This window comes from Nyctibius grandis, chromosome 1 (genome assembly GCF_013368605.1).
Source record: "Nyctibius grandis isolate bNycGra1 chromosome 1, bNycGra1.pri, whole genome shotgun sequence".
In the NCBI taxonomy this organism is placed as follows: domain Eukaryota; kingdom Metazoa; phylum Chordata; class Aves; order Nyctibiiformes; family Nyctibiidae; genus Nyctibius; species Nyctibius grandis.
The window spans coordinates 22,075,918-22,148,006 of NC_090658.1; the positions used below are offsets into that span (position 1 = coordinate 22,075,918).

The following is a 72,089-nucleotide window of genomic DNA, read 5'->3' on the forward strand; positions in this document are numbered from 1 at the left end:
ATGCCATGTAAAACCCACAAATCTTCAGAAAGCAAAATAGCTACAAATGCCAGAAGGGACATTAGCATCTCTCAGTCTCTTCCAAATGTAAACAGCTACAAATCAAAAGCTGATCTTACAAAGTGCCCTTATCAGTGTTTAAAAACAATCAGGATCTTATAACACAAGGTTATCTGCTTTTGGTTGATTTTGGTTCTTGTATTAACAACAAATGCACTGAGCAGGACCAAGAAAAGTGAGCTGGACTAGCCCAGAGTACAGCAGACCTGGTTTCTGATCCCAAATCTGCCTCCTGGCTTTGTGCACAACAGAGGCTCAACAATGAGCACCGTGGAGCACTGATTACTGTGTCTCTGGTTCTTTATTCATCTGGTCAAGTTAGACTGTTTTATAGGGCAGGTCATCTTTTCAGTATGTAAAGTTGAAGTAAAGCTAATGCAAAGTGACAAGACTTTGCTATACAGGTGATACATTAGCAAAGGCCAGTTCTTCACACTTCTTGCCTTCCACATTTGTGCTTCAGCTGAAGGAAACAAAGTCCGTAGTAAGTGTAAATTACCTTAGCTTTTCATAAGGCTGTATAATTTGAGTGCTGTTTTCCAAAACATCCTATATGACAACTCCATGGTTATAATTTTTAAAATGCAAAATGATGTACATTAAGTGACTGAAAATATATAATTCAAAGTTTGTTTAATATACACACATACATCCACAAACACTCTTGGAGAAGGTGACTGATACTTTTCAATGCATATTAAGAAACAATACAATTGTTCTCTGCTTTGCAATGGAAATGTCATCTTTTTAATGATGTTTTACTTTTGAAAAACAGGAGCTAAAAGCTGTTAAGCTCTTCTGATTGTAACTGGATTTCTCACTTTCAGACTCCAGACTATTCCTGATTTTATTTTCTGAAGGAAAACTAAACCACTAAAAGTAAATAGCTGGAAATCTATTTCTCTCAGTGGGTCATATAGATATATACCTGTTTCTTAAATCCTCAATTCTGGTACTTTTTTTTTTTTCTTCCATATTGATGGTATCTCTGGTAGAATGAATTCAGATTCATAGAAAAAATTAGGTTGGAAGGGACATCAGGAAGTCACCTGCTCCAGCCTCCTCAGAGCAGTGCCAGGTTCAAAGTGAGATCAGGTCCAGATGAGGTTTGAAAGCCTCCAAGGTGGGACTCTTCATGGTGCTTAGCCACTCTCATGATAAAGAACACATTCCTCGCATCCAAACACAATTTCCCTCGTTACAACTTGTGATCATCACCTCTTGTCCCTTTGCCATGGTGTCCTTCAGAGCGTCTGATCCCATGTCCTCAAAAAGCTCCCTTTGGACAGTGGAAGACAGCAACTGGATCCCCTCAACCACCCATAGCCTTCTCCAGACTAAGCAAACCACATTCGCTCAGCAACTCCTAGCACCTCTCATGCTCTAGCTTCCTAACCATCGTGGTGGTTCTCCTCTGGACTTGCTCCAGTTTATCACTATCTTTACTGGAGACCTAACACTACACAGTTTTTCAGATACAGCTACTAGAATTCACCTACAAAGTAAAACGGGCATAGCTCAACTCCTCAGTGAAAGCTAAAGAACTAACTTTTCCTGCATCAGATTATGGAGCTCACATATGCTTCCATCCAGTAAAGAGCTACAGCTACTGTTAACCTCTGGCAAATTACAGGTACAATCTTCAGCCACAGGGTGAGGGTGTTTATCTCCTGTCAGGATCTAAAATCCTGTTAAAGGGTCTGTGTTTCGGAGACGCTTTATGCTGAAATCCACTTACTTTGCAGTAGAGAAAGGAGGAAAATAAGGAAAAGTAGAGTTGTCCAGTTTCTCAGTGTCATTACTGTAATTCCCCCATAAGAGACCAAGTTTTCCAGTTGACTGGGAAAGAACAATTGGTGTTTTCACTACAACAGACTGCAAGCTTTGCTCCTACATCCAGGAAAAGGCAAGTGCAGAAATAGTATGGACATAGATAAAGCCTTCAGCAAGAATGCTAATCCAACCTAAGCTAATTCACTATTCGGAAATGATTCTTAGTCACCCAGAGGACATAGACATTGCTTCTGTCTATGATCTTAAGGCTAATTTTCAGTCACCTGTCTCCCATATCTTGCATTAGAATCATTCCCATTACAGTCCAAAGAAATTTACCTGCTACCCATGGAGAACTCCAGAAACACCAAGCACATCCACATGCCAAAGTCCCAGCCGCCTCAAGAGCCTGGGGAGGTGTCACGTGGCTGAAGGCAAAACAGCCTGGACAAGGCAGCTAAATACAAACCAGCTAGGAATATATCATAGCCCTCAGTTGTTCATGCCAGGAACCACCACAGATCCATTGGGATGCAATAACAACAATAATAATAAACAACAAATTTCATCTTCAAAGAGGGACCCAGAATAGAAAAGCAAGAGTACGTTATTTGCTTACGCCCTGGTTCCATAATTTGTAAGAGGAATACCATGGGGGCCAAATGAGTGGTGTTGCAACTCTTGCCCTAAGGACTGAAGTAGCTAAACAGATCATTTGCACTGAAATAATTTAGAAAATGGCTATAAATAACCCACATGTTGATCTTTGGCTTCCTGCAGCCTGCGCCAGTATGAGAAATGACTCCAAGAATAATTGCAGAAAAAAGCCCTGTCCACTTGCTGACTTCCTTCTGCCTTTTGCTTTCACAGCCACTTTCAGATAAAAATGCTCCTGTTGGAATACCCTAGCATACTGAAAAACAAAAAGTTACATTGCTGTTTTATTTCTCTTGCCTTGGGAAAGGAAAACAATCTTGATATTCTCTTCTTAGAGTGCCTTTGCATCCGTTTTATCAGTGGGTTTGGATGGAGTCTGTAAGGACATTTCTATTCTGCAGAACATTGTAGGGACCCTTATAATTTCACATGTTTTGTGAGTCCCATAACACTTGTTTCAGTCCCATTTGCTGTAAATTTCTTCCATAAATCTCCACTGTAACTTTCCTCAAGCCAGCATTACAATGCCTAGCACTCTCTACCCCAGTAAACAACACTTTGTTTGAGTATCTCCGTTGGTAAATCTACTGATTGAATGAACTGAACTGCTCAGTCAACAGGAAAAAGTCCAATGGCAACATAGGAAGTCAGGAAACACTGGACAGATCCAGCAGAAATTACTAGGGGGAAAATCAAACGCCTGTACGGAAAGTGTTGTAATTTAGTTTTATTCCAGGTCTAAAAGTGGAAAAACTTAAAGCTTCATACTACTTCACAGCAGCACTGTTCAGGGTCTGCCAATGTTTCCATTATGAACTGCAATTTTCAGGGGTTTATAACTTAGCCAAAAAATTTGCTTTACGATGAAACCAGAAATAAAAGCTCTTCACCTAAAAATTAACTCTCCATCATCTTTGCTAAGTCGTGGGCAACGGGAGAGGTGCCTGAGGACTGGAGGAAAGCGAATGTCACTCCAGTCTTCAAAAAGGGCAAGAAGGAGGACCCGGGTAACTATAGACCGGTCAGCCTCACCTCCATCCCTGGAAAGGTGATGGAACAACTTGTTCTTGGTGCTGTCTCTAGGCACATCAAGGATAGGGGGATCATTAGGGGCACTCAGCATGGCTTCACCAAAGGGAAGTCATGCTCAACCAACTTGATAGCCTTTTATGAGGATGTTACCCAGTGGATAGATGATGGTAAAGCTGTGGATGTGGTCTATCTCGATTTCAGTAAAGCATTTGACACGGTCTCCCACAGCATCCTCGCAGCTAAACTGAGGAAGTGTGGTCTGGATGATCGGGTAGTGAGGTGGATTGTGAACTGGCTGAAGGAAAGAAGCCAGAGAGTGGTGGTCAATGGGACAGAGTCCAGTTGGAGGCCTGTGTCTAGCGGAGTCCCTCAAGGGTCGGTACTGGGACCAGTACTATTCAATATATTCATTAATGACTTGGATGAGGGATTAGAGTGCACTGTCAGCAAGTTCGCTGATGACACAAAACTGGGAGGAGTGGCTGACACACCGGAAGGCTGCGCAGCCATTCAGAGAGACCTGGACAGGCTGGAGAGTTGGGCGGGGAGAAATTTAATGAAATATAACAAGGGCAAGTGTAGAGTCCTGCATCTGGGCAAGAACAACCCCATGTACCAGTACAAGTTGGGGGCAGACCTGTTGGAGACCAGCGTAGGGGAAAGGGACCTGGGGGTCCTAGTGGACAACAGGATGACCATGAGCCAGCAGTGTGCCCTTGTGGCCAAGAAGGCCAATGGCATCCTGGGGTGTATTAGAAGGGGTGTGGTCAGCAGGTCGAGAGAGGTTCTCCTCCCCCTCTACTCTGCCCTGGTGAGGCTGCATCTGGAATATTGTGTCCAGTTCTGGGCCCCTCAGTTCAAGAAGGACAGGGAACTGCTAGAGAGAGTCCAGCGCAGAGCCACGAAGATGATTAAGGGAGTGGAACATCTCCGTTATGAGGAGAGGCTGAGGGAGCTGGGTCTCTTTAGCTTGGAGAAGAGGAGACTGAGGGGTGACCTCATTAATGTTTATAAATATGTAAAGGGCAAGTGTCATGAGGATGGAGCCAGGCTCTTCTCAGTGACATCCATTGACAGGACAAGGGGCAATGGGTGCAAGCTGGAACACAGGAGGTTCCACATAAATATGAGGAAAAACTTCTTTACGGTGAGGGTGACCGAACACTGGAACAGGCTGCTCAGAGAGGTTGTGGAGTCTCCTTCTCTGGAGACATTCAAAACCCGCCTGGACGCGTTCCTGTGTGATATGGTCTAGGCAATCCTGCCCCGGCAGGGGGATTGGACTAGATGATCTTTTGAGGTCCCTTCCAATCCCTAACATTCTGTGATTCTGTGATTCATCCCGCCCCCTTTTTTTTGAAGGAGAAAGTTAAATTGAGTTTGCTTATTTTTAAGCCAGGTCAGATTAAAGAGAGAGAATTTTTGGTCAGTTTTTGTACTATTACAAAACAGATTAAGGATCTAGGGTTATAGTAGATGATAAACAAAACACATCTCAATATCATTATGCTGCAAGAGGGCAAAGGTCTTTTTGGTTCGCATTAAAAATGTGAGCATCTTTCCTAAGAGACAGGCAGTAGTTATTCTGTGCAATTTTGCAATGGCAAGGTCTCATCCAGAGCACTCTACCCAATTTGAGCATAACGTCTTAAAACGTGAGCAAACCACAGAAGAACACGAAAAATTATACAGACCTACAATACACGAAATGTAAGGAAAGACTGAAGAACTTAGATTTCATCTAGGAACAGAATACCAAGGGATAAGTGGCAACACTTTCCCAACATGGAAAAAAAAATGTTAAGGAGGATGGTGATCAGATGCTTTCCAAGTTCACTTCATAAATAGTGAAGAAAAAAAGTTGTTTATCTGGAAGAATGAAGTTTCAAGTTATATGCCTGTAAATTCACATGGCAGTGAAGTCATGCAGTGGAATCACTCTCACCTTGACCTGGTCTTATTACTTAGCAAATATTTCTCTTGAGGTTGGATAATCATTTCAAAGTTGGTGGTGAAACATAGCACTCAAATACAGTTTACGCAAATATAGCTCTCAGATATATACCCTGAAGCTGTATGACGAGCTTAAAAAACCCCACGTTATCGTTTTTACTAAAGATAATTTGGAGGGTTTTTTCCCTTTGCTTTGTATTTCTAGAGTTTTTAAAGCTTATTTTTTATTTCCCTGCAATTCAGGCTAAAAACTTCATATGCTAATAAGCAAAAATTCTCACATAATCATGACTCTACATGAGCTACAGCTTTATGAAATACATCACAAAATCATGAAATTTGCAACAAAACAATAGGAGTTTTTAGTTCTGCATTTATTCCATTATGCAGGTTGTTTACTTTCCACATTTTATTTGCGACAGAGAAACTAGACTGAGCAGTTTCTTTTTTACAGTGTGACTTTTGTTTCACTTTGCTAAACTAACATAATTTTGAGTGTCTTAACTAGTGACCTTCTAACCTTTACCTAAAGACTTATTCCCTATATAGAATCATAGAATCATTCTGGTTGGAAAGAACCTTTAAGATCATCAAGTTCAACCGTTAACCTAGCACTGCCAAGTCCACCACTAAACCGTGTCCCTAAGCACCACATCTATATGTCTTTTAAAGACTTCCAGGGATGGCGACTCAGCCACTTCTGAAGTGAATATAACCAGAGCACCAGAGTTATCTACACCAGTTTGAACAGAATTTGGGAATCAATTTTTTCAGTCTTTTGGAAAAGAATTACACGTTTCTTCTGAGATTATTAGCAAGAAATATTTGCTGGCTTCTAGTCCTTTCTGTGGTAGCTTATCACAAAGGCTGGGAGTTTATGGTAATTTCAATACAGTGTAAAAACACTGATTTATAATTTAAAAGATTATGAAGCTCTGAAAAGCTTCTATGTTTTACACTTGGCTAAGGGATCAGCTGACATTTCATTTTAATTTATGCACATCACATAAATTTTAAATATTGCCGATTCTTTTCTGAAGAGAAGCTTATCTTCAAGTGGTGGCTGGGGAACCGATCATAACCTTCTGCCGCTCTCAAAGGCTTCTGACATTTTCTACTCCCCCTTTGGCCCCTGTAAGTATTCCATCTTCTCTGAACTGAGGTTATGGTTCTAGGGTCTTTTCTCTGAAGTTTATTCACCATCTCTGCTGTCCTCCCTCACCCTCTCCAACCATGTCTCATCGGATTGCACCACGCTTGTACCTCTGATATCTGCTTTCCAAGTACTGACTCTCAACCTCAAACACTATCCTGGCTCACCATATTATACGTGGCTTTTGACCTAAAAAAAAAATAAATAAAAAAAATAATTAAAAAAAACCCAAACCAAAACAGTAGTGCACGTCATTTTTCTTCCAAGAAGGTCAGATCCTCCAGGACCATATTTCTCATCCATGCATACTGCTATGACAGCACCTCAACTCAGTACACCCCAGGTTGCAACACCAGCTCCAAACACACTCAAGACCTAGATGTTTTGTCCCTGCATCTGGCTTGTGCAAGTAAAGCCCAGCTCACTGCTGACTGAACGGGCAAGACCATAACCTACTCCCAGCCAACGAAGCTAACACCATGTTGACAGGCTCACGTTACTTTGATGCTGACCGGACATGTGATACCCTCATCATCCATACGCCAAACGACCCTGCAGGCAGAAGAAACTTCTTGAGCATTTGGCTCCTGCCCCTTCTACACTTCTACTGTGAGATGAACCCACTGGCTCTTACCAAGTGGACATGGAGAGGAGCTGGGCTCCGACCTGAAAACACCGTGGGAAGGGACAAGGTATCTCTTCCCAGGTAAGACCAAACAGAGCTCAGGGCGAGCAGCCCAAAATCATTTCAGGGCAAGTTGACAAATCAGCTTAAGTTATCTGTAGTGGTACAGATGACATTGAAAGTTTGGTTTTGCCTTGAAACAGTTCAGGAGTCGATTGCCACTAGAGGTAGCCTGAGACACAAGACACAAGCACCACAGACTCGGTGCGCTCACCTAGTAAAAAAAGTACACAAAGTCTGTGTGTCAGCAAACATGATGACTGAGCCTGGATTAACACAGTGAAGTACAGAAGGGCACAGATGATCCCCTCGTCCTTGGTCTTGCTCTGGATGGTGCCCCACAAAGCACACTGCTACCATACACACACTGCTCCACGCTGCACCATAGGAGGATAACACACGAGAGTCAATCCCCACAGACTGCTTCCCCTCCTCATTATCCTCCCCCGCTGAGATTTTAATAAAAGAGACAGTAGATCATATTAGCTGCACAGAACTCTTGATTTTTCAGTCTGGCACTCGAGGTTCCCTAGACCATACCTCACCTTCAGCTAAGAAATTTTCAAGAAAAATAACAAAATGAAGCAATACTATTATAAGCAGTCCTTGGGTGGGTTACAAGTCAAGCTGCTGATGACTGCGTAAGTTTAATCACCTTCAGAGCCCTGTAACCTCCCTGAAATAGCCCAAAATGTTATGAAATGGAATTTGTATGCAGAAAGCAAGGAAAACAGACCTTTTAATTTACCAGACTTACAACTATGATTACGACAATAATGGTGGGTCAGAGTGCTCTCATTACACCAGCAGGTCTATAATTAGCCCCTAACTTTGTTTTGGAGGGAGTAAAAACGTCTTTCAGCTTGCCACTGGTTGTGGTATTAATTGCAACACAAGTGCCTCCAGCTGTCAGCATCATGCCATCATTTCACCTACATTTTCTCGGGGCTTAAAAAAAAAATATATATATATGAAATTGCACTGCTGAATTGCCCCTTCAACATCCTCAGACATCCTTATCTACTTGATGTACTACCCAGGAGAAGCAGCTCCTCAGCTGGCACTGGGTCAAACCCCCAGTAACTCCACTCAAGTCAGGTCCTCGGCTGATGTATATTGGCACGGTTTGACTGGTCTCAAAGGAGCTACACCAATTTACAGAAGAAACTGGCACAGACAACTCCGCTCTACTCTGTATAGCATTAACAGGTCCTCCTAATTATTTATTGAAAGAATGTTTTATTTTCCTGCTGCTCTCTAAAGCCAAGTCTCTCTAAGGTGGTCTCAATCCAGTGCCTGGAGCTGGATGTTAAGCTATTTTTGAATGCCTGCAAGTTTTGTGTGCCACTGTCAGGTAACCTTACGAGGTTTGGCCAGCCAGACAGAAACTAAACACGTTCAAAGCTCTGAGTATGATGCCGGGCACAAATCTGGGAACACACTTTGCACCATTTAATTGTCTCAGTAAGCCAAAACACACTTTCTACTGCAAGAGACATCAGCACATGCAGATGTTATACATGTAAATCATTATAACACAACTCATTTGTGGTTATAGCACTGGAGGGAATTTGACAAAGTAAAATGAGGCCCATCCTTCTTAGCACCCCTTCAACATTTGATTAAGTACAAAGGGAAGGTTTTAAAGAAATTGCAGTGAGTTGAATTTAAATGACTTGAGGTAATTACAGTACAGTAAATTTTAAAGCTTACCTTAACGCACTGACTGCTATGGAAGAACACTGTATTAAACTTTCTGACACTTGTGTATCTGTTTCTCTACAAGAAGGGAATTACACTGATCTCAAATACTACTACACACAGCAGCCAATGTAAGTAGGCACAGATGCGTTTTGTAGATAAGGATCTATCGTTATTACTTCTGCTGCAAGTGTAACGTAACCTATTGTAGTTAGCCCATTAAAGTTCTGTTGTTAAAAATGTGATGGCTGAAGTAGCTTTCCCAATACTGTTTCCTGTCAAAGAAAACACAGACTGGGACAACTAAGAAAATAAAAAAAAAAGCAGTGTTTTCTCAAAAATTACTTTTTCAGAAATATATATTTCTATAGTAATAATTTTAATATTGTAAAAAGTCAAGGACAAAAATATTTACCTGTATTTCCCTGTCTTCCATTTATCTCCCCTTTTCCCCTTTTATCAATTTCCCCAGGTAGAAAGGAAAGAAGTAGAAGAGAAATGGACACAAAAATCCTCAAAGGAACAAAGAACCTTTACGGCTATTGAAGATAAAACTGTTTTCCATGGTGAAAGGAAGGGGGGGGGTGGGTGGTGAGAGAAGAAAAGCTTTAGTCAAGCAAAATTTTTTTCAAAAATAACTAACAAGAATTGCTGCACTGTATTCCCCCCCCCCCCCCACCCCCCCCAATACTATTTGTTGCATTTCAAAACCTGACACAATAAGGGCAGCCAGCCTGCAAGTCTGGAAGGGAATTCAGCACATGTTATTGGTGGATGATTTCAACATAGCCACAAGGGGAATGAATTTAAAGATCCATATGTTTGGTTGGCACCATATCAAGTTCCATTAAGTAACACTATATTCAGCTACACAACAAATTTACTTACCATACATTTCATATGAGAACTAATTTGTTTGATAGGAATATTGCTGATGTTTATATTGGTTTACTGTAATGAAAACAGTATTTTCCAAACTATGAACAAATGCATACCAGTAGTTTTACAGTGGCTTAACCAAAGTACTGGTAGTGCTTCAAGTAGGGAATTTATACAATACGTATGTTTCTCAGCGCTGCTCACGCCAAACGTAGTAAGGGGGTTCCACTACGAAGATGTAACTTGCTTGTAACACTGTGAGACCAGACCTAAGTCTGCACACGGGCCATGGGGAAAGCTGCTGAGGCCAGCAAAACTACAGGCAATTCCAGGCTTGAGAGCTTGCTGTGTCCAAAAATGCCTTCAGGAAAACTAAACATGTATGTCCAGTTCTGGTAGAGTGGAGCACGATGTGAGGCTCTCCTTTCTTATGACACTCTATATAGAAATTATGAAGGCAATCACTTACCTGCTGTTTTAGCTGAACATCAAACCCCTAAATTTTAGATGTGAAACCAAGGGCCTTTCTATAAAACACAAAATTCACATACCATTGCCTATCTGGTCAACAAAGCTGCCAAGTATTTTCACATACAGACAAACACTGGCGACTCAGTTGTGCTATAAAAACAATAGAACATCTTGAGGATTTCACTTAGTAATTCCATGCAGTCTGGCATTAATCAATTGGACATCTTCAGAAAAAAATATATTTCCTTAGTGGGGAAAACCCCAGTTCTTCCAAGAAAGTCACCTTCAGTGTTTCACATGTTTATACTTTTGCTTAGAGAAGCATCATTTTAAAAAAACAATTGAGAAGGAGCCAAGGATGATTTAATTATGCACTTACTGAAACCTCTGCAAATTGTCTTGTCAGCTTTCAATATACAAAACCTGCCTTGGCACTTGTAATCTTAATATCTATTCTTTTTTTTTTAACCAGGACTTCTGGTTATGAGTCATGCTAAATTATAAATACAAAAGGAAGCATGGGCCACATTGTTTCCAAAAAATATGTCAACATATTATTAAAAATACTGGCAGCACCATCCTTCATTTTTGATCCAGTTCATTACTGAGGAAATTATTTTAAATCAGCACATGGCACTCCACATCTCCTTTGTACATGCTGCAGGTGTCCATAGTACAAAAATCTCTTCCTGTAAAGAAAAATCTGCATGGTTCTAAGTGTAAATCTGATGTGATGTGTCATGGGATCAAACATTTCTCCGCTGGCTGATTGCCCAACAGGAGAGGGAACCTACTTCTAAACAAGCTTCCTCTTCCTTCCCAAACTAGTGGGGAAGGAAAGGTGACAATCAGACAGGCACTTGTAAGTCCTGACTGGAAAATACTCTGACGCAGACCAAAGAAAGGGTTCATCCCATTTCCAAACCCTGAGCTCCTCATTGGGCATTTATTTAGCAGATTTATACTGTAACCTCTTCAGTGGAAACACTGAAAAACATTTGTTTCTCTGAAAGGTGCAGGATCAAGGCTTAAGTCAAGATGGGTCTACTGATAAACCTGATGTAAATTATTGCATATTTGGAAAAATCCTATTGATGCTAATGCAATAGTTCTTGCCCGGAAGGTCATCAGTCAGCCATTGCTATTTATGCAGTGCAAAGAGAATGAAGGGAAGCTCCATTTTCTTTTAAGTATAAATGGAGTTTGCTGCCAGAATGATGTATCACGTTAACCTCTAAATTATTCTTACACTTCATAAAAAAGTAAACCCAAAAGAGAGACCTTCCTCAGATATAAGCATACCTTAACTGGACTAGAGATTAACAATTAAAAATCACAGCCATGGAAGGGAAGGATGGTTGAGCATTCAACCATCCTTATTAATCTGGAAGTATTAAATCACTGCCTTTGCATTTTTGGCATATTACTGTGACTAAGGTTCATAATTATTTTGGCTGGCCCCCACAAGACCTTGGCTACATTAAGAACTTCTCCCCAAACCCTCCAAACTCAAACATAACAAACTCCATCTTTGAAGCCAGACTTTCTACACAGATCCATCAGTGGGAACCACAGGCTCTAAGGCAGCAGAGGTTGTTCACATGCTTGAATATCAGCATTTTGCTGAAACACACTCCAGAAAGGATTTTTTACACTAAGATCAACTATGACAGCAGGTAAGACTTGCAGTCTCATTTCGCTCTGCATATTTTAAAGGCCAAGAAGCAGCAGAAGTCATATTTTTATAAATTCTCTACTGTATACATGACAGTAACATCTCTTGATGGCTTTTTTAATTCAAACCACAATCTGATGTGCTTGATGTCTACCAGTATACATTCTAACAAACACCTTTAATTACACCAAGAGAGCACAAGCAACCAATTAATTCTTCTATGGTTTTATTCTGAGCTTCGGAGTATTAGATTATTACTCCTTCATGCTGCACTTAATTTAAAACAATAAGCACTTTCAAGAACCCTGAGCAACATATCCTCCAACCACAAAATACTGTCCCTGTGAAGTAGTGGAAAAGTTGTAAGTATACTCCCTGATCTATTTTGACTGTCTTCACTATGTTTTAAGGCCCAGGTTACAAAGTCTCATTAGCATTGTTCTCACGAATCTAACTTCCTAGTCACTAGCAATTAATGGTCCAAGAATAATTTTTAACATTCATTACACAACTGGTTTTGAGAACTTAGTAAGGAGCAATCAACTTTTGCTTGCATTTTCAAAAAAGGCTATAGATTCACAATATGAACCCACAACAGATTTCAGGTGCCTTCTCACCAAAGCAGTGTCCACAGCCCTCACATGCTTAACAAAAGAGTGGAATTCTGTACTTCAAATCAAACTCACAAAACCTATCTTGAAGATGGCAGGTTAGCTAAGGTAGACAGGCTCACCACTGTGCCCTGGGGAATAAAGGTCCTTACTAGATCCAAGCCACGGGCTCTTCTAAAATTATTTTTTTTTAATCTAACTGGTAAACAGTGCTCACCCAACACACAGGGAACAAACTTATTTCCCGCCTCTGCCTGAGAGGGTGCAGGCTGGTATCCCACACTTGCAGGAAATTACTCAAACCAGTATCAGTAGACTGATGCAGGATGCTCTGTCTTCTCTACTTCAACTGCAACAGTTAAACACTCCTTAAGAGGGAGATGGAGAACAAGCATAACTCTTTTGCAGGTACTCACCTAAGCAAAGGAAAATCTGGAATACCTTCTCTGTTCTAGTGCATGATGATACCGTCTATACTAAAAAGATACTAGATAAATTGACTATATAGGTAACATTTTAAGGCCTGGCATACAGGTGAACACACTCAGATCAGCAGAAGAATTAAATCCAGGTGTCTCACATCTTTAGCTAACGCTAGCCACTGAAGCACAGATTGGGAGTGGGGAAACCACTGCCTTTTCCTTCTGGCTCTCATTTGTAAAGACAAATATTCTCACTCACAGCTCTGCACAGGAAAAGCACTTGCCTCCCACACGCTGGGCGAGTGCTACTGATCAGTCAGTAACTAAGACGTGAACAGGATGCTGTTAAGTCCCATTGCAGTGTACAGAGAAACATTTGAGCAGACAATCTGGTATTGAAAATAGAACTGCCAGCTGCTGTTTCTTCTGAGTAGCAATATCAGGTTCCCACAATGCAAGGAGGTTTGGAAAACAAACAAACAGAAGTAGGAAACTACATGAATTGGTAATTGTGTTATTTCCTTTCTCTAGAGCACCTTTAACCAGCTGCATCACAAATGAAGGTTGACTGAAGTTGGAAAACTCACAGAATAGATTTTTCTTCTAAGATCTTCCGAACAACCTTCTCAGGTGTCCTATAATGTGTGTCAACTGGAAAGTAAACTCCTATTGCTTTCCTCCATCTACGTCTTAACAAATTTCATTCTAACATCGTCTACTAGGTTCCCATTTCTGTGTTTTGCCATCTGGATCTCATCTTTATAAATACAAGTTACATTCACCCGCTTGGCTCACTTCATCTGTAGAGACTTGTTAAATGGCTTTAAAGATGATTTACTAAAAAAGCTAGAGTTAAAGATTTACCATGAGAAGAGATTAATTTAAGAACTTCTTACTTTAATGTCAAAATTACGTTACCAATGACTTCTGGCTTCCCACATTGATCAGCTGATTTCTGCCTTACTCACATTTGTTCTCTGGCTCTGTATGTCTGTACTAGCACACTAATTGCTCAAAAGGCACCCAACTTCATAGCAATGATCTAGTCACAAATTTCAAACATCTGAAATACAAGTGTGTAATGTCAGAAAATCAGAAAGAAAAAAAGAGTCCAAACACTTGTGCTTTGTTTCTGAAGCAGTATGGAACACACTAAGTCCAAGAGAGTTTAACTTTAACTTAAACTAGTTTTCTTTTGCTTACTGAATTGTTTTTCACCAAAACAGTACCAAGCTCCAACAAAGTACCATCAATCTGAATGGACGTACTCACTCAGTTATTTCAGTTATATTTTTAAATGGTATTAAAAGTTACTACTTAAATGCTAAACTGTTTCTAAGTTTGGAAAAAAAAAAGCAAAAAAAAAAGACCTTGAAAGAGTGACAGCAGGAACATAAACCGCACGCCAACTAATTGCTCCTGCCTCCTCTGGATCAGCACAGCACAGAGCTGCCTTCTTTCATGTTCTCATATCTTTGGTAGCTCAAGTGATACAGATCCATGCTTGGCACTGAAATTTTGCAATTTATTGCTCAAAATGATGTCCAGGATTGTATCTTTAAACATGTTTTTCTCCTTTAATCTGTAAGAGAGAAACAGGAGAAAGCCATGCACAAGAAAAAAAAAGAGACAGAGTCCTGAGTTTGCTCCTCCTAAGAGTACATGGCATCTATCTCCTTAACATCTTCACATGATATGTAAACACCCTTAAAGACATCAGGAGATAAAGATTAGGGATGAACTAAACCAGTTGCATTCTTTTCCATTCTCTTAATCTAAATCTAGATACAACTGATAAGACATACCAGTTCAGGGCCCTGTATGCCCTGGCACCTGCTACTGGAACTCTGTCCCAACAACACGCAACCAGTTAGTCAACAGGGAACTCTTTTCGATCCTTAAACGTTCTGTGAAGTACTTCAGACTCCATCCAGCAATCAACAGGTAGATCCTGGACCTGTAGTGCCATAAGCATTGTTGAGATGCCCTTTTGGCAAAGGAACGTCATGCCCTGAGCTCCAGTATCAATTTGAAAATGAATTTTTGTAAGTATAGTAAAAAGGGGTCAGGTCAAAAAAGCCCAGTCAGTCAAAAACCTATCTGGATTACTTCTGAAACATGCTGTTAGGCAGCTGGGCTAATTTTGACTATTAAAGTTTTAATTTGACTAGAGATCTAACAGCAGGCCCACTGTCTTCAAGGACTAATATTTCCTCTGGCTGCTTCTCAATACCGACCAGCAGTCCAGCTTTTTCTGGGCTAAACTTCAATCTATTTGTCCAACCTGAGCTAGGCACCATCTGGGACACAGAGCCACAGCATCCTCAGCAAATGGGTTAGGCAAGTCACACTATCCTAACCTGCAGACTGAAGGAAAACACTATTGAGTAGTTCTCTAACATCCCAAAAGTGACCTCAAAACTCTGAAATTTGGGAGCCCTTTACAGCATATACCTAATAGATTTCCAATCTTATGTCACAGTGCATCTCCTGAATAGTTGGCATTTCACTCACAAGATGAGGAAGATGAAAGAAAACAGATGCAAACTTGGGATTTCAGTGCTTTCTAAGAATGTCATGAAATGCAGACCTTTCTAATTGCTTCTCAGCCTATATCAAGGGAACAAAACCAAACTCTGTATCCACTGTATTTGCAATTTTTGAGACTGCAAAAACAATTGAAAGAACTGGGTTTGGCTTAGTAATAATTTCTATTCCCTCCATGATCTTATTTCAACTGTTTTACACTGTTCTCTGACCTTGTTAATAGCCACCTTGCCAGAAGCCTGCCACTTTCCCATCTGAATGCACTTGTCAGCAAAACGAATTACCATCTTGCCTTAGTGGTTCAAATGGCCTCCTGATAGGAACTGCAGGAAGAGCAGAAAATGGTGCAAAACTCAAAATGATGTATTATCACTAAAATGCTACAACTTCACTTGTCAAGGATTGTAATCAGAGTTGGGCCACGGCAATGTTAGCTCAGCTGCCTCTGAGCACACCTGTTTCAATTTAATTTGTAGTAATTAGAAAGCCCAGGGCACCAGGAAAAAATGCTTTTCAGTTACTGCTTCAAATAGCTGAGTTTTCATGTGCCATTTAAAATCCTGTTTTTCAGAACAGACTGCTGACTTGCTAATGCTAGCAAAATGAATTAAAGCAAAATATTTTTAGCAGCAGGAAGTTGTTACTTGCTACTGCCAATTACATGCCTTGTACTTGAACAGTGACATTTTTTCCCCTTTGCTTATTCTTCAAGATAGGTAAAAGCTGGCTTAGGTCTCAGTGCATGAGGATTTGAACAAAGCTCTTAGTCCCCCGGATCTGGCTGACACTTCTGGAGTCATAGCCAATGCTGGCAGCAATCTGCTGTGACAGAGCAAATAACAGTGTCCTAGATCCACTCTTCAGAAAGGGGGAAGGAGAAGATTAAGCAAGAGACTTGGATCTATTGACTTTGGCAAAAAGTTGAATACCTTGTCATGCTAATAAAATTACTGAAATTGGGGAGGAGAAAATGGGGTGGGGGAGGAATAAAAAAAAAGCATTAAAATTACATAAGAATAGATATTTATACTCTGAGTTAATTTATCAAACTGACACAGAGATGAATCATCCACCACTAAAATAATGGGATACAAGTTTTCTTTATATAACAATCATTATTTACAACTCTTAAATATTCACCAAGGAGTCAAGTATCCTCATCTTTTAATTTAAAATGTGATCTTGCAGGCCAAAATTAAACTGTTGGCAAAAATAAATTTCTACAGAACAGTGCCCAAAGAATTTCTTCAAAAACAGGATAGAGCTTAACAATCATGATGGCACTTTTTTTTTTTAAACCTACACTATAAGCCACACAGGGCTCAAGCAACTCACATAAAGCTAGATCTCTGAGTAACAAAACAATGAGAATGGGTAACAACAAGCGCCTGTGGTATAGCTAGACACAGCTACTTATGCCTTTTAAAAATATAACACAAACGTCAATTATTTTTTTGAGGTGACATACAACTCTGCTTTGATGAAAGGTTCATTCCTACATGCTGAGAATCCAACTGAAGCCAATGCAGTTCCTCTCAGTGAACTAACTTGAATATATGCATGCATTTCTACATGTAAAAGTCCATTATTTTAATAATTGGCCTTTTTCTGCTGTAATGCCATTAGAAAGACAACCATACCACTGTATATTTTTCCATCTTAGAACACACCAAAAAAAAAAAAAAAAAGGTATCTGGGAAATTCAGAGCAATGCTTCCTGAATAGTTTTGATTATTTGGGAATGGTTTTAATATTATCAGTCATGATATTCCATAGACTGATGTGGATGTGTATTTAAAAACTGAACAAGAAACCAGAAAAAGAAACCCATATGATAAAATGAGTGTTAATAGTCAACACCATTATTTCACCAATTAAGTTTATGGAATATAACAGTGTCTACCTGAAGCTGTGCTTGTATAACGTACATGGGACACCCATATACATGCCACACATGATCTTAAAACCACAAAAATCAGAAAGTATATGAAAGCTGTATCTTCTTTTATTTGTTTGTCTCTGCTGATTCAACAGGCAATTTCTTTACAATCCAGGTTTTTAGTTTTTCTATTTCAGTTCTGCTCAACTCATGATGAAGGTTTGGAAAAGTATGAAGTGATGCTGATACTCCCAATGATATTAACATCTTGTTGGTCTCTTCACCCCATGAGTAGAGAACTAGTTCATCAGCAGTTCCATGACACTGAAATAATTCTGGAAGAGCACTTTCGTTTATTTTCAAAGCCTAGATGGAGAAGAAACACTGTCAGACACATCACTAAAATTTTTAAAAGAATAGTTACAATTATGTGGTGACAATTTACATAGCATTTCATTTATTAACCTGCCTTTTAGTGGCCATATTGTACTATGTCTACAAAAGCAAACAATGAAATACCATTGGAAATACCTGCACTCAAACTCCAGTGCGCTAACTCTTGACAATTGATAGGGTTTACTTCAAGGTCTATATCCCTCTCCAAGTAAGAGGGATAGAAAAAATTCATGACAACAGATGGAGCCCATGAGTATTATAATTCACCACAAATTTTCAAAGAATAGTTACACTTATATGGACTCTCTAACAACTAAGGACAACTTGCAAACCGTTTCATTTGTTAATCTGTCTTCTACACTGACTTTGAATAAAGTAACTGTACTGTCTGTGCAAAAAAGCAACAAGCATCATGTAAGGACAGCTTTAAAGCCTCACTTCCCTAATACTCTGCTTATCTATTTGCAAGAAACGTCATAAGTTTAGAATATTAATCAATTGCCTCAGATGAATAAACATGCTATACTCAATTTTAATTATCACATTTTTCTTTTAGCTAAGCAGTTTTTCTGTAAAGTCTACCACACACTTACCTGGTAAACAGCAGAGTCTTTATTGAGAAAACTAGACAAAGCAAAGACTCCTGCCAGATCTTGATGAAACCTATATGCTAAATGCATTGCCATTCCGCCTCCCATCGAAAAGCCTCCTAGGATGCAACAAAAGAAACAAAGATTGAATTTTGCTGCATGTCTTTGTAACCCAGCATCCAATTTATTTTTATCTTCAGATTTATTTTGCACACAATGCAACAAAAAAAAAAAATCTTGAGTAACATAAAGGTTACAGTGATCTTAAATCAAAGCATGATTCAATTAAGAAGCTGGATAGCTAAAGTATTGCTGAAGAGTAGCTGGACACTGTGGCCATATATTCTCTGACATTAACAAAGCAAAACTCTGTGAACAGACAATTCTCACTGCTTTTTTATTCAACTTATTTTCTGCTAGGCTAGTAGCATTCACACGTGAAAGATCTGTATCACTACTGTACATAATCAATGAACATTAACCACATTAGACTAGTATACAGAAGGTTTTTTTGTTGTTACACCTTAGGATATACAATAAATAGGGAAAAATTACAATGTACCCCACCTGAGCTCTAACAGGCTCTCTGAATTAATGGCGTCTGTGTTCTACACCTCTTCAGCTGCACTTATTCCTTATGCGAAATAATTCCTCGGATGATTTTTACACGACAAATGCTTATTTGTTAGGAAAGAAATCCAGACTACCCCATCACTTCACAAGGACACAGTACATAGGCTATTATACTGATGGTATTCAGATAATGACTAGGGTAAAGAATGACTGTCTGCTGAAATGTCTTGCACAGAGATGGCAACCAGCAGAAAGGTTGTAACTGCAGCTCTACTTAAGAGTGGCATTAGCATCCAAGGTACTGGTGATACTGTGAGTTTGTGGCAGGTAGTTAACTGGTGTTAGTTAGTTGCAAAATTCTGAGCCCAGACCTTTTCACACAAGAGACATGAAATTAGGGATTGAAGAAGAAACGCAAAAATAGTGGACAAAATACCAAACCATTTCAGCTTATCTTTTTGAAGTGATTAAAATGAGACTCCAACACGGGAACAGCTCTTTTGCGAGGGCTACATGAGCCCTCCGGGTTGACTTCTGTGCTACACAGAAGTTTGACATGGATGCTAAACAAAACCCAACCAGGAAGCAGTGCCCCTGCAGCACCGAAAACAAGCCCAATAACACCCTGCAGCTTTGGTACTTCACTGAATTCTGGGACCACACAGGAAATCCCTGGTCCACACAAGCTCAGAGGCAGAAAATGCTGCACTTCATAAATACTAGTTTGGTCACAGTGAGGCTGTTCCTAATGGGGAATCCTCTTCCAGCATGTTTATCTGCAAGTCCCAGCAGGTCTGAGGCCCTTCTAGCTCATACTCCATCCCATGTTGGGATCTTCCATGATTGGAAGATTTGGTTGGATTTGTGTAGGAAATTTTCCTGAAAACACTAGACTAATCTAGACATGAAGTTTTTCTTTCTCTCTCCCACACAACATTATTTTTTGATTTCTGATGTATTTCTGATCAGAATTTCTACTGAATTCTTCTTTCTACTTACTGTCACCTTGTAGTCTTCAGAGATGATTATGGCCAAAAGTGGTAACTGCAGGTTCCCGACTTACACAACTTGGATCCAGGAGAGAAAGAGCAAGACCACACAATGTGGAAGACTGGCGTCTTGCTTTCCTTTTTCAAATACAGCCCTTAATCAAACTAGGAGAGCAGTATCCTCAAACTAGAAGATATACCTGGGATCCCATAGCTATGCACCCAGATGGCTGATAATACCCTCATATTTTTCTTTGGTAAAAAAAGCCAGGACCTGCTATTTACCCTATGAATCAATCTTTAACCAGTTCAAAGTTAAATGTAGTGTCTAAGTGCCCAGTGGCAATTCAGAAACAAAGGTAGTTGAGGAAAAGTAGGAATGCATGTGGGTAAACAAGTTCAGAGCACACCTTAAAAACTCACACTGCCCACATCACCTGAAATTTTGAATAAACTTGTGTTCACAAAAATAAAAGTATTGAAAATACTACTGCACTTTCATCTGCATCACTATTTCCTACCAGACATGTTCTCTTGTCACACATAAAAGAATTCTACAATGAAAAAAAAAATATTGAACAAGTGTCGCATTAACCACAAAAATTCAACACCATTGACCCCACATTCACAGAGAAAAATACAGCCTTATGAGAAAGTATATAAAATACAACTGCTATGTAAAGCTATTATGTAAACAACAACATATTGTGCTGAAGTTTCCTTTATTCTGTTCTGTGGAACCTGATCATTTACTTCTTTTTTTCCTTTTGGTCATTCTGAATGATGCTGTAATCCCCAAACCCAAAAAGTAGCACTTATACTCGAAGAGACCATTTTGCATTTGCTTGCAAATAAATACAGATCTACTTTATCCACATATAAAATGAAGTCCATTTTAAGTATTTTAGAATACAGAAAAAAAAAAAAGCTGCATTGAAAACTCATTACTAGTTTGTAAATGATTTAATCTAAAATTTTGTACCCAGTTAGTCACAATCTGGCAACACTATCTGCAATTACTCACCAGCAGTCTTTGACAATGCAGTCACCTTCTGTTTAGAAGAATATTAGGTAATGGTTCTTTCATGTGGCTCATACTACTATGAGAAAATTTAATACAAAGGACTAGTTCTTCGAATTTTGTTTTCCAGGGGAAAACATGAAGTTTATCACTTGGTATCACAACAATCTCGGAGTAAATGCTGTATAGTAAATGCTTCAGAAACAACAATTTCCATAAGCATCTGTAGTTGGAGACAATTTTTTTCTATTACAAGAAGTATTTCAGTAGAAGTGTAAATTTGACATAACACATAAAAGACATGCTCAGTCAAGAACTTTTATAAGAATTCAAAATTTGGATTAAGGAAAAATAAGAGGTAGGTACAGATATTACACAAAACAAACATATGAAGTGAGAGTCAGAATGTACGCAAAACACAAAAGTACAAGTATGCTTATGTACACCAATGATCTCAGCATAAAGAATACATAAACCTCACAGCATAGCTAAGCAGATTGTGTCATGAGTGCTAATCAAGATAAAAAATGACACGGCAACATTTCAAACTTAGATGGGCAGAACATAGCAAGCCCTTTGCTTGAGACCAGTCTGCTTTCAAGAAGTGCAAAGGTTGTGCATAGAAGTTCAGAATTTGCCAACAGGTTTTACATTAAAAGTACGTTCATTTTCCATTTTTCCCCTTATACCTATTTTTAAAGAGATTTGTGATTAATGCTTCAAAACAGTTAAAAAGTGTTGGCTCTACAATGCTCAGGATACCAGTTCAGGAAAGCATCTAGCTATTTGCATTAACTTACCTGCCTTACAAAGGAGATTTATGCACAGGCTAAAAGGTAAGCACGTACAAAACAGACTCAATTAAGCAAAGCACTTTTCTTTCAGTTGCAAAGAAACTTCACTCAAGTACGCATTTATGATCTCAAATCTGCTCCTGTGTAGTGCTGGTTTCTAGGCAAGACCCCTTGCAGTGAGAAGAAAGCTGCCTGTAACTTGCTTTGTTAGTTGGGAAAGATCTGCTGAAATCACAGGATCGTCACACTTCCAAATTAAAGAATTTGAATCGGAAAAAAACTCCCACGTAATACTTCACTAAAAACAAAACATTCTTTGCTGGAATATCATCTGTAACTATATTAAGGTAACCCCAGCCATATGGTGATGTAACACAGTGAATAGACTGAATTTCTCATACGTAATTTAGTCCTGCTGGAATAAAACAGAAACCCTCATCACAGCTGTCATTTTTCAGAGATAAAACCTTCTTTCCAGAGCTTGTAAATGGCCTTAGGAGCCTTTTAAACATGAAAGTGTTTGTATAAAACCTTGAGCTCACTTCCACTAAAGATCTTGATTTACATTAATTTGCTCCTCATTTGTATCTGTCTGAAATGATAATCTGATCCATGATGACACTTCAACATTATATCGAGCTCAGGAAACCAAATATTTACCTACTGTCAAACTTCAGCTTTATTAATTTCTTTGTATTTGGTCTAACAATGTTTGGGTTTGTATCTAAGAAAATAACTAACTTTATTATCTAGCACAAAGGTTTCTTTATTCACTCTCTCTCTCTTGTGTCCTGTATACAAGAGAGAAAGCTAAAAACTCTGCCTTCTCCCCCATGCTCCACTTTAGTGCCTGCAATGACCTATTCCTGAGTTCAGAAAGCTCTTTAGGTTTCCATTCTTCTTTATAGAAAAAACACCTCTCTAACAAATACAGGTTCGACATTGCTGATTGCTTTCTGAGTTATACAGATCTGACTGTAAAATGCCTTCGTCAACTTGATATAGACAACTATTATGGACAAACCAGATCACTTTTCCAGTCTTTCCAGTATAATTTTAAAAAGTGATCAAAGCTGTTTTCCACACTAGAAATCACAGCCATAGGAAACAAATTTTAGTTATTAATCACATTTAGTGCATGAATTCTGCCATCTGCATTGAGTACAGATCTGCTCCTTGCAGAGACAGACCTTGACCTCTTCTCACATGAGTTTGAGTGGCAGAGGTAGAAACTACTTCATTACAGCACAGAACCAAAAGAGGAAGAGGAGAAGCTAAGCCCAGACTTTGATGAGATAAGGATCTGGATTTCAGTGCAGAGGTGTGTTTTGCGGTGTTCATTTTAAGCAGTGTTTCTTCACTAGTTTCTCTCTAGTAGTTGTTCTTCATCCTTTGTGTATTTTTTCAGATTTGTCATTACAGCTTTGGTAACAAGGTGGCAAGAGATGAATGCTACAGTGTGCGGTGCCTGTGCTAGCATAGTGCAAGGAGAGACAAACACTCTTCTGCTGTATAAGGCTACACCAGCACAGTTAGAAATTGTCTTTGCCCGTTCTGTTATCATCTCAACACATTGTGTGCTCTTGCCTCATTTTCTTTCCATTCTCCCAGCACTTTTCATTCTCAGTTTCTCCTTTCTTTAGATATTTCAGCTTAGAGTTACTTTAATCTGTCTGTTATCAGGAATTTTTCCCTAAAGCTACATTTCAGTTTACTTTCCACTCTCCTTACAGACTTTCTGTGATTTACCTTCTATTAACGGTAACAGCGAAACTTTGTTCTACACATCATCTGCAAAGAAGCTGACTTTCTCTTTTGACTTTCCTTTTTCGTACGTGAATGGAAGTATTATATACATTTAACAGTGCTCATATATGAATATCAGCAGAGGGACAAATGCCAGTGGAACAGCAAATTCCCTTCTTCACAGAACTCCCTGAACACTGCTCCTGTGTAAGCGCTCAAACATGTACTTTGTCTCAAGCAAATTTCCTCACAGCAGCAATTTTTTCCTTTTAATCTATTCATGAAACTTCACTAACCAGTAACCTTACACACCAGCAGAACTGCAGTGAATGTTTTCCACCCTTGATAGCCTTTTTATTCTGTTTGTTACTCAGTAACTGAGACTCTTTACATGAACACCAAAGGCAACTTCCCTTGACTGGCTCAGCCACCTCCTCTTGTTAGGAACATGAATCAATTTGCTATACAACTTTCTCGCCAGCCAAAACACATTTTGAAATGCATATTTCAGTGGTTCAAGTTTTACTGCTTTCTTGTAAAAACAAATACACAATAGTTCCTAATGTATCAACTCATGGTAAAACCAGAACCAGTTATGGTTTTATTTTCAGCTGATACAGGTAGTAGAGGGGAACCCAACATGTGTACCTAAGGAATCACAATTTTTAGCACTATAAGGAAAATAAAATCCATGAAAAGTCTCAAATCAATTTTTACTAAGATGTTACTCTATCAAATCTATGGCTTGCTTTATTTACCTAGTGTGTTTTCTTGGTTGTTTCTGAGGATGACAGCACAGCCCTGCTTCAACGCTTACCTGTCATTTTTACAGTCAGCATAACCGCACAACGTGGAAAAAAGGAACAGAATAAACTATTCCTCATGCTCATGGTATTGATGATTTTAAACTGAATCGCAGAAAAGAAACTAGAAAATAGGCTCTCTAAAGCAAAGAATAGTGAAGCATAGGAACAGGTTGCCTTGGAAAGCCGTGAACCTTTCATTAAAGGAGATCTTTTAGAACAAATCAGAACAGCAATGGTAAGGATCTGCCTAAATAGAGCTCAACGTGCACTGACACATGAAGACGGTTTAGCGAACATTAAGCCTCACTCTCCTATGATCTGTAGGCACGACTGTGAAGAAAGTATACGTTAACGTACACCCTGTGGCATGTCTACACATAACTCTCAAGGATTCTAAAAGCCCATCCATCCATTTAATTTTGCACTGAATTTAGGCATTTATTAAAGATGAGTAAGCATATATTTTCAACAGAGTTTCTACTAAGGCTGAAAAGATCAGAATTCGATTCACTTTATAATTCTTTTCTTCCGAAAGCTGTTATCTGATGATAATATGTGATGACATTATCATGATTGAATTAGTTTTGGTTTTACTGCTGTGAGCCTTATTTACTCCTAATCTTCACTACCTTTTGCTAAACCTGTCATTCACCATGCAGATTGAAACTGAGAACATGCCCCATTCCAAAGACCCTCATTTCTAGATACATTAATACAGACACTGTCAAGAGCTGGGAAACAAAGTGACAAGTGGTAGATCCTACTCTCTGGTTAAAATGATAAGCATTTGTACCTCCTACTGAATGATTTATGAAGGAAACAGAAACATTCATTTGCTAATGTCTCTGCTTGTGCATCAGGAACTAAAAAGAGCAGTAGAGATCCAAAAGAAAAATAAATTGGTCAGTTCACGTGCAAACAAACAAGAGCAAACATTTTCCCCAAAGTACAGATGCAATGCAAATTTACACTGATGCACTGAAAATTAATGAGATGTTTGCTGGTATTATGGGGGAGGTGGACTAACAGTACTGCTTTGAGCCCAGCATCTCATAGGCATAATTTAGATAAACCACAAACCCACATAATGGGTGGTACAGAAAGAGAAATCTCATTTGAATTGCAGTGACAAATGACAATGTAAAACCATGAATTTGCTCTGTGAGAGCAACACAGTAAGTGCCTCTAAATGAAAGGCAACATTTTCCTAATAAAGACAGAAGATACAAGATATGATAAGTGACAGCAAAAGGCTTAGAAGACAGAGACATAAAATACCAAGATTGCAGGTGAAGCCAACATTTTAAAGATTTATTGTTCATTTTTTTGTCTTCCTATATTTACAGAATCCTCTTTCTCTGGCATGCCAAAGCCAAGATATTTCCTCCCCATCCCATTCTCACACATGCTGAGAGAGATGGAAATGCTAATATTTACAAGCAGCACAGAGCTTTCATGTTACTTCCACCATGGTTCAGTAGCTATGTAAGAAGTCTAGCAATAAACAAAAAGTGGTTGTGTGTCTTGTGTTATTGTTACAGTACAAGGGGTCAGGAATCATGCATGTGTGTTTTGGCATACAGTCAAATCTACAGGACTCTTATGGAAAGTTTATTTTCACTGGCTGCTTACACAAGTGACTACAGGTGGCAGGGACCAACACGCTTCAGTCAGCATTTCTGCACTACACAAAAAGTGACCTGTAAAAGTAGGAAAGTAGCGCTAAATTAAGAACAAAAAAAAGAACAAAAAGACTGCCTTTCACTGAAGCACAGCTGACTGAAGTGAACACTATTGAAATGCTCTAAATGTGAAGTGGCCATTTCTTTCAAGAGCTTCTAATATATTCTTGAATAAGATCATTGAAATCTTTGACAATTTCCACCTAACTGGTTATTTTATAGTGCACTATCACTATGGAAGCAGTTAAAAAAAAAAAACAAAAACAAAACAAAACACAACCACAAGAAAACAAAACAAAGCAAAACCACTACCACCTGAAAAACCAACTCAGCTTTAAATAGAAAAAGAAACGATTGTCCCACTTTTCAAAATGTGGTTATTTGCTTGTTTAGCCAATTTAGCAATGAATGCAGGCATTTATAAAGAAGGACTACATTTAGTTTTTAAGAAGGGATACTATCAAAGCTCCAAGTGTCAGAATTAGACTAATTTTATCATCCTCTTTTATCTCCAAAGTCAATATAAGCCTACTTACAGGATTATTTGCAATAAGTGCTTTAGCCAGGAAGACCAGTAAGAGTAACTCAACAGGAATGTTTGGCTAAAAAGTGTCTTCCATTATCAAATTCTGGGAATGATATAATTATTTTTGAGTAATTATATATTGCAGTCAGTCTCCCTTCCCTTCCTCCTTCAAGGTCTGGGGAAATAAACCCTAATGAACAAGAAGGCCACTTCCTTCAAAAGACTTCTATATTAGTAGTAAAGCAATTCATGAAACTGTCAGGAGACAGTAATGGGTAGATGAGCCATGTACTATGCTGTGCTGGTTGTTACTCTAAACTGATATGGAGGTTTTAATAATAGACTTTACCTCCAGTGAATTAAGTAATTCTTCAGTAGATTCATAGAGCAGCTGTTAAAAACAAGGTTGTGCCAATTTTTTTGATAAAGAGGAGTGGCATTGCACAAACTGGACTCCATCCCCAGCTTTAGAGTTCTGCCCTACAAGCAGCCATTTGTGGATTTCAGAGCTGACTGTGCCACTGAAACAAACAGCACAGACTATAATTTCTTTCAGAACAAATAATTTCTTTCAGAACAAATCATCTTACTGTACCCACAACCTTCAGCCTTGTGGAAAGTTTGAATGGCTCCAGAAGGAGAATCATCCCCCACAACACCAGGTGTTGGGCTTCTCGTTTTCCACTGCTTGAGAGCCTGTTCCTGCTTCCCCTCTCTTCCCCCTTGCTCTCCTTTGCACAGTGCTCCCTCAGATCTCACCTTCTTATCCCACACCTCTGAGCTGTCAGCAGCTACCCACCTTCCTGCTTGCCTAACACCTTGCTTGCCCTCATCTAACAATATCTGACACTCATCCTCAGCCTGTAATTTCTAGTCCACTATTCCATATAAAACCATAACCTTCAATCTTGTTACCCTCCTCATACTAATTTTGTTTTCTTTCCACTCATTAAAACTCCCACTCATTACAAAACACAGTCCCACAACCCAGTTCTCCTTAACCCTTTAACAACCATTTCATTCCCTGTAACTATATCTTCAGGTAACTGCTCTGCTCTCTTGGCTTCTGTGACCTACCTGAAAAGGCCCCCACTGCTCTTCAGACTCCTAAGTCCTCCAGTGTCTTCTCTCAGCTATTTTGTCTCTACTTTCCATAATAAGATACGTACCAGTATTCCCATTATGAATCTCCAATATGACTCAACATCACTGAATGCACTGAGGAAATACTCATAGCAAAATTTCACCATGGTTTCTTCTGCTATAATTATTTTTCCCTTCACCTCAAGAAGGCTGCCTCCTCCAACTCTATTACACCAGCAGTCATAAACCCACTGTCTGCTCCCCACCCATCACCTCAAGCCTCCTCTTCTTGAACCAGGTGGATATTCCTGACTTTTTCAAAAAGAAATCTAAAAAGATTTGACAGGACTTGTTTTTTTGACATTCTAAGCAAATTACTGTATCTTCCATTATCTCCTGTATACCAATCTTTCCCAAACTCAGGAAAATTTCAGGCCACCCATTTCTCCTTTTCCAGTGGACATTACAGTTTGGTGCAGACATACTAACTATATCTTTATAACCAAACCTTGGCCTCATACTCTCTTTTGATCAAAAATGTTATAAAGCTGCCAGGTGCCTTTACAGAATTCCTAATTTCCTGTAAGAAACAATGCCAGAAGACGGGCAACTATTTGCACAAAGTCCCATCTAGAACAACTAAGAATGTCACATTAGGCTGACTCAGACTGATACTAAATCCAACCTTTATGCGCAGAAACCTTACAGGATCTCTAAGCTTCATTCTCCACTGCGTCACACACCGGTTAATCATCAAAACCAGAGCAGAGAAGGCACAAAGTTCTCGTGGAAGAACACTTAATCTTGTGCAGCCACAAGTGACACAATCCATTTTCCACTAGCGCATTTCTTATGCATTCACATGAGTCCCCTTCTGCACTTTGGATGGAGCTAATTCAGGGCTGCCTTATTTTGCTTGTTGCACGAATATTAAACTGTGAGGATGTATGCATGTAGTCTCTGTCACAGAGGCAAGGAAACAGGGACTTAGGCTAGAAGCCTGAAATCAAAGCTCTCAATAGTGAGAAAAAAGTATAATTATTTCCGATTTACAGATGAGGAATGCAAACACACAGAGATGGGGACTTCCAAAGAACCTACGGGCTGAAACAATCAGTGCATACCAACTTCCTTACTCTGCTTATGACTTGTAAAACAACTTTCATACTCTGCAATCTCACTAGTTCTAATTTTGAAGGCTACAGAGAAAGGAGAAAAGCCTAGTAGCAAGTTGGATCTGTACACAGGACATCTCCCAGCTCACTCTACAGAAAAGCACCTGCGCTTCTTTAGCTGTTTCCAAGCCAGCAGGTATAACACAGGAAAGACAGATCAAAGAGACTCTGCTGACAGCCATCCAAAACAATGCACTCTGCAGCCAGGGCAATGAGCCAGAAAGGGAAAGTAAACAAAGGCCTTCAAAGAGCAACATGGGGCTGGACCAAGAAAACATGTAGGCTGAATGGTAGTGGCTCCACCACGCAGGATTTTGATGGCATGACTCAGTTGGCCATAAATTTGTAAGTTCCCACATTAAGAGTTTTTTCCCCAACCTGAAATAGTTTGTGGTCTAGGTGTAGGACAGGGAGCCAAGGACTCGTGAATTCTCATTCCTTCTCCGACACAGGCTACTCCAGTGCCCTAAACTCCTGTGCCTCAATATCCCACTATTTCACAGAAGTACTGTGAAAGTTACTGGAAATTTCTGGAAATTAACAGGGACAGGAAGAGAGACACTTACGAACTATGACAGCTAATACTTCATTTGTTACCAAGTGTTAACCTTTAGTGATGTGTAACGTGCAAATTTTGTCCCCATGAATTAACTTAACCCAAAATGATTAGAGCAGTAAGGAAAAGCTCATGATATGCTACATCTCCCTTCTCCAAAATACAAGTCATTTTGGGAAAGTATGCTTTTCCATCCTTGAAAAGGGTTAAAAGGAAATAGTATAAATATGTACTTTTTAAAGTAAATCACTGCCCACTCTGTATTTTAAATAAAGATCACAAATGAATATTCATAATAAAACCAGTTTTAAGTTACATTTTTGAGGACACTACTTACAGTTAGCCACATACCCCACCTGATACAGGTTTAAATAATGATTCAATATTCTTGAGGATTGGCTGTTGAAGAGCCTGTTCAGCAGTTGCAAGGCACGCTCATGAGCTTTCAGTACGGAGTAAATTCAAAGTAAATGATCTCTTAACAATTAAAAACCATTACAATAAACACATTTAAAAAGTCTCTCTTACCTATTAGTATCCTATTCTTTGCAATGCCGTTTTTAATCTCATCGTTGATCAAGTCTGTAAGTCCCTGGCACATAGAATCAATACTCTCAATGTGTTCTGGACAGTCATTAGAGATCTTATACCTGTCAAACCACACAGTGGAAAAGGCTCCTTTCATAGGTGTATATGGCCTGCAGTGGTGGAAGGAAAGAGAACACACGATTAACCAAACATAAGATCAAAAGCCTTCAGCATACCTGATAAATAACAACAATTCGGTATCTCTCCAGCAAATGAGAGAACGAACCTCTTTCGGGTCTACCTCAATTTACATCCAGCCACATTGCATCTCCTGTATTCAAAACAAGGTCCTTCAAGAATGAAGACAGCATTTGGAAGCTATGTAAAACACAAGTTTCAGTCAGTTCAGTGTCAAGATTGATCAGGGCAGCTAAACATTTTAAATCTTAACCCTGTCGAGAGGTTCTTAATCCTAAACAAAGTTAGGGTTGAAATCCACCTTGGAATAGGACAAACTGAAGTAACTGCTAAACAAGACAGCTTTGCAAGAGCTAACTTTATGGGATTCAGTTGTCTTATTCTTTTCGAAATTGACAGGAGATAGGTATCATGAACCTCCAGGAATTTAAAAAAACTTCTTCCTTCTGTCAATTTTTCTTTTTTTTTTTTTAAATAAATACAGCCACCCTCATCTTAATGGGGCAGGTATCTCAAAAATAACTGAAAGAAATTATGTCTGCTTCTTACTGGACTGGTTCACAGACACAAATTAGAGATATGATACTCCCCTCCTGCCATAATACTGTGTTGTCAGATTAGTATTTTAAGTACTTTAACATGCTGCCCAAACCTCAGATAATCAAGGAAGCTACAATTCAAAGTAGCCTTTTCTTTGTTTTTAAATAAAGAAGATGAATAGAGCCCTGAAATCCCAAGAAAGGTGATCTAATTGCCTTGCAATGGCTCTACAATTTAATACCAAACATACCGGTACGAGAGCAATGCTTCATCTCAAAACCAAGCCCCCTAAAATCCTTAATTGCAATGTTTAATCAGAGGGCACATTTTTCATTTTCACTTAAACTCAGATGAGCTCAGATCAGATTACAATCATTGCCTACCAACAGAGAGCCTTTGATAAATTTGTCTGGATGGGAACACACTGAAAACACTAACATTGACTTCTGTGCTCTGGATTTTTTTCAGTACTAGGATTAAACAAAAACACAACTAACCTAAAATGAGAAAGCCACTGTTTCAATTATTCTTATTAAAGGAACAAATTCTGCCTTTATTAATACCAGAGAGCTGCAAATATTTACATGGCTATTTCTAAACCAGAAATACTGCCACTAGCAGGAGCGTTAAGAGGCAGTATATTATCTGGATTACTCAGTCACACGAGTCAAAAATGAGAGAACATAGATTTTCTTCTGCCCGGTGCCATGAACATGAAATAAAGAAGGTCCATGACTTAAAAGCTGGAAAGCCAAATATAAAGAAAGAGGCAACAAACAGGTACAGACAGACAGACAGACTACACTCTCTCATCTTTTGGAGCACAGCTTCAGGAACGAGTACCTAAAAACCACAACAATTTACTGTTATTCAAAATGGCATACAAGTATGCGGTCAACTTTAGTACAGTGTGTGCCTTGAGTGGTCCCTCATTTGCTTAATTCAAAACAAACTATATACTTAAGAACCAGAATTAACAAAATTTTTTTTTCAAGTTAGGTCTTACTTGTCTATTTAAAAAAAAAAGGTAACTACTAAATTAAAGGAATTTCAGTGGAAATACTTTGTACACCCAACAAGTTAAAGCTAAGTTTAAAAAATGTTATTAAAATGCTTTTGCTTTTCTTGTTCTTTTAACTTCTCTTTAGTATTACCACTGTCTCTAGGATTCTTCCCAAATGAACTGTTCAACACCTAAGAAACAAGATTACAAATCTCTAATTTACAAAAGTCTTCCAAATTCAAAGAGAAGACATTCCAGTCAAAAATATCAACAGCAGAATCAGTGGGGTTTCTGGAAGTCACTTGGACGATGTGATGTACAACAGACTAAGTGCTTGGGCAAAGAGCATTTAATTCACGGTTTTAGCTTCTCTTTCAAACACTTTTAGATCAGTCCTGGTTAAAATGCTTAGCAGTCAGAAAGCTTTATTTTCTAGTAAAACCAGAGTACCTTTTATTTGTGTGAGAAAAGATGTGTAAGGTTTTAGTATTATTACAGCAGGTTGACCCAGCATTTCCATGGAATGAAGATACATATTACTTGCATTACGTTTCAGAAATTTACATCTACATTACAGAAATACTAAAACAGGTTTCCCCAGAACTGAAAGACAGAATCATACAGTTTATAAACAGGACAAAATCCGTGATGAGATTATAATACTTGATCAGATGTCGAAACTCAGGACTTGTACTTGCTGTCTTTGCAAATTCTTCAATAAGATACATGAAAGACTAATGTGTCTTAAGCCCACAGGAAAAGACCCCCAAACAATGGACAAGGTGCTTTCAGCTGTCTCAAAAACATCCTTGCAACCACTCTTGATTTCTCAGAAATGCATTAAAAATAACCTTTATGTAAAGATGAGAAGTAAGATTCTTTTAATGGTTCACCCAACTGGCACATCTGTTTTAGTCATTCACCTTGTTCCTTAAATAAATCCCTTTATTAGCTGGCACACTACAACTCAGACATTACCACGGTAAACAAATATGTTTGGCATGGAACCATCTGTACAGCTCCAAGAATACAGCACAAAATTTTTTCATATAATTAAACCACAAAAGAAAAAAATAAAAAAAAATCCCTATGTTACAGTGACACAACAGGCTGGACTGAAATACACAAAAGCAAAGAAATAGAGGGTTGAGTGAAAACTCCATCCGGTACTATCAGCATAGTCAGTTAAGGATGGTGTCAGACCGAACGGCCAGTTTTAAGTTTGGATTTCTTTGCTTTCCTAAGCTTAATCAAACCTCATATAATTATAACATTAGTCCCGATGATTTTTTCCTCTGTGCTACACTTTCTTTATTCTCTTTTTAAAACGATACTAAAAATAAAGCTCCATGGCTCTAAAATGTGAGCTATTGAAACTCAGAATGAAAATATATAGCCCTCCAAGTTGTGAAGGGGGGATTTTGTTGTTGTTCCTTTAGTTTTAAAGGGGTATGTGCTTTTGTTTTGCTTGCTCTGGAGCATACAAAAGATTCAAATCCATGTAAGAGAACAAGAATCAAGAACCCTCTCTCGGGGCATATCCGACTTCTAAACTTGTATCCATTCTTAAGAGACATGTAAAACAATTTCCTACTAATTGAACTAACTCAACATTTAAAAACAGAGAGAAAAGAAGGCGTAAAGGAGACATGACTAATAACAAACAACATTTAAGAAACTGCAGACACTCTGAGGAAAACAATCTTTAAAATGCTTCCCAACATCCTCAAATCACTGTAGACCATGTTTTCCGATTGCTTTATAGGTCTTACTTTTTAAGGGTGTGCATTGATGTACAATTGTTTTCTCACACATACACTGCTTGCATGAGACTGCAGTTTCAAGAAAATTCTACACATCTGAGTGTCTTAAAAGGAAAATATATCCTGTAATATCTCTGTAAGTATTTGTCATCCTTTCAATCTTTTAAACGTGTTCAAATAGAAGTCATTTTCACTGTTGATTACACTGCAAAGTTTCAAAGTAACACAAACTGAAGATAGGTTAGCTTCTGCTAATCTGAGTTAGGTACTAATGATGAAAATATAATGAAAGCAGGAAGCAATAAAACCATCTTTTTCCACCTTCCTGGAGCATGAATTATACACTCTAGACCTTCTTAGTCACGTTTAGAATTGTGCTAAATAGTTTGAAATTATCTGAAGTTAAGAGAAGTGGAGAGCAACCGAACAATGCTACACGAGGTTCAAATTCAGACCTAAAACCATGCCAAATTCTGTCTCCAAAATGATGCTATTAGCATAGTGATTCACATAAAACTACAGGTTTTTGTTCATTATCCAATTAATCATTGTCCCTGTCCAACATTTTATGTTAAAAGACAAGCCAGCACTACTAGCTGCTTTAAATAAGAAATATAAGAGTAGCAGACAGCACGTTGATAAATAGTAAATATTCTTCCACCAACTTTTTCTCCTGATGCACAATCATATCACTGCCTTCACATTCAGCGCTATGATCACCCTGCTAAGGCAGTCACATAAAACCCAGACCACAGGTGCTGGCTTACAGCTTTCTTGAAGTTCCAGACAGAACTTCCTGAGATGTCAGACAGAAGTGGGAATTTATAGTGAAGTTAGGCTTCAAGATTCAAAGAAAGAAAAAGATGAAAATTTTTTAAATCCTCACTTTTGCTTCCTTCCCAAACTCATCTCCTCTCAGTCAGGAGGCAGAGAGTCACATGAAACACTGTAACGTTGTCTTCTGGAAGTCTATGCATCCCTTCGAGAAAATCTACAGAGCACACTGCCAGACTGCTTAAGTTCTAGAAGCGAGTCTTGACTCTCTTAAAGCTGATGGCAGGTTTTTCCAATGAAAGCAAAGTCACCCCCCAGTCCCAAATTCTGTGCTAGCATAATCTCACTGCTGATACTAGTATACTACAATAGAAAACCTAGTTCATAGTTCTGCTTTTTAGTTCCCACTCTCTGCTTGAAGCAGAAAGTGAATTTTAAAAGAAAAGGGGGGAAGGCAGAGAATCCACCTATTCAAATCAAAAGTATAATTCAAAGCTCTAGTCCCAGCATATCTTATGTTAAAACTGAGGTTCAACACATCTTAAGAATGAAGCTTTGCGATATGGTAACACAGCACAAAATGTGTCAGAAATTCAAACAGCTTACACTGGGAAGTATACTTAAAAAAAAAAAAATTACAAAAAGGAAGGCAAGAGTCATCTCCATGAGGAGTAATTTTGGCTGTTCCTCAGAAAAGGCTGTGCCTGTTCACTCAACCACACACAAATGCTTTTGATAGAGTTGTTCTGTAGGTAATCTGCCTGAAACAGGAGCCAACTGAGCTAGTACAGAATCCTTACCTGGAGAAATACTATGTTGACAGCTTTTGTTACTTGGGACAAATATTACTCATTCAAGACAAAGGAAGCTGCAATAGAAACTGACATAAAACTCAGCAGGTCAAATTCTGAGTTTGTTTCTGTTTCTTTGTTTCTGTTGGTTTTGGGTTTTTTTTTGGGGGGGCGGGGGGGGGGGGGGGCAGGGGGTGGTGTAAATTGCGGGGGTTTGTACTAATCAGAGAAATGGCCATAATGTTATGGCTGAGAAGACCGTAAATGACCTTTTCTAGACACTGCCAGCTCCTCAGCAACCAGCTAATAGTGGCTGCTTTATGCATTCACTGAAAGAAAGTGGCAAGAGGCAAAGCAGGGTCCAACCTGAATCGGTTCTCCATTATGGGTCTGAAAGACACTCTTGGATTCAGAGTGGTATCTCTCACAAGCTGTTGGCAAATAACACTGAGGATGCATGAATGACACTAACTAAGAACAGACACCCCTGAAAAGACTGTAAAGCAAGAGCACAGACAGACACAACCCCGCAACTGCTTGCTGGAGGGGCCATATAAAAACCACTGTCTCCAATTCTTCTGTATTAGAAAATGGTTGAGAGAAGAAAAACAAGAAGGACGTCTAAGAGCGCGACGTAGTTAAAGGGATTAGAAATCCAAGATTATTACCACCATGTTCTACTTTGTTTACCCAAAGCATGATTAATCTCTGACAAGTGTTTACTACATTTCACATGGTATTTAGTATACGATGCAAGCATTGCATGTATGCACATCCATATGTTTTCCTCACCTAATGCAAGAGGAGAAATAAAAGGAAAATATGAAGTTTATCCAAGCACGCTTCTACCATTACTATGCAGAACATGTTAAATTTCTACTTACAGAAGGAGATGAAAGAACCACCCCAGAAAGATACCAGCCAAAACCCTTTCATTTGTCCCTCAAACTTCCATCTCTAAAAAGACTCCTTTGTGTTAAATTTATGAATGAGGTTAGGGCTTACAAAAGTGAAGGATTAATAACATTTGCTTGAGCCAAACCTACTATGATAGGCACCGTGCACACTCCCCTACACAGCTCCACCAACCCATCTCAAGTCTGACCTGCAGTACCCCTGCTGCTTTTCCAATCCTAGGCCTCTCGCAGGTAGAGACTGCCAATGTAGCTCAACGGTGCCAAACTGTCTGGTGGTTTTGCGATACAGCCAAATGGGGACTACGATGAGATGAAACTCATTTCCACCCATGAGCCGAGCAAAGATGTGAACCTAGGTGACAGAATGGAGTACCAGGCCATATCATGCTGAACAGTCCTTACCAGCCACATGCTTAATAGACAAGGGAAATTAGAATAAACTGGGAAAAAAAAAAAACAGACAACAAACTCTGCATGGCGACTTACTGGCCACAGAAAGGTATGTTGAGTGAATGTCAAAAAGATCCACGAAATAGCCCAAAAGTATTTACAGTTTACTTTCTGACTTGCAAAAGAGAAGGACTGTCAGAATGGAAGGCTAGACAATGCAAAGAATCTTTGACCTAGATTCTTTAAGGGAATTATAGAAGGTAAGGTATACTTATTAAAACAAGTGGAGCCTAAATGGTTTTAACTTTACCACATTAGCTCCTGCAATGCCAATTTAAACTATCACTTTCTATTAAAAAAAAACAAGGTTAAATTGGGTGGTATTCAGTTCTGATTTAGAAACTCAATAGAAACCTAATGTTTAAGTCACAGTTGTAGCAGCTGAAACAGTATTTAAAGCTGTAGCCATCCTGACTCAAATGGAAAAGGAAACCCTTTCCTTTAAAACTATTACTGTAGACGTGGCTTTAGGGATTGCATCAGCTGCTAGGGCTACAATTTGAGCTTCTATTTTAAATTAAAGATATACATTAGCATTACAAGGGAGAGGAAATAGAATTCTGATATGTTTAAGAAGTTTAATTTCTGTACAGAGGCACTGATCTTGAGAGAAAGCGAAAGTTAAAAGAACATGTTATTAAAACAAGTTCTCATTTTTATAAGTATCCCAGTTACCTACATCACAGAGAAAAAGCAAAACCTCTCTAAGCAATGTCTAAAAAATTTCCATTTGTAAAGCAAAATTTGCATGCCCCAGCTACATGCGTTTAATTTCCAAACATATACCAAATTCAGGTGCTACTACTCTCACTATATCACCCTGAGACTTCAAATCCACAAATTTTTCCCTTTTTTATCTAAGCATGCTTTTTTTACCATAAGGATTTTACTTAGAAATTTTGGAAGTTTTTCCTTTTTTAATAGTAAATTACTCTGTCTACATTCTGTAATTTTCGCTCAGGAAACAAACAAATATGAGACTCACAGGACTTTCCAAAGTGATAGGGGACCAGTGTGACAAAATGCTGCAAACACTTTACCTGTCCAGGGGACATCTGGTGATCATTCTCTACACAGACCCTGCACATTATAAAAATGATTAATGACAAGTAAATCTTTTTTTAAAAGTGTAACTTTTTACAGAGACCTATAGAGAATAGTAAAAACCAGTTTTATAAAATGTAGCTCAGTAACATTCTATTGCTTTTACCCGTGAAAATCAAAGTATCCTCTCTAGTGTTTGCTGAAATCAATGCTAATGAAGCCAGAGAACATGTTTTAGAATTCTTCTAGATTGCATGCTGGGCTGGTTTTCCAAAATAATTTTCAAACATATTGACTCTTGAATCAAAACATATCTGAATCTCTGATGTTGTAGTAAATGAAAAATATGTATGTTTCAGTGCCTGGGAGAAAACCTAAACAAAATGTAAACATAAAACCCATCCACCCTCCACAAAAAAAAATTTCAATGTTTTGTTGAAAAATGTGCATTCCACTGCTTTTCCGAACTCTATTTAATAGAGGTGAAGAATGTATAAGGCCAAATCTGTAGATCTATCTATCAGCAGAACTATATCCATCAAAAATGTGAAGAGGTATTCGTGACCTGCAGTTTATCCTGCCAAAGCCTCTAGCATTGCAGTTATATCATCAAACCTGCTTTTACTGGCGTAACTCCTTTGACGGAGAGTGTTTAATGTGTGGTAAGTTATGCTGGAAGAGTAAAGTACGAACTACATCCACATTAACAGCATTTTGCCAGAAGAGTATATTAGCCAAGCACTCCTAGTATGGTCTTGCCTAACTTCAAACTTTTCTTTGATTTCATCATCAGTGCAAAAACCTTCTGGCAAGCTTTGCACGCTGCTCCTGTAACTGATAATGCAGTGGCAAGTTGTGCCACCCACACAGACTCTCGCTCACATCAGCGTAGTTTTCCACCAGCATACCGCTCCATCTCTACATAATCAAATACTGGATCAGAACCTTCTTCAGCATATCTACACACCTGCAACTGTCTACCTGTATGTCTCATTATCAATGTATGAACTCCCCCACTGCTGCCAGAAGCATTTGGAATTCTTATCAAAACATATATATATACACACACACACAAAATCAGACCATGCGTTTAAGTTCCTAATGCAGATGTAATTATTTTAATGTCTGTCATTAAAGTTTGGATGTTCTAGGCCTTGTTTTATCTTTCTGTGGAAGAAAGGAGAGCAAGCATTACAAATGTTTCAAAAAGCACAGTGTGTTTTGGACTTGAATACCAAAAGAACATGAAATGGGTCTGTAAAGGCTTCTCTTATTTTGGTTTCAACCAGTAGCACATATCTTCACAAACTTCACTTCAGCATTGGTGCAAACGGTGGCAAACATTATTGTACTTAAGGGCATCTGTTTTATTTCACTATGTCAGCTAATGGTGCTTATCAGCAACAGAGGGCTGTACACTAATATTCCCAAGCGTACTTCATACTGCCAGTCAAAGACAAACAGTGTGGGTATTTTTTATTCTTTGAATATACAAGTTTTAACAGTTTTGCTAAAAAACACTTCTGAACCAACTCATGCATGACCTCTATGTGCTCTAGAGAAAAACAAGAGTAATCTCGACTTAAAAAAGAAAAAGGGGGTGGAATTAAACGTTTATTCACATCTTTTAATTACAGCAGTATTTTTCTTCCCATCTGGTTACCAAAGTACTGAGATCCAAAGTCTTAAGACAAAAACAAATTCCCCATAAACGCCACTCATTTGAGTCATGAGATCTTGCTAGTTAATCATTTATACATAGTTTACATCTGTAGTTATCCAAAGAAACCAAATCAAATGAGAAAAGGATTGGATCCCAGAAGTACAGTGGGATAGAAAACTGAAGCACTGGCCTAACAGATGTGGTCTGAGGTGCTCTGGCTGCATATAACATGTGAAGAAAGATCGTTTCATAGGGAAGCAAAACCTCCTGCATTTCTCCAGTACCTGCTGTGTTGATAGGGAACGAATGGAGCCCATCAGTATGTGCAATGTGCCACTGATAACTCTAGCCATCACTTTAGCCTGTCATCAATGAAGTAATGAGCATGTTATTTACAGAAAATCATATTCACTACCTACTAACCCATAACACACTGCTTCAAAGACTTCCACTCACGGGCTTGATTTTTCTGTAACAGTGAGTACATTCACACTGCCATCTGTCAATTGCTTTTCCTGCCTAAGTAGATCATAAAAATACATGGTCAAGGAAAGGTTTTTTTCATGTATTAGTGAGTGCCAGACAAAATCTGCTATTATACTTGTTGATACCCTCCAAGAAAAATTTTTCTGACTTTCAAACTGTACCTCGAAAGTCCATGTAGAATGTCACAATTTCCTTTTCCTTTCAGCATTCATCCACACTTACGCACAAATTCAGAAAGAAACTTAAGCCCCATTACCTTTCAAGGAAACATTTCCTAACTTAGAGCCACAGATGTCTTAAAAATGAATTTATATTCAGAAAAATTAAACATCTCTGAATTATAAGGTCATGTCTTTAGATAGCTAACTATGGAGGTAGGTGTCCAACTTTAAGCCTTTAGGTTTCACCTCATTAACTTTCAAATTCCCAGGGGTAAATATTTTTTATCTATATTTGTAGTCTACCACTGAACACACAGCGTCATTTAATAACAGCATTTGTGCCTACAGCGAATATTGAACTCAATTCTCTTTGAAACAGTTGGGTTAGGATTCAAACTAGAAAAAACGTGCAATTTTAAGTTCCCAGTCCTTTCTCCAGCAGCTGAAAATCTTTCACATCCTACTTGCCAAAAAGACTGACCACCTTCAGAACTGAAACCTGGCATTAAATACAACAGAATATTTTAGTGGTTAATTTATGGGAGTTAACATAGGTAGGATTGTGATCCAGAACATGGCTCTATAATGCCATTACAACACGTATTGGAGTTATCTTCTTCTATTTACATCAAGAAGATGGAAAGATACCATGAGGGCAATACCTGAATTTGAATTAGAGACTGTGACTTCTGTGAAGTCTTAACCATTTACAGTCTTAACCACTTAAAATCATAGTCCCTGCACAGCAATACACTGTTGAGCTCCAGTTTTGCCAAAAAGCATATACATGAGAAAGAAGAAGGAAGTGTTATGACAGTCTGCACCAATATTCACAAGCGTATTTTACAGTACTGGAATAGAGTAATTTAATCCTACAGTTAAAATATATTATACAATACCTGGCAGGAGCCGTTGGGTAAATTACTTTTATATGTTGGAAAGCCATGTCTTGATTCAAAATTTGTTTTATCCATGTTCTTGCTCCTTGGCCAGTGTCACCTGTATCACACAGAAGAGTACAACAAGAATTATTATGTGCATTTAGAAGGAAAACTATACAATATATTTATACCAGATTGCCCTAATTTCTATATCACAAAGTTAATCCTCCAAAATGCTAAAAAAGGAAACTTCTACAATAACCTCAATTCACTTTCCAAGGAAGATGGACTCAAAACTTCCTAGAACTACTTAAAGAGTCCTCACAGCGTAAGTTTAATAAATACTTCACTACATCCAATGCCTTAAGTACCTCCTAATCAGGCACAAGGCCTTCCCTCTTACTTCCAACTTACTTTATTTGCTGATTCAGTGATAAACAAAAAATATTGATGAACCTCTTAAAAAGTGAGATAAAATACCTGCTGCTCCCCTTAGAAAAGATAATTACTTTTACTATAGAATTTTATGTTAACCCACTTCAAAATCTAATCAAGAGCAATAAAAAGGATCTTCACATTTAATTATGCTAATATTACACATAGGCTTTGAGGGAAGTATCAGTCAAACATCCCAATGTTTTGCAGAGGTGCTCAAGAGATGAGTTGGGGTTAAAATATCTGGCAGGCTTCTCAGAAACCCTAATCCCACAGTTCCGTTTGAAAGCTAGTTGAGATCTGACTCTCAGTGTGTTTTTCCTAGTCTTATCAACTCAGCCTACAGCCAAAACCCCTGCAGACTGAAGGGCTATGAACAGACATACAAGGATGAATTCTCATGCAGACAGCAAGTGTTCCTTTCAAACAAATATACATACATCCACCAGACAGTTTCTAGAGCTTGTCTTTGCATTGCTGGTATCTTCAACTATAACTTTAGTGCCACCTCTCTCCACAGCATGCATACACAAGTCTCTGGTAAGAGTTAAACAATGCTTCAAGCTTGAGGAAACTGGCCAACCAAGGAATATGGTTTATAGTGGGCAGTAATACAACATGTAATAATGTTCAACCTAAAAATCTGTTGGGGACTCAGCAAACTCGAATTTCACTACTGCCACTCATGCCATAGGACTTTAGTCTTGTTTGAAGTCAAGGCTCCGGCGTGTTATCAACTCAAACTGCTCATCTTGAGTTAATAGTATGCTTTATTACTTTATCTCAAATTGGTCAGTTTGACTTTAGAAGTCACTCTTTTCCTCTCAATAAAATGGCCAAACTACAAGAAAAAATATCACTCCCCTAAGCCAGGCTTACTGCCACATTACATGGGTTCATCTGAACAACGTCACATGAATATACCAATTTATTGTTACAATGATTATAATTCCCCAATGGAGATTTGCTCTTGCTTTAGCACTCAAACAAAATTCAGTGATCTTTGTGCATACAATTAATGCATCTTCAGAATTAAAACGGAAGGCAAAAGGATCCAAACTCAGCATTTTTTTTTCTGTTGAGCACAAGTAGCATAACCATGAAGTTCTCTCTGTTTGACCTAAATACTCCAAGTGACAAATAAGCAATAGGGTCACAAAACTGACACAAATCTTATTCTGTGCTATATTAAACAGTAAAATCAAAGTTACATCTTTAACTGGATGCTTCAGAACACATTCTCACAAGCACTTTGCTTGTGTGAGCAGTATGGTCTGAAGTTCAAACACACCTCTGATTCTTAGTAGACACTCTCGACATGCAAGAGTTTCCTCATGGCTGCTGTCACCTAGTTACGAACAACATATCTTAAGGAGGCTTGAATAAACATTTGTTTTTCTATAGACTCCTCTTTTTTCAATTAGAAAGCAAAAGTCTATGCTTGGCAAATACTTGCACAACCTAAGCAACTACCTGAATCCTTACAGAGTTGGGACTTACTTAGGTCTTTACAAACTCCTTAATGGTACAAGGACACATCTCTTATTATTTATTCACATTTCTTAAGCTTTGCCAAGATCAGCAGAAGCATTTACGGTTAATGAAGCCAGTTTGTCCATGGAAAGTTAATAGAAAACTCACTAAGTAAGAGAAAATTTAACTATGATCTTCTGTGTGTCAAAACTCGCCATGGTCCAAATGCTCTGCAACCGCTGGAGCACCTGTATGCAGAGGTAATGCATTTTGATTTGGCAAGAATAGAATTTGGAGGGGAGGGAGAAGCAGAGATTGTCACACCAAACAAAACCCAACAACCTTCTGAAAGGTTTGTCTTTGTTCTTAGATTTTAGCACTATATGTTCTTCTGAACACTACTAAAAAGAAGCAAACAATGCACAGCCAATTCTGCTTTGAGTCTGTTTCCAAACCTGAAACAGACTGATGGCAGCAATATTATCTCTCCCCCCCCAAGTAAAATATGAATTATTTGCCTATCAAATACAGCCTGAATTTCCAAATTTTCTTTCTGTGCAAAGTTTAAACTTAACAAGTAACATGCATGTTACAACATGCAAAGTTGTAAACCTAAGTCTAAAAACTTATTATACATTTTTTATGTCCATTTTCCTTCCCTGCTGAGCTACCAAATGGATCCTCTACCTAAATTTGATGCACAGTACCAGGAACTTTCTAATATTTTTCTATACCACTTTGTATTTACATCTTCCACTTGTTATAATTTGTCTGGAGCAAGCATCACGAACAAAATGGATTCATGCCATTTGACTGCCACTTTCCATCACAAGCGCTGTATAGAAGGCACCAATTCAGGCTTACAGGCCAGCCCACAGCAACACCACTGCGGCTACTTCTGTTTTAAATTCTGTTCTGTGGAACTGCTAAACAAAACCAAATAAAAGCACCCTTGTACTTCCCCATTGCAAACATTAGCAATGAAATCATATCAAAAATGAAAAATTGTAGAGTACTTTAACCACATGTAGAATCAACCTCTAACCATAATCTTCCCTTACTCCTCCAACATGAGAAAATTATTTCCTCAAGCATTAAAGCATTAGCATTAACAAGAGGGCCGAACACATCTTATGAACTCTTTCACTTTCATTCTTTAATTCACAGAATTTGAGAAAAGCAAAATTAAACTAGATTATAAAAATGAAACTGATTTAATAAGCACGTACATCTCTGTTAAACTAAACAGAAGCATCAGCTAAAAGCAAAACTTAAAGGCACTGAAAGAGTTGAGCACGTTGCCGTACGCACATGGACAGCTCAGGAGATTTGATTCCCAAGGCCTTGATCTAATAAAGACCTATGACTACTCTTTTTTCTTTTTTTTTCTTTTTAAAGTCCTGTGGACTTTGTTGTTGTTGTTTAGCAGGTTAGAAATAACCTTTAAGAAAAAAACCCCAACAAAACACACACTCCCCTCCTGCCCTCAGACTGGTCGCTGATGCAGGTAACTACCTTCTGCAGATGGTGGCCATGAAGCTGGTCTGGACGCGGCTAGGACCCTTCTGAACGGAGAGAAGTCAGTCTATTAACACTGTCTTTTAAAAGGTAACAATACTCTCAGTCTGATCCTGAAAACGCCAAGAGCCGTTTTAATCACGAAAATCATCCTTTGCACGTGGCTATCAATGAAGAGAGGATCTTCTGGAACGTTTGTTCTCATGGCAAAGAGAGACAGGCCGGTGCGTAACGGCACCGTCCCTAAAACACACCCCACGGACCCGCCTCAGGTGCGGGGAGGCCCAAAGGCCAGACCCCCCTCCACGCACACCGCTTTGCCCACGGAGGCTCGTCCTTGCCGGCCAGGGCCGCACCGTCCCCAGGGGGAGCGAAAGCCGCAGGGACAGGGACACGTCACACCCCTTCTTGCTTCCCAGCCTGGCGGCGGCCGTGGCTCCGGGACCGTCCCGCAGGCCCCCTCACGCAGCACCGGCCCGCCGCGGCCTGAAGGGGCCGACGCTGCCCCCCCCGGCACGGCCCCGTCGCGCAGGAGGAGACGGCGGCGGCCGCTCCGGCCCCGCGGCCAGAGGCACCTTCCCCAGCGGGAAGCGACACCCACCGAGCCCCTGCCCCGCGCCCCAGCCCCACCGCGGGGTAGCAGGGAGAGAAGGGTGGGGGGGAAGCAGCCACCTGAGCCGTGCAGGAAGATGAGGGAGGCGGTGTGCCTGCCCGCGGGGAACACCACGCTCCTTTGCAGCGCTGCGGGCGCCGCCATGCCTACTGCTCTTCTCCTCCTCCCGCCCCGGCCCGGCCTTGACGGTAGCGCGGCCCAGCGCGCCGGCGCAGAGGCGGCCCCGCGCCCGCAGGGCCCCGCTGCTGGGCGGGGGCCGGTCCGTGCGTTTGGTGCCGCGCCCGTGGGCCCCTGTGTCCCACCGCTCGCTCTCCTCAGGCAGCGCTGCCCCCATGAGCAGCTCTCCCGGCCCCAAACTAGGAAAGTTCTCACCTTTAGCGCCATTCCCTATTAGCAAAATCTATTTACAGAAAATACTGTATGTCGACAGACCCCACGTTTAGAAATGCTGTATGGTGGGCGAAGTGGGGATCAAAGAGCAAAGGTGGGTTGCCCGTTCCGTGTCGCTGTACGTGTTGGGAAGGCGATTAGGCTTCAGCCTCACCAGGTGCACGCTTTCAAGAGTGCAGGCCCGGCTGGCGAGCGAAGTGAGGGGAGGTCGCCGGCTCTGAGGGCTCCCTCCAGGCACATCAGGAAGCGAAGGGCCTCCAAAGACCCATGCTACGAAGGTGCAGTAGACGTTTGAGAGCTTGTCTGACCTTAATCCATGTCTGAGCACAACTGCTCTGACGCTCTTGGTAGTTTCAACTGAACTGCTCTAGGGGGAGAAGGAGCAGGAGCTTTCTTGTGCACGTTTAGGTAACCTATACACATTCAAAGTCATGAGACTTTTTTTCTAGTGATGTGTCGATTAACGACCTGCTTTGGTGCTTTGAGGTCTGTGGCAGTGGAACAAGGATGACCGGGCATAAACTCCACTATTGCCATTTCACTAGCCAGGTGCAGTGCGAGCCAGGGGGTGAGCAGCAAGTTTACAGATTAGTTTTGCAGTTCATCATGAAGTATTTTGGCAAGCCGTAGAGGCACACCTGTTAGTCCTTAAAAATGTAATGAAACCTTAGCCTCTTGAGGTAGCATGTTATTACCTTCAGAATGGCCTGTGGGTTAAATAGATGAAACATCAGCATGTGTGTAATATGAAGAGCATGCTGTGCTTGTATTTCTGTTCAAATTACTGTCCTGACTACTATTTTCCTATATATTTAGTTAGGGCACCAGTTACACGTAGACTGACAAACGGCATGGTATGATGCCTTTTCAAAACGTATGCAGCTGTCTTTTTAACATATCTAGAAGCATTTTGCAGCAGGTCCACGAAGTAAATAGAAGGAAAAAAAGCTGATAGTTGGGGAAATGAGGAAATTGCATACTGGGAGGGATGAAAGATATCTAAAATTTTCTACAGTCTCATTTTCCAAATTCAAGAAGACAAAATCTCAGCAAAGTAGTGCCACCGTGAACAAGTCAGTATTGCCAGTGGCTAATACCTGAGTCACACCTCGATTTTTATTTGACTTGCAATATACAAAAATAATTGTGGTATTTGACCCATAAATGCTCTTTTTTCTTTAAAATGATCTTAGCAGGAAATTTTAATCATGATTACAAGATATAATCACTCATTTAATTATACTTATTTGTAATATTTTAATTTATCTTGCCATATTTCATGAGTGTTATAATTTTTGAGAGCCATTATATGTGAAGGATCTGTGAACAAAGGTGATGTGTGGCTTTGGACAAACTCTTCTGCAGTTATGACAGCAAAGCATGACCAAGCCATTTTAAAGCTTATCATTTATCATTCCCTTCCTCTGAGTTACAAGCTTGGAGGTAAACGATTTCTTTGTGCCAACAAATAAAGCTTGATGCCAGGAACAAAACAAAGGATAAAATGCAAAAATAGTACTCTAGGTTTGGAAGATTTTGTGGTGGTGTTTTTTTTTTTGAGGGAAAAAGTCAAGGCATAAGATTTATTGTTTCTTTTCCATTAGAAAAAAAACAAAGGGCTATCTTTATCTTACCCTGAAGGGAGAGGACTCCAGGGCTTCAGCGGAAAGACCAATATTTTTCAAAAATTAAAGACAAAATAGCCAACTGCATAGAAACTTGTGAGAGAATAGAGATTCTGAACAAACATAAGTGGAAAAGAGCTGAGTTATAATTCTGATGACAACAAATTTACTGTGACAACTTGTTATTTATACCAGTGGAAAAGCCTTTCTTGGGATGTTTTAAAGTGTATTAATGATATTGAATATTAATTATATTTAAAATGTATTTTAATGATAGTAAAAAAAAAACACAGCCAAAAAAACCTTGTAATAGTGGTAGATCTGAATCAAGTGCTCAGAAACGGCCAGGAGATGATTCTTTCATTTCTGGGAGTTTTCTGTTGTTAGAGGGATGATAGAGTCCACTCCCCTGCCAGTTTTGCCTTCTACCCGAAGAAGGAGGGGAAGGAGGGAACATGCTTAGAGTAAGAGCTAGAAAAGAGTTACAACTATTTCCCTGGGCCAAGCCTATGAAAACAGACAGATGTGACCCATGAAAACCATGGCTGCTACTAAAACCTAGCCCTACTAACTGAAAGGACTATCCTGAAGGAATTAACAATATGATAATAATTGTAGAAAATTATAAGCAATATGAAAATAGCTTGCAAATTTTGTTAAACTAACATATGCTTAAGTTCTATTGCTTATGGTGTTTTACAAGTCTTTCACTGCTGACATGCAACATCTCCAAAAGGAATTTATCACATTTCACAGTGTCAATAAAATGTCCTTCCACACCCTTAAAAACATATTCTGCTGCAATTGTTTCTTTTTAAAATTTTTTTCCTGGGATTAATGAAATAAATGGATTAAATTTTGACTTAAATGCTAAATAAATTTTGAAATGTAAACATGTGGCCATATTTAAGTTTCCTAAAGAAAGTAAATGTTAAGTGTGAGCTGTGTTTTGTTCCTTAGGATAGGCTCTTGTTCACAATACTCTCTGTTCCCACTCTGTTCTCTCACACTGGCTCTATTCAGAAGAAACCAGAAGAGTTTAATTTACTTGCAACCATTTTGATATTTTTCTCATTTAAAATGGCTTTTCACTTTAAAATTAACTTTAGCTGAAAACAGTATGTTGCAGAGTAATTTTTATGTCCAGCATGTGTACGTATATATCATCAAGAAACACTATTGTAACTGTACGTGCAGAACTAAGGCTCTTGCACACCACATTGAAAAATAGTTTTTAGGTATTATACAGTTACTGTTGGGTTTTTTTAGTAGGGGAGTTAGTCCACAGATGCTTCATCGATGATTACAAAGAAGTATATGTGATTTCTAGTTGATTATATTTACATTTAGGTGGTTTTGACAGCAGCAGGAATTTTGGTATGGAAATAAATATATCAAGTATTTGGATCTCTCCCCATAGCCCCTTTATTTCTTTCTCAGTATCATGACATTATCAATCAGCACCATATCAGAAGATCACATCATTAATATCTAGTCTTTGTTGCTAGAGTGATAGCTAACCTATACTTGCTTTCTTCATTATTAAGGCATTAAGTACTGTATTTCTTTGACTCTTTTGTACATTCTTTCCCTCTCCTGTCCTTCTCCCAGTTTTTTACAGGCTGAAGGGTCTGTCCATTATTTTTAAGACCATCATGCTGGTTACTGTGATCTGATGAAAATAAGTAACCATCCTCAAATTTGCAGGTGGTTTCATTCATTGAAAATCCATGCTTTGACGTAGAATTTATATGGCATAGGATTTTTTTAGATCTCCTCTTTCAGTGTATGTCTTGGCATAGTTTATTTTAAAAAGCTCTTGTAAACAGTTCTCTGCACAACTTCCTCAGTAGAGGTAGGAAGTGCCATGGAGGTTGCTATTCAGGCACAGAGCCTAGTGGTCCATTTATCACTCTAAACTGTTCATACCCTCACCAAGCCAAATGAAAAATGTATTTCCACTCATATTTTTTAATTTAAAAATTGAGATTTTTAGCAAATTATCAATGTTCAAAATAGGTAGATTTTGAAAAGCTGGTTTCCTGTCCAGTGATGTTGGTCATCATATGTTGATGCCGAGTTCTCCTGTTCCTTACCAGAAAAAAAACTCCCTGGCTAGGCTGCATCCTTAATATTGTGCATCACAGATAAGATTTACCATGGAGTTTGATGGGGGAAATCAGTCTACAAAAAGAAAAGCAAATTGAGTTCTGCATCTGAATACTGTCTGGCACAATGGGATCTTGACCCAATGTTTCTAGTTACCACAGCAAGGTAAACAAATCATTTTCTTTTTGGCCTAAGAGATAATTGGTATTTAGGGTCTTGTGAGATAATTTTACTAGCAGGAGCCAGATATTTACTGCATGCCATCCAATTTGTTTAAAAACAAACGACGGCACAGTCCCAGGGACAACAGGAGGCGGTTCCCTTCTTCAGAAATCTGAGCCTGCAGCTAGCCAACAGCCTGCCAAAACAAATCCAGGCTTGGCTACATTACTGGTGCCTGCGTGTTTCTTCTGCTTGTTCTTTGCAGTGGGTTTGCTGCTTCTGAGTCATTTGGATGTCCACTCAGCTGCTGCATCTGCAAGCATCTCCCAGGCAAGCTCCTTGGCCCATCTTCTTCAGCTTATAGCCTGCTGGAGCCTGGAGGGATGTTCCTCAACCAGAATTCTCCAAAGAATCTCGCAGACATGCTCAGGGCTTACCAAAAACACATTAACAGTATTCTCAGCAAATAGCAAAGCTGCTTTCTATTAATATGTGGCCTGGTGGTGTCTGCCTTTGTTTAATATGTTGGTGATTAGAGCTGCTGCTGCTAACTGGTATGACTGATAACATGATTTTGTGTTCTTTGATAATGGCTGGTTTTATAAGACACCAGGCGTGACGGTAATACATGGGAAAGGTTTATGTCGTAAGGGCAAAAGGGTTCTGGGACAGGAATTAGCAGGGCTCATTCGGAGAGCTTTAAACTAGATTCAAAGGGGGATGGGGTAGTAGCTGGGCTTGCACCACTGGGGCAACGCTCTAGTGTTGAGGTAGACCAGGAGGCCTCCCATCCCCCTGGGGTGAAATCGGTGTGCTCAGCTCGCTCCCTGAAATGCCTATACACCAATGTACGCAGCATGGGGAATAAACAGGAGGAGTTAGAAATCCGTGTTCGGTCGGGGGGCTATGATCTAGTGGCAATTACAGAGACTTGGTGGGACGCCTCGCATGACTGGAATGTGGTCATGGATGGCTATGTCCTGTTCAGGAAAGACAGGCCACTAAGGAGAGGTGGTGGAGTTGCTCTTTATGTGAGTGAGCAGCTAGAATGTATTGAGTTCTGTCCAGGGGCGGATCAGGAGCGAGTTGAGAGTTTGTGGGTGCGAATTAAGGGGCAGGCTGGCAGGGGTGATACTGTTGTGGGTGTCTATTACAGGCCACCGGATCAGGATGAGGAGGGTGATGAGGCCTTCTACAGGCAGCTGAGAGCAGTCTCGCAATTACAGGGCCTGGTTGTTGTGGGGGATTTCAACTACCCTGATATTTGCTGGGAGGCCTACTCAGCCAGCCGTCCTCAGTCCAGGAGGTTCCTCCAGTGCATTGATGATAACTTTCTGATGCAAATGGTGGATGAGCCAACTAGGAGAGGAGCGCTGCTGGATCTTGTTCTCACTAACAAGGAGGGTCTGGTTGAAGAGGTGAAGGTTGAGGGCAGCCTTGGTTGTAGTGACCATGAGATGGTAGAGTTCAGGATCTCATGTGGCAGGACCAGAATAGCTAGCAGAATCACAACCCTGGACTTCAGTAGGGCCAACTTTGGCCTTTTCAAGCAATTGCTAGGGGAAATCCCATGGGACAGGGTACTAGAAGGTAAGGGGGCCCAAGATAGTTGGTTAGCATTCAAGGACTGCTTCTTCCGAGCTCAAGATCAGAGCATCCCAGCAGGTAGGAAGTCAAGGAAGGGTACCAGGAGACCCGCATGGTTAAACAGGGAACTGCTGGGCAAACTCAAGTGAAAGAAGAGAGTGTATAGATCATGGAAGGAGGGGCTGGCCACTTGGGAGGAATATAAGTCTGTTGTCAGAGGATGTAGGGAGGCAACTAGGAAAGCTAAGGCCTCCATGGAATTAAACCTTGCAAGAGAGGTCAAGGACAACAGAAAGGGCTTCTTCAAATACATTGCAGGTAAAGCCAACACTAGAGGCAATGTAGGCCCACTGATGAATGAGGTGGGGGCCCTGGAGACAGAGGATAAGAAGAAGGCGGAGTTACTGAATGCCTTCTTTGCCTCTGTCTATACTGCTGGAGGCTGTCCTGAGGAGCCCCGGACACCTGAGGCCCCAGAAGAAGTCAGGATAGAGGAGGAATCTGTCTTGGTAGATGAGGGCTGGGTGAGGGACCAATTAAGCAACCTGGACGTCCATAAATCCATGGGCCCTGATGGGATGCACCCGTGGGTGCTGAGGGAGCTGGCGGAAGTCATTGCTAGGCCACTCTCCATCATCTTTGCTAAGTCATGGGCAACGGGAGAGGTGCCTGAGGACTGGAGGAAAGCGAATGTCACTCCAGTCTTCAAAAAGGGCAAGAAGGAGGACCCGGGTAACTATAGACCAGTCAGCCTCACCTCCATCCCTGGAAAGGTGATGGAACAACTTGTCCTTGGTGCTGTCTCTAGGCATATCAAGAATAGGTGGATCATTAGGGGCAGTCAACATGGCTTCACCAAGGGGAAGTCATGCTTAACCAACTTGATAGCCTTTTATGAGGACATAACCCGGTGGATAGTTGATGGCAAAGCTGTGGATGTGGTCTATCTTGATTTCAGTAAAGCGTTTGACACGGTCTCCCACAGCATCCTCGCAGCTAAACTGAGGAAGTGTGGTCTGGATGATCGGGTAGTGAGGTGGATTGTGAACTGGCTGAAGGAAAGAAGCCAGAGAGTGGTGGTCAATGGGAGAGAGTCCAGTTGGAGGCCTGTGTCTAGCAGAGTCCCTCAAGGGTCGGTACTGGGACCAGTACTATTCAATATATTCATTAATGACTTGGATGAGGGACTAGAGTGCACTGTCAGCAAGTTCGTTGATGACACAAAACTGGGAGGAGTGGCTGACACACCGGAAGGCTGCGCAGCCATTCAGAGAGACCTGGACAGGCTGGAGAGTTGGGCGGGGAGAAATTTAATGAAATATAACAAGGGCAAGTGTAGAGTCCTGCATCTGGGCAAGAACAACCCCATGTACCAGTACAAGTTGGGGACAGATCTGTTGAAGACCAGCGTAGGGGAAAGGGACCTGGGGGTCCTAGTGGACAGCAGGATGACCATGAGCCAGCAGTGTGCCCTTGTGGCCAAGAAGGCCAATGGCATCCTGGGGTGTATTAGAAGGGGTGTGGTTAGCAGGTCAAGAGAGGTTCTCCTCCCCCTCTACTCTGCCCTGGTGAGGCTGCATCTGGAATATTGTGTCCAGTTCTGGGCCCCTCAGTTCAAGAAGGACAGGGAACTGCTAGAGAGAGTCCAGCGCAGAGCCACAAAGATGATTAAGGGAGTGGAACATCTCCCTTATGAGGAGAGGCTGAGGGAGCTGGGTCTCTTTAGTTTGGAGAAGAGGAGACTGAGGGGTGACCTCATTAATGTTTATAAATATGTAAAGGGCAAGTGTCATGAGGATGGAGCCAGGCTCTTCTCAGTGACATCCATTGACAGGACAAGGGGCAATGGGTGCAAGCTGGAACACAGGAGGTTCCACATAAATATGAGAAAAAACTACTTTACAGTGAGGGTAACTGAACACTGGAACAGGCTGCCCAGAGAGGTTGTGGAGTCTTCTTCTCTGGAGACATTCAAAACCCGCCTGGACGTGTTCCTGTGTGATATGGTCTAGGTAATCCTGCTCCGGCAGGGAGATTGGACTAGATGATCTTTCGAGGTCCCTTCCAATCCCTAACATTCTGTGATTCTGTGATTCTGTGATTCTGTGACTGGTTTTACATTGACTTGACATTTGCTGGCAGAGCTGCTTTATATATCAGACAGTGTTTCAAAGATGCTCACCCTGGGTAGTGAACTCACCTTGGCTGTGGGAGATTGAGTTCAGGACTTTTGGGGGAAGTTTGAAGTGCTGTGGGAGGGTTTGGCTCCATTGGAGCTTTGCCTGTAGGAACATGTTGGTACTGGGACCACAATATTATTACAGTCTTCAGTAAAATTTCTGGACTTGGAATGAAGGATCCTTTGTCAATTTAAACTGTGTATCTGGCAAGTTTGTTACGCCTTGTGATTTCGCTGTGTGTTTTGGTATTTCTCTTGAGGTCCATTGTTCTTGCATATATGTTACTGAATACGAATCTCAGGTTCATGTTGCTTTAAAAGGACATAAGCACTCTGAATTGAGGAAAAAGCTGTGAAAACATGAACCTTGAAATCCAAACATGCAAGAAAAAAACCCCAAGATTCCTTTCTTAAAACTCTCATAATTTTGACTCATTTTTTTAAGCTCTGATTTATGATTTAGGAATTCTTGAAATTAACGGGAGCACTCTAGTAAGATTACTACACTGGAGTTCATAAATGAGCGTGCCCAGATCTGTGCTGCCCCGTTCTGCATTCACGTGTACGTGAATCGGGCCTGTTAAGCATACCACGCTCTCAAATAACAGAGCTGTGCTAACAAGCTCTCTCCTTTTCTCCATAGAAATACAATCCATCCAACCAAAGTATCTCGTGTCGATGTGGAGTACTTTTGCCAGTGTAAATTGGAAGCCTGAAAGAGGACTTTGCTCATATAAATATATTGGCAAGACTTTATACAGTTACAACAAAATCTAAATTTGCTTTCTTAATGCTAAAATCTGGTTTTGGTTACATTACTGTCAGTCTGGAGTAACTCCCTCTGGTCAACCCAAAGATAAGTTGAACCCAACAAAAGAGTCTTTTGGACTTACAACCCTGTAATGACATTAGAACATGGAAATGGCAGAAATCGCTTTTTTAATCTGCAAGTAGAAAGTATTTGTGTTCACATTGGTTTTGGTTAATTTACCCCTTCTGAGCCTGAGCAGGTAAAATGTAGAAATTTATATCAACACTGGAAATGTGTAATACAGAACTCTCTGACAGACCTATTTGTTGTTTTCCTCCCACTTTCATACCAGTGGGACTATGTTCATATGGCTTTCACATTTTGGCATTTATTTGTCAAAACGTGGATGTAGGTGCAAGCATTTTTTTTGGTGCCAATTTACGTGATGCCATAAAGCGGCGTTTTTCATTTTTCGACAGTTATTAGCTCAGCTCCTCAGCTATGCAGCACCACACCCTGGTGTGAAACTTATAGAGGGATAATTCTGACAAGTTTATATTGGCCTAAATTTATAACATTTAATTTGGGAAAATGAATATCTTGTTCACATTTCCAGTACAATGTTGTGACTATTTGACAAGATCAACCACCAAGACCTTTGGAAATTAGAGGGTGTCCTAAAGATATATAGTTTCACTTTCAGACAGTGGATTAATGGAAAACCCATTTCTTTAAGTTGAATGTGCTATGTTTTCAATTGTTTTAGTGATAGTGCACCAAATTCTTCCAAAAAAGAGCGTCCAACATGTATATACATATGTATATGTGTAATATTAATATTGACGTAAGCTGAATGGTACATTACTGTACTACAAGCTTTTAAGTTAACATTTGTGATACGTTAAGATAAAACACCGTGGTGTATGTTCTTCATCACAGACCAGAAATGATATAAGGACATACAATATACATCAATACATTTTTCCTACATATAAATTTATAATTGAATATAAAACCAATATGCAGAGTGACTATCATATATACATTTTTGTGGTTTATTTGTTTTTCTAAAATGAAATATGTCCCAAAAGAGTAGTTCTGTAAACTCTGATAATAAGTTCTAGATATAATATTTTTTTCTATGTGCTAAGGATAAAACCTGTGGTTGGTCCTTACTATTTTGTTTAATTGGATGTTAAGGGTGCAGGTATCTTTTTCTGGGTCTGGAACATTGGCGCTTTTCTGTAGTCAATAGGGACGGTGGGTCTTCTCTATGGTCTGTAAAGGGTGCCTATGGCCATGAGCTCAGCTATAACCATCTGAAATCTGGACATCTCAAGTTAGGTGAGATTAAGCACATCCTAAATTTCTGCTTTGGTTTTGTGTTGTTGGATTCTAGGTCATGGCCGTACCATTATTAGCAGGCCACTGAAAATGATGTCTCTCAGAAGACAAATTGGGTCCCGGTTTGGATCTGTAAACTTTCGTAGTTGGAGTGCGGTGGCAGAATGATAACAAAATAGTTATGACCTAGTTCTGTCATATCTGAAATGTACCTACATTTTTAAAATCAGCACCATCAAGCTAGCAATGACAAGGATTTGTTTTGTTTCCTGCAGCAGAGGAATTATGGAATTAGAGTACGAAAAATGTGAACAGGTCACTGTAGAAAGGTTACCCACCAGGGTGTTGGATCTGCTCTAAGCCTAGCTGTAGAGCAGTTTTTCCATTACATATCTGAATGAATTCCCACGCATGTGAAAATTGCAAAACTGGGCCACCTGTGGATAACTGGATGACTCCATTCTGAGTCAATTAACACAGAGAGAATTATGTAGAAAATTAAATAATTAGATTTTCAGACAACGTGAAACATGTAAGTTACATTTGTGTAACATAATCAGTGTTTTCAGAAACAATTGCAAAGAGACCTAGGCATGCAGTATGTGAACAAATCCAGCGTGAAGCATTATGTATTATATAGGTGCAGATTGCTCACTGTTGTCTTGAAATGTGGCCTTTATCGGATACCTGTGAATTACAATAAAATCTGATATATTAATGACATTAGAACCATATTGCTTTAAAAGAACCAACACCAAAATGCTTAAGTGTTTGAATTAAGAAGATCCTTGTTTGGATTTATCTGTTTTCCATTGAGCAAAATTTAGCCAATATTTTCAAATGAATTGTGTATTCTTCCAGATTAGAAGGGAATTACTCAGTTGAATAAACCCTGCTGTAAGTTGGTCCTGTCCAAATGAAAGCCAGTATTACATGAGAGCAATTACTTTTCATGGTCCTTAGCATAAACCATGTGATGTTGGGAAGTTCTGAACGTTTGAATATGCTAATTATTTTTCCCTTTGCTCTGTGGTAGATGCTGTTTTGCTATATAAATTGGCTCAGGAATCTGCATGTTTTTGTGATGTGCTAGTTGCCATCTGCTTTGGAGATATTCCCATACACTTTTGTTGATGCAACAGCTATAGTGTTTTCAAATGTTGATACTATGAAAATGTAATGTGATTGCGCTTGGACAGGTGCCTTAAACAGACCACCCATCATATTTATTTTGCTGCCAGTCAGAACAGGCAAACTCTTGGGTAAAATTTGAAGTGCTTTGAAGTTTCCAGAGAGATAGTGAATAATTTATTGTTCATTTTAAAAGAGATTTTGATAGTCCTAAAAAATGTTCTGCTTAACTAAAAGCTACCATTATGATCCAAATTTTCAAAGCTTACTGCTTGATTTGATTTTATTTTTCAGTTTTGTAATTATTTTCACAAAACAATTTAGTTCAAATGCCTTATTTTTGATAGTAGAGAAAAAACCTTGTGAGTGAGCTGGAACAGTATAAATTGATTACTTTTATTACTCTAAGTCAAATGCAAAGCAAGCGGTTATATTTGCATATGTTTATAAAATGACTGAATTTGGTGCACAAGGTACGTCAAAGATTCTGTATATATATATAAACAAGAATGTTTAATGTGGACACAGACACTTAGATATGGTGTGGACACTGAGGCTTAGATATGCTTATGTCACGAACGTACTTGGAAATCACTGGTTTTAAATCCAGTCGGAATGTTTTATCACTGCCAGTTCTAGAAAAATAACAAAGTCAGGGTTCAAACCACTAATACAAACTATATACACAATAATATACACTCGTGCATGTGTTGTTAACCTATTTCATGTCTTGGTTTTACCTTAATGGTAAGCAGAGGCAAACACTTTGACTTGAAGTCTTGTCAAGCATTAAGGACTGGAGGTGACTGATACAAAATTCCTGGGTAGAAAACTGTTGGTTAAAATAGATTGAAATATAAGTGATCACAGTGAAAGAGAGTGTTATCGTTGCAGATCTGGAAAATTATCTAATATTGGATCAGAAAAATGTATTTCAAAACAAGAATGCTTCTTGTGGTAACTGATATCATGGTTACCAGCAACAGAATAGCACAGAGGGAAAAAAAGGATCGAGTGAAAAATAACAAAGCAGACAGTCAGAATCTTGTTCTCTGAAAGGTTAGGTGCAATTAAAAGTAATTCACTTAAATTATGGCACTGGAAGATTGGCGTAAATGAGAAGAGAATTTTGTCTATGGTCACTCCAGCAAAAATATGGGACTTGGAGTTTAATTTTGAGGTGGCTTTAAAAAAAAAGAAGCTTGTTTTCACATAGATGTTCAATAATCATTCTTAAAAAGAAAAAGTGTGCTATAGAAAAGTGATTGTCTATGAGGATTTTCATAAGGAGCAACTGAATCTTTAAGGATCTTCAGAACCATAGCCACATTTTGGACTTAATACTCGCTGGTGGTGTGCCAGAGAGGAAAAGAAGACTTAGGTGTGGTTGGTTGTTTCAGAAAAAGAGATAGTGTTGACAATTATTAATAAGAAAAATGAAGTCTCGAGAGAGGATGGCCTAATGGTAGGGCTATTAGCTTCATCCAAAAAGATGGTCTCACATCCTTGCTGAAACGTTCAAATTACATGAGAACACAGTGTGTTTTCCCAGATGGGTGAAAGAGAAACATAATCATCTCTGCCTTTAAAAATGATGACAGAAATAGTTGAGAAAATTGTACCTCAATTATCTTGATTGATCTCGTAATAAACTCTGCACACAATCTATGTGTCTTTGCTAGGGAAGAGGTCAGGAAGAAAAAATATGCCTTTTTTTTTTTTAAGAAGAGGACGAAGACAAACTTGGGGTGAAGATTTCTCAAATGAGTGTGTTTATTTATTAGAGATACTGTGGAAGCAAAAGTGGCTGCTATCTAAATTTTAAGTAAGTTGAGCAAAAGTTCAGTACAGGATCAGGTAAGAGATTTCTGTCATGGTCTTGTTTTATAATGAACAAAATCAGAATTCTATACTGAAGTATCTTGTCCAAAATACTGCAGTAAGATCTTGAACAAGGAAATACTAATTTACATGTGCTGATACTGCAGTTTGAATGTGTAAGGATTTGAGCTTAGCTTCAGTTACTAATCATGATATTGGTTTTATATCACATGTTTTGCTATTCAGATAGAGAGAATGAAAAAGTCCTGAGGTCCATAACATGGTGCAAGCATTTATCATCTATAAATGTAGGTACAATTGTGTAGGCAAGACTGGTGCAACTCAGATTCTCGTGTATTTTATATGTACACGTAACACCTTTGGGTATGCAGTCACAGTGACTGTAAGCGCTAGTTGTTCTTCTACTTCAGTTAAAGAAACACTGTGGCTTTTGAACCCTTGTATTTTTATCAAAGATAGTTGGTCCTAATTAATTTATGAAAGTACAGAAAAGGCCTAGAGACCATTGGTGTGAAGAAGATGCTCTTCTCATCACACCAGTGAATTGAAAAAATAGTTCAGAAAAATAAATAAGGAATTGTAAGTGCTGAAATGATTTTTCAAGCCAGGTGAAAGCTGCAGAATGAGAATGAATTGTCCTGTTATGTGTCATTTAAATTGATATTATAGGCAGTGAGCTTGAGAAGATAGGACTTCATAGCAATGGAACACGGAAAATAAATACCTTTGTCACATCATCACATTCTCTCTCTTTTGTTCCATGAGGTCATATATGAACTTTGCTCTGCTGACTGAATACAGAAATTATAGATTTAAAAATAATATAACTTTTTTTAAAATAGAATGGGCCATGAGAGATTTCCACAGAAAAGTACTGGAAACGCTCACCCCTCTCACCCCGGTTTGATTAGCTCAGAGTACTGAAATTAGATTGTATTGGTCTCAAATGTGTAACTGAGAGATACATAGTAGGAATCTCAAAGTACATGCGATTGTTACGTATCTGGCGCCAATGCTTAGGAATGCAGTTTTATTCTTTTTAATTAAAGCAACAAATAAAATCAATCCTATTGAGTAGATTTTGGGGGTGAAGTTCTCTTCTACTCCTCTCTGTCCTGGTCACTGCTATTCTGTGTGATAACTATTTGAAATACTAAATGGGACTGTTAGGCAAAGCTTTTTTTCTGATTCTTGCATTGTATGACCATTTGTAATTCTGAACTTCAGTTTTAGAAAGGCTCCAAAAATCCAGGCCACTATGACACTTTTGAATCAGCTGAAATGGTTTAGTATTAGAGCCTTTGTGATAATGATTTAGAAGAGTTAGTGGTTTAGACACCCTGACTTCTGAGTTTTACCGGTACCTTTTGATACATGAGGATGGGGTGTGTGGATTTACTAAAGCTTTCAATTTTACTATATTTTATTAAGGGAGAAGCAAGAAAACTGAGTGATGCTCAAATTCTCCAGTGCTTTCTCTTTCCAAAAAGCTAGGGGAGGAAGGAGGAGAGAGACATTACTGATTGTGAGTCAAAATTGTAGATTTTCATCTAATTTATGGAGCAAAAAAGTATAACTCCTTTTGATATGGTTTTGTTTCATAGCGGCATAGAAAACACCTATCAAAGTTTTTAATATTAAAGCAAAACCTTCAGTGAATGAAGTCCTGCCCTAATATTTTAGCAGGACGGGAAACGTGCAGTGTGCATGTCTTCCGTGTGCCAGAGCATTTGATAACATTACAAAAGGATCTGTTTTACCAAGCTGGTTCTGATACATAAAAGCCATGACTTCAAATTATTTTTCCCTTTTAAAATTCCTAGTTGTTCTTTTTTCCCAATACTAGTGTTGTTATATTTGTTTCCTAAGGGTATCCAGGTGTTTTCACTGGAATAATGCAATTTTGAGACATTTCTTTTCTGCATGCCAAATTCATTGAATTAATCACTGTACGCAAACGTGGCTCAGCACTGTCCAGCGGCAGTAATGAGATGCAGCTTCTCAGTGGCTGGTTTCCAAGCTGGCAGAGGGCAATGGGGAGTGATAGCCATCACCATATTCTGCTGGTTTGGCTGTGGGACATGGGGTGAGAGCTGCAGCGCACGTGGGCCAAAACGGCACAAACCCCACATCCATAGTGGGCGGTAACAGCAATTACCCAAGCAAAGCAATAACGAAACCATGTTGCTTCTTGCCCCGAGACACAGCCTGTTGAGAACAATGTGAAAACATCTTCTGAAGACTGAGAAGAGAAACTTGGACTGAGAGCTGTCCTGTGTGTAAACGGAGGGTTGTCGTCCAGCATATTTGGGCAGTATCTGAACATGTGAGCCTTGTGCCTCAGGGCAAAAATTAGCAGAACTGAGAGACAGTAGAGCTGTTGAAGAAGAAATTGAATGTACTTCTATATTTTTAACGATATTAAGGATTTAACACTACTTTCAAAGGCTGTGTCAAAACATACGTATTTTGGGCACAGGGTATACATACTTTTTCAGCTCGTCTTTAGCGAATAAAAATAGAGAGCATACACTCATCAAGTGTAAATCAATGTGGTACCAATAAAGAAATTGAGAACCAGGCCCAGAGAAGGGTCTAAATTTCAAATTTAGGGACAGAACCATACCTTTAAGGTTTTGGATTTGGGGTTCAGGTTCAGGGCTAACTTTAAATAGAGCAAATCAGTTTGAGAGGTCAGACGGGTTTTTCAAAGCAGGAAATATTCTTGGTAACAGTGGTCTTACAATGGTTAATGTCCTTCACGAGTGGTCAAGCATAGTATGTCAATGCCAACGTCTTTAACAGTGATAGATCAAAATAAGAAATCAGGATTTGTTCTTGCAAACCTTGTGAGCAGGTATGTACTTATAATTCCACTTTAAGTATCTGGCTTTGGCATCGTATACATTTGGTGTCAGAAGAATGAATAATCATAACTCTAATAATAATAAACAGTTGCTCTTTTACAGTTGCTTTTATTCCATATGCAGCCTGCACATGGACATGTCCAAGTGTCTTCTTTTTATTTTCTTGTTACATTTATCTCATTCCCACTTTCCAGTGTTTTATATTTTTATTTGCAGTATCAAAATACTTAAATCACTCTTGCAATTTGTTTTCATTGCTCAGTGCGACCACTTACTCCAGGTGTTTATTTATCGTTGTGAAAAAGGTTCTTATTGGATTTTATTCATGTTTATGTTTAGAATGCTTCTGCCACGTTTCTGCTGTTGGGCCTCTTGGATGGGAGGATGTTTTACCATGAGCATCATTATCACTTCTTTCATTATTCTGTACACATCTATTAGGTCATCCTAAATGTTTTTCATCATCACTGAAAATAAGCTTAACACATAACAGGTGTGGAGCCAGATGGGGAGAGAGAGCTTTAAAGAAAAATACTAGTTTATCCACCGCAGTGCAGTGCCTCTCTCCGTCAAACAGCATGAGCATATATTGATGCAAAAGGGGCTGTAGCCTTCCTAGCCCACTCCCTCTGTAAATCCTCCTCTGTGTAAGTGCGTGCCTTGCTCTGAAGATCCGTATGACAGAAGAGAGCCATGTAAAGCAAGTAAGTCTTCCAGGTCCAAAAACTGTAGGCCACTGACTATCTGACAGTCATTCATAGCTCTTTGCAGCCTGTTAAGTTATATTGAGATTTAATATTGTCTTAGTGCTTAGCATCCATTTTTCCTTTCATGGACACAAGGTGTAAACAAAATAGGTAGGGAGTTACCTAAGTGTTGCTGAGCTGCCTTGGGATTTCTCTGGAGTAAAGGGTGTTAAAGCATTGTTTCACTGGCTTCATAGCGCCCTGCTATCTGGCATCAAATTGTGCTGAATTTAGTAAGTGATCAGAAAACAGCTGACTCCCAGTGATTCACGAATACCAGAAAGGTGCCACTGCAGTCACGCAAAGTTTGCAGGAGTTTCATGGCTCCTCTTACAAGCACAGCAGCCTGAACCAGCCCTATGGTCACAACTGGGAGTAAAGGTGAACAAAGTGGCACACTTTGTCCTACCTTCTGTCTTGGCCTCCACCTGGTGCAGATGAAGATCTGCCCCTAAAGAGTAAAGAGATGCATTTCAATTCCTGTAGGAATGGGCTCTAAATCAGGAACAGTAATATAATCCTGTTTTTTCCCTTCCTTCTCTATACTATTATTAGACTGTTTCCTTTGTCCCTGTTCCTAATTTTTTGTGCATTCTTAGAAGACTGCTATTATATTTCCTTTTTCTTTAATGTGAATATGTCTAAAGAGGCCATTGTTGTCAGTTGAAATATTTATGTAGTTTAGCATTCAGTAATTCCATTTGCTCCTTTAATTTGATCTTTTAACTTACTTCTGCTTATTTTTACATACAGTGCCTCCAAATCCTCTGCACCAGATTTGTTTATCTTTTTTAAAAGCTTTCAGCTCTCTGCTTGTAAAACTCTTTGCATTTCATTCCTTACCTAACCACAATGGCCCATGTTGCACTTTTCCCTGTTTAGATTGAAGTGGGAAGAATTTCAACTGCACTCTTTCCAATAGTTGCTTAAACATTTCCCACTTTTCCCCCAGTAGCTTTCCCACAGTTAGTAGAAATCCCATCAAAAGTACTTTCCACTCTTTTCAACATCAGCTACTTTATTTCTCTTATGCTTTCTGGTAATATTCTGTGCTCACCCTTGAAATTTCTCAGCCATCTTATATATTTTGAGAGAATGTTATATATAGAGTGTGTGTATGCGTGTGTGTGAGTAAATAAAACGCATGCGTGCACGCACACAACTATATTTAGCTTTTTTTCCTTTCTCTCCTCACCTTGGCTTCCAAACTGCTTATATCCCACTGTTGTGTTTTGTTTTTTTTTTTTTTTTTTTTGCGGAGGGAGAGGAGGGCTGTTTTAAACCATTGCACTATTTTCTTAGTGTAGCAAAACTATTAGTGGGATGGAGAGACATCTGATACGAGGCATTTGTCCTGTCCTTGGGGACATCTGACCCATTGGGCATCTTGGTGTGAGTTCTGGCACGGGCCACCACCCCAGATGTTTTGGTGGTATGTAGGACAGTGAGAAAGGAGTGATGTTAGGCTAAAGAGGGAGGGACTGTAAACAGAAAAAGTTGGATTCATTTTTGCTACACTGATGAGTGCAGGACGGAAGCTGCCTTTCAGAGCAGAAGTCTTGGAGAGTTACAGAAGGCTACCTGGTGGGTAGACTCTCAAAACCCATTCCCTGATTACCTGTCACACTGCTGCTCTCCCCCAGCCCCATGTCCCAAGTTTCTGCAATTCAAAAAGTCTCCGCAGGAGAAACTCATTTGGTGCTTTGTACTAACAAGAACTGAAAAAGCATTAGCTAATCAACCCTTTCAAAATCCTTGGGCTTAATTGAGCACTGTGTGGCTCCAGTTTTATGCTGGTTTGGATCCAGCAGTTTCGCTGGCATAAAAGAGGATGAATCAGGCACTTGAAGTATTGTTTAATGAACTGGTTGTGCAGAAAGGCCAACTGGAGCAGAGGCATGAGGTGGCTGGAGTCAAGATTTTCTGCTTTTGTGCTCATTCTTCAAGGCCGTGCTTCCACATTAAGGGCATGTAGTGGGATGTGCAGTTTGGTTTAAGCCAAAAGCTGTGGGCTGTGGGCTAGCTCTTCAGCTGGTTTTAACTGGCATAGCTCCCGTGAAACCAAGTTTTAATTCATGGAGCAATTCCAGTTTTATACTCGCTGGGGGAAACCTGGCCACTGGTTGTAGCTCCCAAACTCATATAATATTTGTTTATTTTCTCCACCCAGATAGTGCTTCCAACCCAGTTTTATTTCCACTTGACTACTTTGCTGCACGTTTCTCTTGAAATCCAGCCTCCAACAATACTTCTCTGCAGTGAGTTCTTCCTCACTGATTTTGGAGTGTTGACCTGAGAACTATCTGGCTGTAAGTGCAGCACTTCCAAACACCCTGTGAAAACCTGAGCACAACTGCAGCAAGTGAATGTATCTGCATTAGCAACGGGAATGAGAGTCTATATTGAAAGTGGAATAGAAAGATGCTAGGACAAAGTAAATAAAAGAACATGCCTCAGTGTATGAACTTGGTGGAGGGAGCAGAGGCAGGACTCACTGAGTGTGGGTTAATTCACCTGCTGGCTTAAAACCAAATGAAGCATATTTTATTTTGGGACTTTCCTGTTAAAGCAAATAATCAAAATATGGTGGTGAAATAGTGTATGTCTAAAGAGTAAACATATGTGTGCCACATTTTATTTCTCATGTAGCCTTTATTGCTAAGTGTTAAATGAGTTGTCCTGCAACTAGATAGGGACTAGAGCTTTCTGAGCACGATTCATTTTGAAAGAGCTACTTTGTGAAATGTACAATAATAACTACAGCATCTAGACTGATCAGGACTGTCTTATAATATTATCAGCAGGTATTTAAAAATCACAATGATTTGTTTGTTTATTTGAAGTTCTGGTGTTTATTTGTCCTTTTTTTAAAAGTAGCGTGGCAGTAACACTTCTTTTGTAAGAGAAATAATGTCAACAGAAGGCTAAAGAGCACGTGCCTGTAGAACATCTGCTCTGAGAAGCCACTTGAAAAATAAACACTCAGTAGCATGATAAACCATCTGTGAAGCACTGCGAGGAATATTAACAATGGGAGGAGGCAAGGAAGGACAAGTGAGTTTGGACCTAGATTGGGGGCAGACATCTACCAACTGCCAGTGGCAGCACCTCTGTTACTTCTTTCATGATTACATCTATATTTAATGTTAAGATTTTGTTAGAAGCAGGAAGGGATGTGGCAACTGAGTAGGGTAGCCATCATCTTACCAGGTGTGAGACTGAAGCCCCAGCTCCCCACTCTCATCCAGGCAGCCAGGGTGTTGGGGTGGGAGGGAGGGAGTGCATTTCTGGCCAGGCTTGGGGCAGGCGCTGGAGCACTTTGCTTAATCAGAACCTGGTATGTGTGTGTATAGCCCTCTCCTTGTTTTCCTTTGTTGTGCTTTACATGTTGGATGAATCACACAAGATTTTATTAGAAAAACACTGTTCTTATTAAAATTGTATATAAACAAGCCATCAGCCTTCACACAACTATTTGAAGGTTTTTTTTTTAACACTGGCAATTTGATTTCAAGGCACTTATAGAACACTTCTTTGCTGAATATTAGGAGGATCACACATAGGAGTGTCTTAACCGTTAAGTAGACATTTGGCTTTAATTGATGTGCAGATTACGCTCCCTTTTAAAAGTCGGATAGTTAGTGTTTATTCAGTTACACCAAGGCAGCTCCTCAGCAACTTTTAACAAAGAACACATACTACTGAGACATTTCCCACAACGGTACCATGGCCTCAAAATCCCATTGGTTTACTGTAGAATAAACAGTCAGGAATTCCTGGAAATTAAAAAACAAAAACCACATGGACGGTAGGAGAAAATTAAATTAGTGACCCTAGGTAGAAACAAGTAAGATTTTCAGGCATCCACTCTGTTTCCAATCTTATTTATTCCTTTTCTGGTATTAATCAACCTCTTAGATTTCCCTTTGGATCTGGCTTTTTCCATTACAAATTTAAGGATACTGTAGAATGACAACTTCAATATACTATAGGTTGTATATTATTCTTCTGAATAACATATACAGAAATTGGTATGTATTTGTAAAGAGTACATGTATGAGAAAGAACTAAGTATAGATAGATGGAAGTGTATGTCTGTATTTAGAGACGAGGTGGGATGCTGGCAAACTGGTTCATTATGAGATGCTCAGTCTACAGAAAAGAACAAACCCAGTCTTTTATTGCTGGTTACCAATCCTATTTCACATAATAGATCATGGAATGGAAGAAAGGAGAAACTATGACTAAGAGCCAGGCATAGGAGTCAGGATGTTTTGTCACCCTGAACAAATCAAATTTGCTCATATTTAAAAAAATGGAGCAAATAATTCCAGTTTATTCAAGGTTCTCTGAATCTAACTGGTCAGGAATCCCCATCAGGAAAACATTAAACATAGCTTAATGAGGATAATGTTTGAACACCTCCTTACTTCAGTGGACTTAAGCATGGTCCATCCTAACAAGGGACAGTTCTGTGAATCACCACCTGAGTGCTGCGGTGTAATCTGGAAGGGTGACGGCTGCAGCGTTTTAAAAAGAAGGGCAGGTATTCACCATTTATTGAAAATCAGACCTCTTTCAGGTGTCTCCAGCCGGGAGAACAAATGGTGAGACAATAAAACAGGACCTTTTGGGAAAAAAATCTTGTCTTTCTGTGGAAAGCAAGTTATATTGATCATTTGTTGTTTCTATAGGTTGAAGTTCACAATGCTATTCCTAAATTTTCTCGCTCTGACATATACAACACAGCAAGTGCATGTTTAAGTCTCAGTTTTCAACCTGATCTGCCCAGGCAGACCTTTCTGTTCCTGGGAACTACTGATTCATTTGGCTGTATGATGGGAGAAGTCTGCCAGCAAGGAGGAGAACTAGCCTTCACCTAAACTGAAGATGTAAACTCTCATCATCTTCTAGGTAAAGAGGTTTTCCATCTTCAAATGTTTTCGTTCTCTGCCTCCAGCTGTTTTCATTTCTTTGATCTGCTGGTGAATGGTGAAGATAGTGTTTTGGAGGTGGGCTGTGAGCATTTAACTGTTTTGGAGGTACAACTTTGCTAGAATAATATGCACTTTTACAGTCTTAAAGCGATGCCAGTTTAACTTAAGTTTTGAATTGACTGTTTAAACTCTTAGCTCGCTTCGTACCTTTTTGTCAATTCAGTCTCTTGTGCGAGTTAAATAGGTTTAGGAGTGTCCAAACAATGATTGTGCCAGTTTAAATAAGTTGTTGTTAAGAAATATCTACAGCTCAGCTGAGTAAGGTTTTGTTTAGAGTTAGGAACACGAACAGTAAAATACAATATGGATTTCGTGACCTTATCCCTCCTTTCAGCATTTCCTGTGCTTCCTTCCATTCATTCATCTAAAATGTTGACTGTACAGGAGTGTGTACAGCTCCTGACACAGTGGGGAACAGATGTTCAATCAGCTTCTTGGTATGACCAGAATGTATATATTTTAGGTAATAAAGGGGTAAAAAAATTCTAAAAAATAGCATTTTTGTAGCATTTTGACCTTAACTGTTAGAAAAGAGTTATTCAGAAATTAAAACTATCCCAAAGTTTACCAGACTTTTTGAAATCCAGAGAACACTTGATCAAGTTTGATTTTCTCCAGACTCGTTGCCTGTCCTGCCTTGAGGATGAAAATTGTCTTCATCACCTTCAGCATTCCTTATTCTTCCCAGGAATACAGAGGGGAGAGAAAAAGACTCTAATGCTAATAAACATGCGAGCCATTTATTTCAATAGTTAGTAATCACTGTATAAAGATTTACAAAAATTGCACATCCTCTGTTTAACTAAGGTTTTGCCTGTGATCATCATAATCAGTTCTGCCTGTTTGAAGAAACGCATGCTTGCACAGCTTGAAACATTTAAAACCTTTCAAGTCGGGCTTTGGCACCTCTGATGGTATGTACTGTGCTTATGACAGTTAATCATGTGAACTGAACTTATTTTCTCTTCCCTTTAAACTTGGTAGATTTAAGATTATCTTTTTTTTTCTCATATTATTTCTTCAAAGTTAAATTTCCAGTGCATGAAACTACTTGACCTGGAAAATAAACACAGCACTGCACACAGCACTGTGGGATAGCAAAAGAAATCTGACCTGTGTAACTAACAAAAGAGACACGTAAAACAATGAGAGCCTAATTTTCTATGGTGTTTTAGCAACAATTTTAGGGTACCTAAAGAGACAGATGTGTCTAAAAATCTGTTCCTTGAATCTTCAATGACCTACCTTTAATTTCCTCAAAGTAATAAAGGTTCACATGTATTACAGACTTCAGTGGAAACAGCTGATGTTTACTCCCTCTGAGAAAATCAGGCCCTGCAGACCAGAATCTCTGCTGGTGAACCGTGACTGGGCTCCTCTCACAACAGTGAAGGTGTCTAATTTTACACCTGTGGACGCTTCCAGTGCTGCACTACCTTCACTGTGATTTTTTTTTCCTAATATCCAGACAGAATTTTCTTTCCTATGACCTGTGAACTGTTGCCTCTTTTCCTTTTGCTGTGCGCCTTGAGAAGAGTCTGCCTCTGTCTCTTCTATGGTCACCCTTTCATAAGGGAGTGGCAGGCAGGAGTTAGATCCCACCCTTAGCCTCTTTCTTCTCCAGGCTGAACAAACCTGACCCCCTTGGTTTCTCCTTTTACTTCATGTGCTCCAGTCTAACCATCTTGGTGGCTCTCCATTGCACTCACTCCAGTTTGTCAATGTGTTTCTTGAATGGAGGAAGGGACAAAATTAGACATAATAATCCAAATTCACCATCAAGAAAGCCAAATAGAGGGGAATAGTTAGCAAAAATATATTCACTTTGCATTACGATACTTACAAAATTATTCCATGTTTCCTGGCATTGGGATATTTGGCAGATGTTCTCAAACAACTGCTTGACAGAGGGGAACATAGCAGAGATGCCAATTTTAGCATTGGTGATAAACTCTGTGTTCCATGTTTGAGCAAGTTCAGTCTGGTCCGTGGAAACAGATCTGCTGAAGGAACAGAACTAGCTTGTACCCAACATTACGTTTGTGATCAGTATTGCCATTATCCATTCTTTGAAAATCATATGTCAGACCCTCCGTTGGCATTATGCTTTCAAATATCAGTCAGGATCTGCCTGGACTAGATACAAACTGGGGAGTGACCTCAAAGAGGAAGTTTCCATAAGCTCTGAACAATACGGTCCTGGTCAGTTCTTCTCAATTACATAAAATAACCAGTTCAGGGATGAAGTAGCCATTAGTCATATTAACATAGCGCAAAGATGGTTGCCTTGTCTTAGTAACATAATGGATCATGATACTCTCACAGTAAAGGAGGTTGGAGAGTACGACAGAAACTAAAGAATAAATGGGCCCTTTATAAATCACAGAATCACAGAATCAATCAGGTTGGAAGAGACCTCTGGGATCATCGAGTCCAACCATTGCCCTGACACCACCATGTCAACTAGACCATGGCACTAAGTGCCATGTCCAGTCTTTTTTTAAACACATCCAGAGATGGTGACTCCACCACCTCCCTGGGCAGCCCGTTCCAATGTCTAATGACCCCTTCTGAGAAGAAATTCTTCCTAATGTTCAACCTGAACCTCCCCTGGTGAAGCTTGAGGCTATGTCCTCTTGTCCTATCGCTAGTTGCCCGGGAGAAGAGGTCGACTCCCACTCCACTACAACCTCCCTTCAGGTAGTAATAGACTGCAATAAGGTCACCTCTGAGCCTCCTCTTCTCCAGGCTAAACAACCCCAGCTCCCTCAGCCATTCCTCATAGGTCATACCTTCCAGACCCTTCACCAGCTTGGTCGCCCTCCTCTGGACTCACTCCAACACCTCAACGTCTTTCTTGAAGTGCGGGGCCCAGAACTGGACACGGTATTCAAGGTGCGGCCTCACCAGTTTTCATGTGGCTTCCCATTGTGATTGCAGGGCATAATTCTATGGGGTAATTCCAATTCTATGGAATAGATATCACTGCAAGAGATAATCAGTGATTTAAGCTCAAGATTAGTTTCTTAAAGGACTGTAGGGCAATCTTCTGTTCCTTAGACTGTCTCAGAGTGTACTCTACCATTCTGATTCACAATATAAACACCCACAGAATTTTTTTGCATCATCAATATACCTTATTTTGTCAGAGACAAAATATAATAGAATACAGAAGTCACTGCTTTTCCCCTAAAAAAGTCACTTCCTTTAAAAAAACAACTGCCTATCCCCCTTTCTAGACATCAGGCTCCAGTACAAAGATGTAGCATCAGGGGATGGTATAGATTGCCCCTTGTATTGGGCGTATCTGACATTTCAAAGCAGGATCAAAAGGTAACACTAAGTATTGAATACATACTTATTTATAGTTATTCCTCGTCTCATGCAGGATCTTCAAATATTATGCTGAAGTGATCTGTGTACATAGGGCTTGTCACTGCATTTTTATATGGAGAATGTGTTATTTTTTCACTTTATTTTGGAGTGGTAAATAGGGATCACAAATAGCTTTTCTTTGCCTGAAAGGGTTGTATGTTTTATGTTATTGGTTACTCACAGAGTTCAAACACATTATATGTACTGGATTTCTGTCTTTAAATATGCTTTACAGTTCAACTCATGATGCTACCATCCTAGAATTTTGGCTATGAGCTGTAAGAATAGGAAGGAAAGACATCAAGCTCATATTTTTAAAAAAGTTTTTTTAAGGAAGTATAAGGGTCCTGATAAGGTAATTTTGGCAGGATAAAGTTCTTTCACTTCTGATTATCCTGGAGGCATCAATAGTCACATTTTCCTTTATCTCTTTAAGCATACACAGGATTTGGAGTTTTGTTTTGTATGTACCATTAAAATATCAGATTTTATCTATTATAGAGATGTAATATGGATTGTATGAATTTTAGTGAGGTGGTTGGAGTTACAGTAGAAGCAACCCAATCAAGTTGATGGGTTGATGTGCCTAAAAGGGGACCACATTGCAAAAGAATGTTCATGTGAACAAAATAATGACAGCATATTAATCACAATCAGGTTTGTTTTAGCCCTTTCTGATGGTGAGCAATGCTTCCGGATGATCAGAATAGTGGTTTTGGCAACCAAGATTAAGTGCTTGCAAAAGTCCTTACTAGTAGTTCGCCAGCAGAGTTATTGTAAGTAGACTTGTCAGCTTAGGTGAAATTTTCTTTACATTCTCTTTTGAAAAATGAAGGGGAGCAGGAAAATCATGACAACTACTTTGCAGTGAGATGTCATCCTGGATGAGAATTTGGAAGAGAAGCGTGGGTGTGCTTTCAGAAGGATGCTTACAGAACAGTTTCCCAGTCTGTACACTCATAGTGACCAAGTACTGTGGCACATCGAGGGCATTTGTGAATTTCTAAAGGTAAATTTATGGGAATTTATAAGGAACCAGATAAATGAGATGTTTCATCTTGTCGTGTACCAACTTTGTGATTTTACCTCATTTAGCTTTCTGTTTCCATAAATATCTCACACAGCATTTCCAAAATAAATCTTTTTAAAGGATGTTTGATGTTTCTTGGTAGGAACTGAAGATCAGCAATGTGCCCTCTACCATACCTTTACAGTGTTGCCTGGAACCCTGCAACTTTATTTATTACAACATTATTCCACATTATTTGTCGCATATACTTGGACAGAAATAGACCACTGTTGTCTGAGAGAGATTAATGATAGAGCTAACTTGCTGTTTTAATAATCTCTGGGACCTAAAAGGGTGTATTTCAGGGATCAAATTTCCCTCTCTAGTTTTGTTTACAGTTTATGTTGTTCACACATATTAAGTAACTTCTAGCAGATTTGGCTGGAAATTTAGTTAAGAGGCTGAACTCATATGTAGTCAGCATTTCTTCATCACACAGACATGCACTATTCATAATGTAAGTGACATTTGACTCACACTTAACAACCTAATTATTTTTTTGCAAGGATGTGTATTAAACTAGACCCAGAGTCGGAAGATGTTTGCTTCCTATGTACAGCAAAACAAGGCCTCCTCAGTTTTCTGTGGTCAACTTTAGCCTACATTTTGAAGGAAAGTCTTTACTTTACAATGCTTTACAAACCTGTGAACTCAAAGTTCTTAGGGTTTTTTTTATGCATGCCTGTAAGTAAATAGCAGGCTACCTCTGTGCTAGCTAGCAATGGCTTTGGGATCTGAGCTGGCTTCTGTTTTGAAATATGGATAGCCTTCACTGGTGAAAAAATCCCATTTATTCCAGGAGGCCAGGGTGTACCCTGTGGTGGAACACTCACCTGTGGCGTGTTCATTTGTCCCACAGTCTCCCAAAGGGGTCACAGCTGGAGTCTTCATCAGTATCTATGATTTTTCAGATGACCAGTGATTCCAATTGTCTCGAGCTCAACAACCCGAACCCAGGATGTATTGTTCAGTGCAAAGCTCCACAAACCACCTCTTCTTCTTCAGCAGCTTTTTACTAGTAGCTAGAGCTGAGGAATTGGCCAGGCTATCTATTTAGTTTTCAGTCTTCCCCAATGAATCTGCTTGGCGATGGGATTTTTCCTAATGAGTGATGCAGAATCCTTCTGCGCGCAAAGATCTATAGCAGTGTTTTATACCTGAAAAATATTTCTGCTGGGAAACTTTCTGCTTTTGGCTAAATGTGTTATTAATCCTCAGTTTGGCTACACAGCGATGACAGTT

The 72,089-nt window shown here is 39.5% G+C and overlaps 1 protein-coding gene across 1 annotated transcript; it reads right to left on the reverse strand.

Moving 5' to 3' along the window:
* Nucleotides 1–17,606: 17,606 nt before the first annotated feature.
* On the reverse strand, nt 17,607–44,866 carry LYPLAL1 (lysophospholipase like 1). The gene is made up of 5 exons (XM_068405961.1): nt 44,733–44,866; nt 40,653–40,752; nt 29,964–30,133; nt 18,488–18,603; nt 17,607–17,864 (listed from the first exon to the last, which is right to left on the reverse strand). The coding sequence occupies exons 1-5, from the start codon at nt 44,815–44,817 to the stop codon at nt 17,625–17,627; spliced, it is 711 nt and encodes a 236-aa protein (XP_068262062.1). The 5' UTR covers nt 44,818–44,866; the 3' UTR covers nt 17,607–17,624.
* Nucleotides 44,867–72,089: the final 27,223 nt, after the last annotated feature.

Coding starts and splice junctions, on each gene's coding strand:
- LYPLAL1 (XM_068405961.1), bottom strand. CDS start 44,817: ATGGCGGCGCCCGCAGCGCTGCAAAGGAGCGTGGTGTTCCCCGCGGGC. Junction 40,753..44,732: donor CATCTTCCTGCACGGCTCAG/GTGGCTGCTTCC, acceptor TGTGTGATACAG/GTGACACTGGCCAAGGAGCA. Junction 18,604..29,963: donor AAAGAATAGGATACTAATAG/GTAAGAGAGACT, acceptor GTTGCATCCTAG/GAGGCTTTTCGATGGGAGGC.